The sequence below is a fragment of the Arachis stenosperma genome, chromosome 6, assembly GCF_014773155.1.
Source record: "Arachis stenosperma cultivar V10309 chromosome 6, arast.V10309.gnm1.PFL2, whole genome shotgun sequence".
NCBI lineage: Eukaryota > Viridiplantae > Streptophyta > Magnoliopsida > Fabales > Fabaceae > Arachis > Arachis stenosperma.
In genome coordinates, this window is record NC_080382.1 from 111523100 (window position 1) to 111595188 (window position 72089).

At 38.7% G+C, this 72089-nt stretch overlaps 1 protein-coding gene and 2 non-coding genes across 3 annotated transcripts; 2 read left to right on the plus strand and 1 right to left on the minus strand.

The window, feature by feature from the left end:
- The first annotated feature begins 935 nt into the window (after nt 1-935).
- Nucleotides 936-3569, plus strand: LOC130933012 (purple acid phosphatase-like). Its single transcript, XM_057862500.1, has 8 exons — nt 936-1127; nt 1297-1497; nt 1640-1751; nt 2006-2235; nt 2346-2484; nt 2607-2827; nt 3008-3129; nt 3209-3569. Exons 1-8 carry the CDS (start codon nt 954-956, stop codon nt 3408-3410), a joined length of 1401 nt encoding a protein of 466 aa, XP_057718483.1. The 5' UTR covers nt 936-953; the 3' UTR covers nt 3411-3569.
- Nucleotides 3570-21134: 17565 nt separating this feature from the next.
- Nucleotides 21135-21242, minus strand: LOC130937805 (small nucleolar RNA R71). The gene has a single exon (XR_009069003.1). It is a non-coding gene; the product is annotated as a small nucleolar RNA R71 (small nucleolar RNA).
- A 33103-nt stretch (nt 21243-54345) lies between these two features.
- Nucleotides 54346-54453, plus strand: LOC130937389 (small nucleolar RNA R71). The gene has a single exon (XR_009068611.1). It is a non-coding gene; the product is annotated as a small nucleolar RNA R71 (small nucleolar RNA).
- Nucleotides 54454-72089: the final 17636 nt, after the last annotated feature.

A 72089-nucleotide genomic window follows, 5' to 3' on the forward strand; every position in this document is an offset into this window, starting at 1 on the left:
AATTAAATAATTAAACATTATAAAATTACTAAATTACTAAATTATTATTAACAACAAAACAAACATAAAAATATAAAGTACTTACTATGAACAGAACCAATTATATCAAAATTTTATAATTAATTATTTACTAAATATATCAGATATAAAAATATAAAATTTCTAATATATATTTTATTCGAAATGTAAAAATAAATAACTTTAGTAAATAAGAACTTTTTAAATTTATATTTATTAGTTAATACGAATTTACAAGATAGTTAAATAAATAAAATTTTAAAATATTTGAATTAGTAATCATCATCTTTTAAACAAAGATATATATATATATATATATATATATATATATAGTGTTGGAAAGTGCCACATGACTCATAGGGCCATCACCACATGCATTACCCAGAGGAAGTTGATGAGCCAAAATTGGTGTTACATGGCCTTTGAGAAGTGCAAGTCCAGCTTTACTTTCATACTTTGGAAAAAGCGGTTTGCAATCATAAGGTTGGTGTATGATGGTGACAGCAACGTTGTTGCAATCATAATCCAATTACGAGGTGGCCGTCATGAAGAAACCGCAGTTGCAAACTGCTTTTTCCAAATTTAAACTTGAATTTCCCCAAAAGAAAATATAACACCAACTTTGACTCATCTATTTTGTTTAATATGAAACTAAATTGAATGCTTCAAAATAAATAGAAATAGAATCACTGGCAGTATTTTGAATTTAGAGATTAATTACATGATGTAAAATCAATTAAAATTATCCCTAATTAGGTAAGATAAACAGTAGAGCAACTCATAGCCATTCATGATTCAAGGGAATGATGTAAATTTTAAAACTCCGATTATTTACTCATTCTATTATTTCAAAATTCAGCATTTAATTACTTAAACATGTGAGCTGTTATAAATAAAAACCACATTCATCACGGATCTTCGTATACTTTGCAAAAATGGGTTCAGTGGGTTTCAAAATTTTGGTTTTTGGTTTGGTTCTTGTGAACGTGGCAATGTTGTGTAATGGAGGATCAACAAGCACTTTCGTTAGGAATGAAGAGAAGGCGGTGGATATGCCACTTGATAGTGATGTATTTGCTGTTCCTCCTGGTTATAATGCACCCCAGCAGGTACCCTTTTTCTCTTCATTTTTTTCAAAGTAGGATAGCGTTTTAAGATTGAGGAACTTTCCTGTTTGATTTGCATAAATTATAGTGAATTTCATAAATTTTAATGTGCTTTTCCTTCTTGGTTTTACATTAGTTTCTAAGTTTTAATGAATGAATATATGTATAAAAGGTTCATATAACACAAGGTGATCACGAGGGGAAAGCAGTGACTGTGTCATGGGTGACGGTGGACGAACCAGGCTCCAGCAAAGTGCGATACTGGAGCGAGAACAGCAAGCAAAAAAAGCTTGCTAAGGGAAAATATGTTACTTACAGATACTTCAATTACTCCTCTGGTTTTATTCATCACTGCACCATCAGAAATTTGGAGGTATTTCTTCTGCTTCATTCCATTGCATTCCATGTTTTTTTTGTACCAATTTCAGTTTGATGCTTATGAAGAATAGAGAAAAGTGTCATTTTTGTTATGCAATCAATCCATTATTGATTCATGTGGTTCTTGCTTTGGACAGTACAACACCAAATGCTACTATGAAGTTGGAATCACCAACACAACAAGGCAATTTTGGTTTGTGACTCCTCCTCAAGTTGGTCCTGATGTGCCATACACATTTGGTCTCATTGGTAAGTATATTCTATCAACTATGTTAAAATTTTCCTAATAGAGACTAATTTAACTAAGACAAAAAAATTATAATATGGTGGACTAATTTGATTTACAAGTATATAATGTTAGGGAACTAAAACTGAATTTCCTAAAGTTGTGATCTACTTTGCTTGATGTATACAAATTTACAGTTTCAGCTTTTTTGGGAGTAAATTTACCCGAAATCAATGCCAATATGTTTTTTATTAATTAATATGGCAATGATCTGCAGGGGATCTTGGTCAGAGTTATGATTCAAATAAAACACTCACTCACTATGAAAAGAGCCCAAGTAAAGGACAAACTGTGTTGTTTGTTGGAGACCTTTCTTATGCGGATAATTACCCTAATCACGATAACGTTAGATGGGATACTTGGGGAAGGTTTGTAGAAAGGAGTACTGCTTATCAACCATGGATTTGGGTTGCAGGGAACCATGAAATTGATTTTGCTCCAGAAATCGTAAGGATTCTCTCGTAATAATTGTTTTAATTTGGTTTTGAGAAGTTAAGAAACTTAGTGTGTTTCATCTTTGTAGTCGGCTTTTGACACTAGTGAATGATATTTTGCAGGGTGAAACTGTACCTTTCAAGCCGTATATCCATCGCTATCATGTTCCTTATAGAGCATCGCAGAGTACCGCACCCTTCTGGTATTCTATCAAGAGAGCCTCGGCACACATCATAGTCTTGGCCTCATATTCAGCATATGGTATTCATAAATACATATTTTTTTGCGTGATATGTACTTTGAGCAAGCAATTTTGACCTATTGTTATGACTTTTTTGTAAACATCTTGAATAAAATGTATAAGCTTCAATTTTTCTTTCCAGGGAAATATACACCACAATACGAATGGCTTGAACAGGAGCTACCAAAAGTTAACAGGAGGGAGACTCCATGGTTGATTGTGCTTCTGCATTCGCCTTGGTATAACAGCTACAATTATCACTATATGGAAGGTGAATCGATGAGAGTAATGTATGAACATTGGTTTGTGAAGTACAAGGTTGATGTCGTGTTTGCAGGCCATGTTCATGCCTATGAACGATCCGTAAGTGTTAATACTAGGCTTGTTAAGCTACTAAACACTTCCTTTTTTGAAATTTGTGCATTACTCATTAGACCTGCCTTCAAACTAGAAAGATAACAATGCAACTAAATGTGTGTCACAAAGCCTCAAACAATGCACTTCAATGAGCTTTCACAAAGCCTCAACTAAATTATGTATCAGGAACGTGTCTCGAATATTGCTTACAACATTGTGAACGGTATTTGCGTTCCTGTGAAAGATCAATCGGCTCCTGTATATATAATCATTGGTGATGGAGGAAACCTTGAAGGCTTGGCTACCAAGTAAGGTCTAAACATAATAAATCATAATTCAGTTACTTTGATGTATCCGAGTCTGATTTAAATATCCATTAACCTGCAGCATGACAGAACCACAGCCGGCCTTCTCAGCATACAGAGAGGCTAGCTTTGGACACGCCATATTCGACATAAAGAACCGAACACATGCTCACTATGGCTGGCATCGGAATCAAGATGGATATGCCGTGGAAGCCGACAGCATGTGGTTTTTCAACAGATTCTGGCACGCAGTTGATGATTCCACAACTCATAGTTCTCATTGACACACATATGTATTGGTACTTTGAGAAGAATTCGCGATGTCAATAAAGTCATGGTTGCTGACATCTATGATCAACCGTTATGTTGTTGTACTTTTATGTCACATAAATGCAAATTGTTTGCTGCAATATTCAACCATTTCTCCAATTAACTTCCATAAATTTCAAATCCATTATTAATAAGAAAGTTGAGATTATTCTCAGAATACTTTGTTACAGTAGCATTTTGGCCTCATTCATTTTGATGCATAATTGATTGCTTTTGTTCATTTTATTCGAAGTAGCCGGACACCCTTTTTTTTTCTCTCTCTTTTAATACAAAGCGTACATCACTTATAATAAGAAGAGAAATCCGAAGCAACTTGAACCGTTCAATAATTTCTGTGAACAAAAAAATTTATAACTGAACTATGTTCTAAAATTTAAAACTGCAATGAAATTTAAAAAAATTAAATGAAAGACAACCCATTTTAAGAGCTGAATTTCAAGAAAGTACAATTCACAAATATAAACCTAAGCTTGTTGATGTTAAATCTCATCATGAGTTTACTGATATATACTAACCAAGTTAGAAATTATTGACATCTATCTCTAAGTGGTTGAATAATCAACTTGTGTCAAGTTAGTTAAATTCTGTTATTTCGGTTATGATAGTTAGTTGGAGTAATTGTGAGCATTTTTGCTATGCACCAATGCACCATCATGGTGCATAAATCAATGAGTAGTGTATATTATGGTGAATTCTACCTAACTCTCTTTGTAATAACATATAACTTACCCTCTATGACATGTTTTAATTTTTGATTGGTTAATATTTTAATAACCTCCCCCAAATCTTATCCATTCAAACTTCAAACAAAAAAAAAGGAAGAAAACTCATAGTGTTCTTCTTTTCTGTTCTAAGAATTTTCTAAAATTCAATCAACTGTTCTGGAGGCTATGGAACAACGGAAGAGTTACTAGAGGTTATAGCTTTGTCCCAATTAGGAATACATGATAAACCAGTAAGACTATTTTCCTTATCTACTAGATGAACCAATATATCACTAATCTAAATGAAAAAACATGTTCAAATTCTTCTTTTTCAATAAAAGGATAATTTCTTATTGAATTTGAGATGTGGATTTTCTTCCACTTTAAGTTGTTATTATTATTTTTCCTTTGTTTCTTAACTTTTTTAATATGAAGTTGGGGTTTCTGAATGTAGATTGGTATTTCAATAGCTTACTAACCTTATTTGATAAGGGGGTTGAAGAAGGTTTCATAAATGACTCTGCAAGGCATATAGTGGTCATAGGCTCATAGCAGACACATCAGAAGAATGAATAAAGAAAAATGGAGGTATGATTTATAAAATAAGGGGTAAATTAATCTAATCTGTCAATTTGTAGAACCATATACTACTCACTCCTGTTACTTTAAATGATATTACTTTGCTTAATACACTTATATTTTGTGATATCATTGACTTATCCCATTAATATAACATTGAAAAATGTTAAATAAAAATGACAAATCAAAGAATATGGAGTATAAACATTTTTTAGTGGGGCTAATTTCTAAATCACATGGAAAAAGAATTGTTGGCAAATTTCAATCATTCATTTGTTTTGTTTTTGTTTTTCTTCAAGAATATGTTCCTGTGCATCCCAAGGTTGCACCAAAGCGAAGTTAGGCAGAGGACCAATTTACAGGGCCTACTGAAAATGGAGAACTTAGATCTTAAAATCTCCATCATCCATTTGTGTAAAGAGCATATAAACCTGTCTAGCTCCATTTACTTGTAAAGAATACAAAAATATTAAAAACACAAGCATGTAACATGATTGAATAGTACTAAAGTTCCAAGAGGTTAGAATCTCTTTTTCCCTGAAAATAGACCCATTGACTCTGATTAAATTATACACTATAGTATAATGTGATGGCCAGAAGGTAACAAAGGCTAATATTTTTTAAAGCAGTGTGGGGTTGTTAAGATCAAGGTTAGTCCATTAGGCACTTGACACCTAGTTTTCTTTGTGTACTTGTAATTGTATTAGATTCACAAAGCGTGAATTTCGACTTTGTCATCATTGCTCTTTGATTATTCAGTTTTGTGGACAAAACTTGTTACAAAATTGACATATTTGTCATCTAGCTAGTGTCTTTACCCATAACAAGTTGACTACTAATTGGATGGTTCTACCCTGGATAATCTCTAAATTAGATGTTTTTAATATGTCCTATTTCAAAAAGGATAAGATGTCTATAATTTACACTTTCCTTCCACGGCAAAAGTATTGCTTATAATCTCCGGCCTTGATGGAACTCACCCAAGTGTGCGTATTTTATTTTATTTATTCATGTAAATATATCAAAACAGATTAAAATCATTTATCAATATATAAGAGTAGCATAAAAACTGAAGGTTTACCACATGGGTAATAAAAAATAGAACAAATTTAATTTAGTTGTAAGATATACAAATTCTATAGATGGTATAAAACGGATCAATTGACATTAAGTTTGGAAATTATGCTGAATATGAATAAGAATGATAATTAATAACAGATCAAAACTTTTTTTAATGTGCAAATGCACTCATCACGTAATCTTGCATTGAAAATCTTTGAATTTATTTGTACAAGATGCCCTTAAGAATTTAATGATTGAATAAGAGACGCACAAACCACATCATATATACATCACCGCCTATAACACCTTCTGAGTGCTTGCAATTTTGTTATTTCTAATGTAAAACCTATGAGTTTCTTTTAAAACTATGAGAATACACAATTAGTAACTAATCTACAAAATTTATAAGCAGCTCAAAGGTGTAGAAAGAGTGTGCAAATAACGGTCTTGCCAGAGCTATAACATAAATACATATATACACGTGATTTTGTCTGATGATTGGTATCAGTGGCTATCACTGCAAATTTTAAAATAACACAAGCAAATGGATATGTAGCATTTTGAATATACAGCAAATAAAATCCTACCATATATTACAGTACAAGCAGGTGCAAACTGCAAGGAAATGCCACGTTTGTGGAGATTATGTGATAGATGAATTCTGTTAGAAGCATTTCCGGTGAACAATGGAAGGTCCAGTTTCATCATATTCTCCCTTGGTTATATGTTGACTTTGAGGGAAAGCTACTTTGGCAAGTATGGCACCACCCACCCAAGCAGAATACTGGGTTAAGTTCTCTGGCATGTACTCTGGAGGCTGTAATAAACACAGACTATGAAATATATATATTCAACATGAATTATGATACTGCTCTTGCGATTTTTAGTTTATCACTGTATTAGGAGGAAGAAACATCTTTGCCGCTTGATAAGTTATGATATTAAAATTGACACAAGAGAAAGTCAACAACCATCTGGTAAAATAATATAAAACTTTAAAAACTGAGATGAATTTAGAAGATAACAATCTTACTTTAACCAGAGTACGTTGAATATCCTATGAACTTAATTCAAGGATTTACTATGTAATTAGGCTTTGTCATATATAATATTGAGAAGCACAGTGGTAGAGTGGCACTTAAGAGATTTCGCAACCAAGAGGTTCCTTATTCAAACCCTGGCCAAGTTTCACTGTTCAGCGAATCCCTTCGAATAAAAAATAGAGAAAATGGTTCGGGGGCTAAAATGACTTTTTGTATTGACAACAACGTCATATGATATTTTTGTCTTTTGGGTTACTTGAAACTACGTTGTTTTGGGCCTAAACATGAGGTCCAATTTCCTATGAAGAATCGGTTCGACGTCTTCTCCAGCGAGGCGAAGTCATTCGAGTTCTTCATGAGAATGTGGGGGTGTTACTTGTAAGAAATTTCAATGCCTAAATCAGCAAGGGTTTTAAGCAGATTTTATGTAGATTGAGTTCGAAGTATACTTGAAGACGTGTACTTATAATAGTAGAGGTGATAACTTAACCATCGCTATGTAACTTCCTCTCTTTCTGGTGGGGTGGTTAACCCCTTTTATCTAGGGATTGTTGAGATCTCTTTTTGAATTAGTAGGAGAGATTGTAGGAGGTGGTTTAGATCCACCCATTCTAGAAGGGATTAAGCTGAGTTGGCACAGCAAAAACAAACTTCCATGAGGTCGGGTAGTCGGTTGGAGTTGTGTTGGGATTTTCGTCATTCTTGAGCCTGATTTTTTGGGTCAGGGTATGAACAGTTCTCCTACTTGAGAGACCGATTTTCGCTATAAGCCAGATTCAAGCGTAAGTAAAATAAGTCGGTCAAGTCAAATGACTTCTATCATGGTTCAAAGGTCGGATGCTCGACATGTTTCTATCTCTCAGGTCGACAACTCGATGTGATTTTAATTGATGTGACGCTGGGTATCCTGTAACTATTCGCGTGCCTTTTCAGTTACATTGGTAATTGTGCGTAGCATTTAAAACAACATGGTATTACCAGTTTGCCCTTACTACTGGTTATAAAGGCTTGGCTTTTCTCCTTATTCTTCTTTTTTTCCCATCTTGTTTCTCTTCACATACATCTTCTTCTTGCAAAAAATATTTCTTTTCCATACTTCGTTCCTTTTGAAGTTCAAAACCGCTCCAGCTCCCTCTTTTCGTAGACTTTTGGTGTTACTGGTTTTTAATACTGCATTTATAGTGTCTTACAAGTTTTTTGTCAACAAGGTTGGTACTTTCTTTCTTTTTTAGTATATAAGTTGCTTGTATGTTATTTGATGTTTTCAAATTTTGGTTTTTTTGAATTCTTTTGCAGTACCGGTTATGGATATAGAATCTCTAGAGAAGTTTCGACTTAAGCATAAGATTTGTAGTGATAAGAGGGAGGAGAAGAAGTATGTTTTAGTTCCTGCGGATCCTAAGGAGAGGATTTGTTATGCTCGTTTTAACAGATCGGAAGAGCATTTCATTTTCTTGTATGAGTGTCTTTTCTGTAGACTGGGTGTAAAAATCTTTTTTTTCGACTTTGAACAAGACACCCTTTTAGAGTCTTGAGTTGCCCCCTCCCAATTTCACCCCAACTCCTGGAGTTTTCTGAGAGTTTACTAGTTGATAAGCCATGAGCTTGACCTTTGATGAATCCATATTTGATGATAAATTTTGCATTGATTTAAGTAGATTTCATCATATAAACCCACATTCATTCATCTAAATAGCATGTTTTGTGTTTTCTCTCTAAATTATGTCCAATTGTGAAAATATGCTATTTTGTGCTTATTTTAATCAATTTCATTCCACTTTCATTCTATTCGATGCCTAGATGGTTTTGATGAGTGATTTCAGGTATAATAGGTTGGAATGGCTTGATAAGAGTGGAAGAGAAGCATGCAATTGGAAGAAAACATGAAGGAAACAAAGGAGAAGTACACAGCTAAGTGTGCATATGCACAACAACCTGTGCATATGCACGACTGACGAAACTAGCAAGTGTGCGTATGCATACATCTGTGCGTACGCATAGGAGGAAAATCAGCAAGTGTGCGTACGCACACATCTGTGCGTACGTACAAGTCCCTGCACGTGACCTTATTAAAAAGTCACGTGGCTTGCAATTTTGAGGGTTCCCCGGCCCATTTCTGAAGGTTTTGAACTATATATGGAGGGGCTAGCAACACCATATGGGGGACCATACACTACACAATACACTTAGAGTAGTTTTAGGGTAGTTTAGCTTAGGTTTTCTCTCAATTTTCCTTAGGTTTAATTAGGGTTTATGCTACAAGTTTTCATTTTCCAATTGTGATCTTTGATTCTAGCCATTTCCATTGTAAGTATTTCCTTAATTTTCTCTTTTGTTATACTACTTGTGCTACACTTTCTTGTATTTCATTTTCCTTTATCAATACATATATAGTTTTGCAATTTTGATTTCTAGTTGGTTAATTTGATGATTGTTGGTTACTTTATATTTGTTTGAGTTACTATTGTTGATTTTGATCATTTGTGGTTCATAGTTTTTATCATTTTTCCAATTTTGCCATGTTTTATGCTTATGCCTACCATGTGTTTGATGAAATGCCAAATTTGATTATGGGGATTCCACCCCTTGGCTTGGGAAAAATGAGTATATAGGATACTAGAGTCATATTATCTGACATTTAGTGATAATTCTTGGGTTGTTAGTTGTTATTATTTCCACTAACGCTAGCTTTTTACTAAGGTAATTAGTAAGTGAGTTAGGATTTGTGGATTAATAACAATTATGCTCACTTGACCTACTCTTCGATGTTAAGGGTAGACTTGGTGAGATTAATCCATCATAATTATCATAGTTGTGGTTATGGCAAGGAAGGGATTCCATAACTTATCCGAAGTCAAGGTTCCATTTATGTTTTGAACCACAATTCTTTCAATTTTGAGTTTTACTTGTTCATATTACATACATATTTTTTAGTTCGTTTATTAGTTTATTAATTACAATTTTGATTGTTCTTTAATTCCTTTAATTTCTTGCTTCATCATTGAAAACCCCTTGCTCTTCACAACTAAAATTGTGCGTTCTTAGGCACTAGTTCCTAGGGAAGACGACCCGAGGTTTAGTTACTCTCGGTTAATTTGTATTTGAAAACTAAACTTTGATGGTGGGATTGGTTGCCGGTTTGGTCTATACTTGCAACAGAAGTTATTTTAAGTGGAAAAATCCGAACTGGTGTAATTCTCCTCCATCAAGTTTTTGGCGATGTTGCCGGGGACTAGTGCAATAAGTGCTATAGTTTTAGTTGTTGTGAATATGTGAATAGTGTGAATAGATACTTTTTGGGTTGGTTGTTTGCTTTTTTTAGTAATTAGGATTTTATCTCTTTTGATGTCTTTTGTTCTTATTTTCTATTTTTTTCTATGAGTTATCACCCTCTTGGTTTAGAGTATGGTTATGATCATTTTGTAGGGCTTGATAACTTCAATTTTGAATTGCACCATGGGATGGAAAATTCAATTGAGGAAGGAGCAATCTCCTCCATACTACAATGAGCAACACCCTCCCTAATATGCATACCCAAACCAAGGATATGGTGGATTTTACAACGATTACATACGTTCGCCACCATATACCTATGACCCATACCTCTAACATAATCCTCAATCAACACATTTTCAAACACCACACCACTACTACCATCCACCTTCTTACATACCACCTTGGTGCACGAATCCCCACACCTTCGTACAACTGTACCAGCAAGTGCACCGGATCGCCCAAGTAATACCTGAGCGAGTCAAGGTCAATCCCACAAGGATTGTGGCTTGAAGCAAGCAATGGTTGTCTTGCAGGTCTTAGTCAGGTGGAATCAGAAGGGTTATGCTTGGAACTTTGTATAAGTACTTGTTATATAAAACATTTGGATGTTAAGTTGAAATAAGAATAGAAATAGAGTTGAGAGTCGGAGTTGCTTTGTCTTTCTAAATGAACTCTGGTACTACTGCTCTCCTTGCTTGTGAGTGACTTTTTCAATGGCAGGCTGTATGTCATTGACACTAGTTTGAGCAGCTGCCAATACTCCTCTGGATCTGAACCCTAGGTTTAGTGCGGATCCATTCTGATTGAGGGTGAAGCTTCTGCAGTTCATTCTCCTTGATGATCCTACTCAAAACGCCATAGACAAGGTCGAATCTTCTGGATCGGAGGAATGCTGCGCCTTTGGTTCTAGCCTCTACCACAGAGACCCTAATCTCCCCGGAAATTGGCTGAACTGATGTCTCGAGAAGTCCCCAACGAAGTCGTGGATTAGCCGTCTAAGAGATGTATATTCAAGCTAGCGGTTCATCATTGTCCGATAAAAGACGCACTCTGAACCCATGTAGAATGTGATAACCTTATGCCAGTTCAACGCATTCATAGTGATGAAGAACGAATACACATCTTAGAATTAATCAAACACGGATCGAAGAGAAACAGTAACACTTTTAGTAATACATAGGACTCATCAGGGTTCCTCCCCTTAACCTAGGAGGTTTAGAAACTCATACTAATGTGAAAACAATGTAAAACTAAAAAATAATGTGTATCCTCCAAAAAGGTCTGAAGACATTGTGTAAAATAACTCTTAAATACTGAACAAATGACTAGTAAGGGTTAAACAGTCTATTTAATGCTGAAATCCTCCTCTGGGGACCACTTAGTGAGTGTTTGGGCTGAGCTTTGATGAGATTCACGTGCTATGAGGCTCCTTGGGTGTGGAACGCCACCTAGGGGGTCCTCTCTGGGCCTTTGGACGCTGGGCTCTACTCTTTGGGCGTTGGACGCCTGGAAGGGGACAGGAAGTTGGCGTTGGACGCCAGTTTTGGGCCTTCTAATCCAAAGCAAGGTATAAACTATTAAATATTACTGGAAAGCTCTAGAAATCAGCTTTCTATAGTTGTTGAGAGCACTCCATTCAGACTTCTGTAGCTCCAGAAAACCTCTTCCAAATGTAGGCAGGTTAGATCTGGACAACATCTGCAGTGCTTTCTCTGTCTTTGAATCAGACTTCTGCTCCAACTCCTCAATTTCAGCCAGAAAATACCTAAAATTGTACAAAAACACAAAAACTCATAGTAGAATCCAAAAATGTGAATTTAACACTAAAACCTATAAAAACTAAATAAAACTACTAAAAACTATATGAAAATGATGTCAAAAAGCGTATAAAATATCCGCTCATCACAACACCAAAATTAAACCGTTGCTTGTCCCTAAGCAACTAAAAACACAGTAGGATAGAAAGAAAATTAAGATACAATAAATTTTTATGTTTCAAAGCTTAGTTAAAATAAGATGAGCAGGACTTAGTAGCTTTTTGCTTCTGAATAGTTTTGGTATCTCACTATTCGTTGAAACTCAGAGATGTTGGCATCATTAGGAACTTAGAATCCAGATGATATTATTGACACTCTTACTTAAGCTTATTTTGATTCTTGAACACAACTTTTCAGACTCTTGGCCGTGACTCTAAGTACTCTGTTTTCCAATATTACCACCGGATACATTCATGCCACAGACACTTTACCTGGGTGAACCTTTTCAAATTGTGACTCAGCTTTGCTAAAGTCCCCAGATAGAGGTGTCCAGAGTTCTTAAGCACACGCTTTTGCTTTGGACCACGACTTTAACCGCTCAGTCTCAAGCTTTTCACTTGACACCTTCACGCCACAGGCACATGGTTAGGGACAGCTTGGTTTAGCCGCTTAGGCCAGGATTTTATTCCTTTGGGCCCTCCTAACCACTGATGCTCAAAGCATTGGGCCCTTTCACCGTTGCCTTTTGGGTTAAAGGGTTACTGGCTTTTTCAATCTGCCCTCCTTTTCCTGCATTTTTGGGCAGTAATGGATTTTTCTGCTTTTTATTTTTTTTGGTTTTTCGCCACTTTTTTCTTTCTTTTTCACATGCTTATAATTTTTTTTTCTTTTGTAACATGCTTTTTCTTTTACTTTTTGTTGCTTTTTCTTGCTTCAAGAATCAATTTTCAGATTTTTTCGCTTATCAATAATATTTTTCCTTTTTTCTTATTCTTTCAAGAGCCAACATTCTAAAGTTACAACTTAAAATATACACTGTTTATTTCATACATTCAGAAAATAAAAGCGAATGACACCACATCAAATTAATTAAACTAATCTTATTTTAAACTTAAAATTCATGCATCTCTCAATTCTTTTCAAAAATTTTTGTTTTTTAAGCAAGGTGAGGGATATATGGAACATTTTAAGTCTTTAAGACATCAATGCAAATGATCATGCAACTAGAACAAGAGAGCAGATAAATAAACAGACAGAAAACGGAAAAATAATAGGAATGGAGTAAAAGAGAACGAATCCACCTAATGATGGTGGCCAGTGCTCCTCCTTGAGGATCCCATGTAGTGCTTGATCTCTTCTATCTCACTCCTTTGCCTTTGTTGAGGCGGCTGCACAGGCTCATGTGCATGCTCTCTAGTTTGCTCCATCCTCTTCTTCTATACTTAAGAGTGGTAGAAGTCACAAAGCAGAGCTTTTACAACACCAAACTTAAGAGTTTTGCTCGCCCTCGAGCAAATATGATCAATGGGAAGGTAGAAGGTGGGGTAGGTGGAGCTTCTGTGGGACCTCTTGGTTCTGAGAGGCTAGGGAATTCCAGATTCCCTACTTCTCTGCATTGGCGTTTAAACGCCCAGGGGCTGCTCCCTGGCTGGCATGCAATGCCAGCAATGCTCCCCTCGTGGGGCGTTGAACGCCCAGCAGCGATACCCTGGCTAGCTGATGAGCGAATATTTTATACCCTTTTTGGCATTGTTTTTACATAGTTTTTAGTATGTTTTAGTTACTTTTTGTTACATTTTTATTAGTTTTTATGCAAAAATCACAATTCTGGACTTTACTATGAGTTTGTGTGTTTTTCTGTAATTTCAGGTATTTTCTGGCTGAAATTTAGGGAGTTGAGCAAAAATCTGATTCAGAGGCTGATACAGGACTACAGATGCTGTTGGATTCTGACCCTCCTTCACTCGAAGTGGATTTTCTGGAGCTACAAAAGCCCAATTGACGCGCTCTCAATTGCGTTGGAAAGTAGACATTCTGGAATTTCCATCAATATATAATAGTCCATGCTTTTTTTAAGATTTGATGGCCCAAACTGGCGTCCAAATGCCAGCAACCCTTTTCTGGCGTAAAACGCTAGAACTGGCACCAAAACTGGAGTTAAACGCCCAAACTGGCACCCAAGCTGGTGTTTAACTCCAAGAATGGCCTATGCACGTGAAAGCTTCAATACTCAGCCCAAGCACAGACCAAGTGGGCCCCGAAAGTGGATTTCTGCACTATTTGCACTTAGTTACTTATTTTCTGTAATCCTTAGTAACTAGTTGAGTATAAATAGCACTTTTTAGACTTTTATCATCAAGCTTTATGCCATTGTTCACATTTGGAGGCTGGCCCTTCGGCCATGCCTAGAACTTTCACTCTTATGTATTTTCTATGGTGGAGGTTCTACACCTCATAGATTAAGGTGAGGAGTTCTACTGTTCTTCATGAATTAATGCAAGTACTATTGTTTTTCCTTCAATTCACGCCTACTTCTTCTCCAAGATATACTCTTGTACTTAATTCAGTTAAGTCAAAATGAATGGGTGACCCGTGACAATCACCCACTATCTTCATTACTCGCTTAGCCAAGATCCGCGTGCCTGACAACCACAAGCGGTCTACATGATGTTCAACGTAGTCATTAGACAACAGCTGGAGTATATTCTCTTGGGTTTCTAATCAATGATTCACATAATCTCTCCTGACAACAGAGCATCTGAATCTAAGATTAGAACCTTCATGGTATAGGCTAGAACCATTAGCAGCATTCCTGAGATCCGGAAAGTGCAAACCTTGTCTGTGGTATTTCGAGTAGGATCTGGGAAGGGATGACTGTAAAGAGCTTCAAACTTGCGAATGTTGGGCGCAGTGACAGTGTGCAAAAGGATAGAGAGATCCTATTCTGACGCTAGCGGGAACCGACAGATGATTAGCCGTGTGGTAGCTGTACATGGTATTTTTCATCCGAGACGAGAAATCTGACAGTTGATTAGCCGTACAGAGATCGTACCTGGTATTTTTCATCCGAGAGGATCATACAACTTGCTATGGAAGGGAGCACGCATGGTTGGAAGAAGACAATAGGAAAGCAGAGGTTCAGAAGCAACAAAGCATCTCCAAACGCTTATCTGAAATTCCCACCAATGAATTACATAAGTATCTTTATTTTATTTATCTTTTAATTATCAAAACCTCATAACCAGTTGAATCCGCCTGACTAAGATTTATAGGATGACCATAGCTTGCTTCAAGCCGACAATCTCCATGGGAACGACCCTTACTCACGTAAGGTATTACTTGGACAACCTAGTGCACTTGCTGGTTAGTTGTGCGGAGTTGTGAAAAGTGTGAATCACAATTTCGTGCACCAAGTTTTTGGCGCCGTTGCCGGGGATTGTTCGAGTTTGGACAACTAACGGTTCATCTTGTTGCTTAGATTGGGTAATTTTATTTTATGTTTAAGCTTTTTATTTTTAATTTTGAAAAAAAATAATACAAAAAAATTTAATTAAATTATAAAAACCAAAAAGATTTTGTGTTTCTTGTTTGAGTCCAGTGTCAAATTTTAAGTTTGGTGTCAATTGCATGTTTTAATTTTTCTTTAATTTTCAAAAATATATGCATTGTGTTCTTCATTGATCTTCAAGTTGTTCTCGATGATTTTCCTTGTTTGATCTTTAAATTTTATTGTTTTGTGTCTTTTCCTGTTTTTCTTGTGCATTTTCGAATTCAATGTGTTTAAAAGTAAAAAATTTTTTAAGTTTGGTGTCTTGCATGTCTTTCTTTTCTTAAAAATTTTCAAAAATATGTTCTTGATGTTCATCTTGATCTTCAAAGTGTTCTTGGTGTTCATCTTAACATTCAAAGTGTTCTTGCATATTTTTCTTGTTTTGATTCATACTTTTTATGTCATGTGTCATTTTGTTATTTTTCTCTTTCTTCATTAAATTCAATAAAATCAAAAAAATATCTTTCCATATTTCACTCATAATTTTTGAAATTTTGGGTTGACTTATTAAAAAAATTTTAAAATTTAGTTGTTTCTTGTTAGTCAAGTCAAAATTTTAATTTAAAAATTCTATCTTTTCAAATCTTTTTCGAAATCAAATCTTTTTTATTTTTATTTTAATATTTTCGAATTCTTTCTTAAAAGTTTTCAAAATCTTTTTCATTTAATGTTTCAAATCTTTTTCAAAATAAAATCTTTTTCATTTTTTCTTTCATGTTTTTCGAAAATTCTTCAAAAACAAATTTTCAAAATCTTTTTCTTAATCTTATTTCAAAATTTTCGAAATCTTTGCTAGCATTTAATGTTTTGATTCAAAAATTTCAAGTTTGTTACTTTCTTATTAAGAAAAGTTCAATCTTTAAATTCTAGAATCATATCTTTTAATTTCTTATTAGTCAAGTCATGAACTTTAATTTTAAAAATCAAATTTTTTTTAATTTCTTTTTCAAATCTTTTTCAAAATAAATGTCAATCATATCTTTTTCAAAATCTAATTTCAAAATCTTTTTCTAACTTCTTATCTTTTCAAAATTGATTTTCAAATCTTTTTCACTAAATTACTTGTTTGTTTTGTTTTGATTTTAAAAAGTTTACTATTTCTTATCTTTTTCAAAACCACCTAACTACTTTTCTCTCTCTCTAATTTTCGAAAATTAACTAACCACTTTTTCAAAATTCTTTTTAATTAACTAATTGTTTTAAATTCTAATTTTATTTTTTTTAATAAATTCGAATTCTAACCAATAATTAAAATAAAAACAAAAATATTTTTCTTTTCTTTTAAACTAATATTTGAATTCTCTCCCTCTCTTCTCTTTCTATTTATTTTATTTAATTACTAACACTTCTCTTCTACTCATAAATTCGAACCCTCTCCCTCTCTCTGTGTTCAAATTTTTCTTATTCTCACCCTACCTCATTCTTCTATTCTTCTACTCACATAAAGGAAGAGACATAGAGGAGCTCAAGAACTCCATAGGATCTTCAAGAGGAAGAACTAGCCGCCGTCACTAAGGTGGACCCGTTCTTTAATTTTCTTGTTCTTATTTTTCTATTTTTTGGTTTCCATGCTTTATGTTTTGTCTATGTTTGTGTCTTTATTACATGATCATTAGTGTTTAGTGTCTATGTCTTAAAGCTATGAATATTCCATGAATCTTTCACCTTTCTTAAATGAAAAATGTTTTTTGAAAAAGAAAAAGAAGTACATGAATTTTGGATTCTATCTTGAAAATAGTTTAATTATTTTTGATGTGGTGATAATACTTTTTGTTTTCTGAATGAATGCTTGAACAGTGCATATTTTTGATAGTGAAGTGATGAGCGGAAAATTTGTACGCTTTTTGGCATTGTTTTTAGTATGTTTTTGGTATGATCTAGTTAGTTTTTAGCATATTTTTATTAGTTTTTAGTTAAAATTCACTTTTCTGGACTTTACTATGAGTTTGTGTGTTTTTCTGTGATTTCAGGTATTTTCTGGCTGAAATTGAGGGACCTGAGCAAAAATCTGATTCAGAGACTAAAAAGGACTGTAGATGCTGTTGGATTCTGACCTCCCTGCACTCGAAGTGGATTTTCTGGAGCTACAGAAGCCCAATTGGCGCGCTCTCAACGGCGTTAGAAAGTCGACATCCTGGGCTTTCCAGCAATATATGATAGTCCATACTTTGCCCAAGATTTGATGGCCCAAACCGGCGTTCAAAGTCACCCTTAGGAATTCCAGCGTTAAACGCCGGAACTGGCACCAAAATGGGAGTTAAACGCCCAAACTGGCACAAAAGCTGGCGTTTAACTCCAAGAAGAGTCTCTACACGAAAATGCTTCATTGCTCAGCTCAAGCACACACCAAGTGGGCCCGGAAGTGGATTTTTATGTCTTTTACTCATCTCTGTACACCCTAGGCTACTAGTTTTCTATAAGTAGGACCTTTTACTATTGTATTGGGATATCTTGGTAGCTATCTTTGTTCTCATGCTATCTTAGATCATTGGGAGGCTGGCCATTCGGCCATGCCTAGACCCTGTACTTATGTATTTTCAACGGTGGAGTTTCTACACACCATAGATTAAGGTGTGGAGCTCTGCTGTACCTCGAGTATTAATGCAATTACTATTGTTCTTCTATTCAATTCCGCTTGTTCTTGTTCTAAGATATCACTTGTTCTTCAATTTGATGAATGTGATGATCCGTGACACTCATCATCATTCTCACCTATGAACGTGTGACTGACAACCACCTCCGTTCTACCTTCGATTGGGTGAATATCTCTTGGATTCCTGATACACGATGCATGGTTGATCGCCTGACAACCGAGTGCTTGCCTGACAACCGAGCCAGCCATTCCGTGAGATCAGAGTCTTCGTGGTATAGGCTAGAACTGATGGCGGCATTCAAGAGAATCCGGAAGGTCTAACCTTGTCTGTGGTATTCTGAGTAGGATTCAATGATTGAATGACTGTGACGTGCTTCAAACTCCTGAGGGCGGGGCGTTAGTGACAGACGCAAAAGAATCACTGGATTCTATTCCGGCATGATCGAGAACCAACAGATAGATAGCCGTGCCATGACAGGGTGCGTTGAACATTTCCACTGAGAGGATGGGAGGTAGCCACTGACAACGGTGAAACCCTTGCTTAAGCTTGCCATGGAAAGGAGTAAGAAGGATTGGATGAAGACAGTAGGAAAGCAGAGAGACGGAAGGGAAGGCATCTTCATGCGCTTATCTGAAGTTCCTACCATTGAATTACATAAGTATCTCTATCTTTATCTTTATGTTTTATGCGTTCATCACCATATCCATTTGAGTTTGCCTGACTAAGATTTACAAGATGACCATAGCTTGCTTCATACTAACAATCTCCGTGGGATCGACCCTTACTCGCGTAAGGTTTATTACTTGGACGACCCAGTGCACTTGCTGGTTAGTTGTGCGAAGTTGTGTTAATGCCATGGTATTGAACACCAAGTTTTTGGGGTTCATGACCGGGGATTATGAGAGTTGTGAAAAGTATTGTTCACAATTTCGCGCACCAAGTTTTTGGCGCCGTTGCCGGGGATTGTTTGAGTTTGGACAACTGACGGTTCATCTTGTTGCTTAGATTAGGTATTTTTTTTTTCAGAGTTCTTGAAGATGAATTCTAGAGTTTCATGATGATTTGTTGAAGTCTGGCTGGCTGTGAAGCCATGTCTAATTTCATTGGACCGAGGTTTCAACTTATCATCACAAGAGCTTGTTGATTTTTATCAATCTTGCTTTTGGAGCAGTGATCTGCTAAGGCTTGGCTGGCCATTGGCCATGTCTAGTGTTTTGGACCGAAGCTTTCTTTGAAAGCTTGGCTGGCTGTGAAGCCATGTCTAATTCCTGGACCGGAGTCTTAGACTAGCATTGCACTGATTCCTAGAATTCTCATTAAGAATTTTGATATCTTTTTCCACTTAATTTTCGTAAAACACAAAAAAATCAAAAAAATCATAAAATCCAAAAATTTCTTGTTTGAGTCTAGTGTCTCATCTTAAGTTTGGTGTCAATTGCATGCATTCATTCATGTGTCTTAAGGATCTTCAAGTAATTCTTGATGATTTTCGTGCTCTGATCTTTAAATTCTATTGACTTGAGTGTTTTGTGTGTCTCATATGCATTCTCATTTTGTTAGTGTCAATAGTATACAAACTGCTAAGTTTGGTGTCTTGCATGCATTGTTATTTGATTCTTGTTGCATTTTGATTATTCCTTATTATTAAAAATCAAAAAATATTTCTAATTTGTGTCTTTTCAAGTCAATAATACAGAGAATTAAAGATTCAGAACATACAGCAGAGAAATTGCACAGAAAAAGCTGGGCGTTCAAAACGCCCAGTGAAGAAGGACAGACTGGCGTTTAAACGCCAGCCAGGGTACCTGGTTGGGTGTTTAACGCCCAAAAGGGTAGCATTTTGGGCATTAAACGCCAGAATGTGCACCATTCTGGGCGTTTAACGCCAGGATGGCACAAGGGGGAAGATTTTGTTTTCAAATCAAAATTTTTCAAGTTTTCAAAGTTTTTCAAAATCAAATCTTTTTCAAATCATATACTTTCAATCAAATCTTTTTCAAAATCAATTTCTTTCTATTTTTAAAGATACTTACTATCAATTAATGATTTGATTCAACATCTCAAGTATGTTGCCTTTTCTGTTGAGAAAGGTTTAATGTTTGAATCATATCTTTTCTTGTTAGCCAAGTTTTTAATTTTCAAAATCAAATCTTTTTAAAATGTTTTTCAAATCATATCTTCTCAATCACATCTTTTTTAAAACCAATCATATCTTCTTAACCACATCTTTTTCAAAATAGTTTTCAATCAAATCTTTCTGATTTCTAATTTCAAAATCTTTTTCAAAAATCACTTGATTTTTTTTTCCACTTTCATTTTCGAAAATCAATTAGTGTTTTTCAAAAATGTTTTCAAAAATCTTTACTTAATTTTCGAAAATCACTTCCCTTCTTCTCACATCCTTCTATTTATGGACTAACACTATTCCTTAATGTAAAATTCGAACTCCATCTTCTTTGATAAGTTCGAATTTTCTACTTCTGTCTTCTACTTTTCTTTTCCTCTGACACCTAAAGGAATCTCTATACTGTGACATAGAGGATTCCACATTTTCTTGTTCTCTTCTCTTTCTTATGAGCAGGAGCAAAGACAAAAGCATTCTTGTTGAGGCTGACCCTGAACCTGAAAGGACCTTGAAGAGAAAGCTAAGAGAAGCCAAAGCACAACTCTCTTTAGAGGACCTGACCGAATTCTTCAAAGAAGAAGAACACATGGCAGCCGAAAACAACAATGCCAACAATGCAAGGAAGGTGCTGGGTGACTTTACTGCACCTACTCCCAACTTCTATGGGAGAAGCATCTCTATCCCTGCCATTGGAGCAAACAACTTTGAGCTTAAGCCTCAATTAGTTTCTCTAATGCAACAGAATTGCAAGTTCCATGGACTTCCATTGGAAGATCCTCATCAGTTTTTAGCTGAATTCTTGCAAATCTGTGACACTGTCAAGACTAATGGGGTTGACCCTGAGGTCTACAGACTTATGCTATTCCCTTTTGCTGTAAGAGACAGAGCTAGGACATGGTTGGACTCACAACCTAAAGAAAGCCTGGACTCTTGGGAAAAACTAGTCAATGCCTTCTTGGCAAAGTTCTTTCCACCTCAAAAATTGAGTAAGCTTAGAGTGGAAGTCCAAACCTTCAGACAGAAGGAAGGAGAATCCCTCTATGAAGCTTGGGAAAGATATAAACAATTAATCAGAAAGTGTCCTTCTGATATGCTTTCTGAATGGAGCATCATAGGTATTTTCTATGATGGTCTCTCTGAATTGTCCAAGATGTCTTTGGATAGCTCTGCTGGAGGATCTCTTCATCTGAAGAAGACGCCTACAGAAGCTCAAGAGCTGATTGAAATGGTTGCAAATAACCAATTCATGTACACTTCTGAAAGGAATCCTGTGAACAATGGGACTAGTCAGAAGAAAGGAGTTCTTGAGATTGACACTCTGAATGCCATATTGGCTCAGAACAAAATATTGACTCAACAAGTCAATATGATTTCTCAAAGTCTGTCTGGAATGCAAAATGCACCAAGCAGTACTAAGGAAGCTTCATCTGAGGAAGAAGCTTATGATCCTGAGAACCCTTCAATGGAAGAGGTGAATTACATGGGAGAACCCTATGGAAACACCTATAATCCTTCGTGGAGGAATCATCCAAATCTTTCATGGAAGGATCAACAGAGACCTCAACAAGGTTTCAATAACAATAATGGTGGAAGAAACAGGTTTAGCAATAGCAAGCCTTTTCCATCATCTTCTCAGCAACAGACAGAGAGTTCTAAGCAGAATACCTCTGACTTAGCAACCATGGTCTCTGATCTAATCAAAACCACTCAAAGTTTCATGACTGAAATAAGGTCCTCCATTAGAAACTTGGAGGGACAAGTGGGTCAGCTGAGCAAGAAAATTACTGAACTCCCTCCTAGTACTCTCCCAAGCAATACAGAAGAAAATCCAAAAGGAGAGTGCAAGGCCATCAACATGGCCGAATTTTGGGAGGAAGAAGAGGCAGTGAACGCCACTGAGGAAGGCCTCACTGGACGTCCACTGGCCTTCAATGAGTTCCCCAATGAGGAATCATGGGAATCTGAGGCTCAAAATGAGACCATAGAGATTCCATTGGACTTACTTCTGCCATTCATGAGCTCTGATGAGTATTCCTCCTCTGAAGAGGATGAGTATGTCACTGAAGAGCAAGTTGCTAAATATCTTGGAGCAATCATGAAGCTAAATGACAAGTTATTTGGAAATGAGACTTGGGAGGATGAACCCCCTTTGCTCACCAAAGAACTGGATGACTTGTCTAGGCAGAAATTACCTCAAAAGAGACAAGATCCTGGGAAATTTTCAATACCTTGTACCATAGGCACCATGACCTTCAAGAAGGCCTTGTGTGACTTAGGGTCAAGTGTAAACCTCATGCCTCTCTCTGTAATGGAGAAGCTAGGGATCTTTGAGGTGCAAGCTATAAAAATCTCACTAGAGATGGCAGACAACTCAAGAAAACAAGCTTATGGACTTGTAGAGGATGTTCTGGTAAAGGTTGAAGACCATTACATCCCTACTGATTTCATAGTCCTAGAGACTGGGAAGTGCATGGATGAATCCATCATCCTTGGCAGACCCTTCCTAGCCACAGCAAAGGCTGTGATTGATGTTGATAGAGGAGAGTTGATCATTCAAGTGAATGAAGAATCCTTGGTGTTTAAGGCTCAAGGATATCCCTCTGTCATCATGGAGAGGAAGCATGAAGAGCTTCTCTCAAAGCAGAGCCAAACAGAGCCCCCACAGTCAAACTCTAAGTTTGGTATTGGGAGGCCACTACCAAACTCTAAGTTTGGTGTTGAACCCCCACATTCAAACTCTAAGTTTGGTGTTGGGAGGTTTCAACATGGATCTGAGCATCTGTGAGGCTCCATGAGAGTCCTCTGTCAAGCTACTGACATTAAAGAAGCGCTTGTTGGGAGGCAACCCAATGTTATATTTTATCTATTTTCTTTTGTTATTTTATCTTTTTTTTTATAGGTTGATGATTATGAGAAGTCACAAAATCAATGAAAAAAGCAAAAATAGAATGAAAAACAGGAAGAAAAACAGCACACCCTGGAGGACGCACCTACTGGCGTTTAAACGCCAGTGAGGCTAGCTGTTGGGCGTTTAACGCCCAGTCTGGCACCATTCTGGGCGTTTAACGCCAGAAAGAGGCACCAGACTGGCGTTAAACGCCAGAAAAGGGCAAGAAGCTGGCGTTAAACGCCAGAAATGGGCACCAGCCCGGCGTTTAACGCCAGAAATGGCAAAAAATGCAATTTTGCTTGCCATTTGGTGCAGGGATGACTTTTCCTTGACACCTCAGGATCTGTGGACCCCACAGGATCCCCACCTACCCTACCACTCTCTCTCTCTTCTTCACCCATTCACCAATCACCTCAACACCTCTTCCCCAAAAACCCTTCACCTATCAAATCCCATCTTTCTCTTCACCACTCACATCCATCTTTCATAAAACCCCACCTACCTCACCATTCAAATTCAAACCACTTTCCCACCCAAACCCACTCTCAAATGACCGAAACCTACCCTTCCCCTCTCCTATATAAACCCTCCTTCACTCCTTCATTTCCACACAACCTAAACACCACTTCTCCCCCCTTTGGCCGAACACAAAGATGTTCCCTTCTTCCTCATTTCTACTTCTTCTACTCTCTTCTCTCTTCTTTTGCTCGAGGACGAGCAAACATTTTAAGTTTGGTGTGGTAAAAGCATTGCTTTTTGTTTTTCCATAACCATTTATGGCATCCAAGGCCCGAGAAACCTCTAGAAAGAGGAAAGGGAAAGCAAAAGCTTCCACCTCCGAGTCATGGGAGATGGAAAGATTCATCTCAAGGGTGCATCAAGACCACTTCTATGAAGTTGTGGCCTTGAAGAAGGTGATCCCCGAGGTCCCTTTTTCACTCAAGAAGGGTGAGTATCCGAAAATCCGACATGAGATCCGAAGAAGAGGTTGGGAAGTTCTTACCAACCCCATTCAACAAGTCGGAATCTTGATGGTTCAAGAGTTCTATGCCAATGCATGGATCACCAAGAACCATGATCAAAGTGTGAACCCGGATCCAAAGAATTATCTTACTATGGTTCGGGGGAAATACTTGGATTTTAGTCCGGAAAATGTAAGGTTGGCATTCAACTTGCCTATGATGCAAGGAGATGAACATCCTTACACTAGAAGGGTCAACTTTGATCAAAGGTTGGACCAAGTCCTCACAGTCATATGTGAAGAGGGCGCCCAATGGAAGAGAGATTCAAGAGGGAAGCTGGTTCAATTGAGAAGGCATGACCTCAAACCTGTGGCTAGGGGATGGTTGGAGTTCATCCAACGCTCAATCATTCCCACTAGCAACCGGTCCGAAGTTACCATAGACCGGGCCATCATGATCCATAGCATCATGATTGGAGAAGAAATAGAAGTTCATGAGGTTATATCCCAAGAACTCTATAAGGTGGCAGACAAGTCCTCTACCTTGGCAAGGTTAGCCTTTCCTCATCTCATTTGTCACCTCTGTTATTCAGTTGGAGTTGACATAGAGGGAGACATCCCTATTGATGAGGACAAGCCCATCACTAAGAAGAGGATGGAGCACACAAGAGACCCCACTCATCAAGAGGTCCCTAAAATTCCTCAAGGGATGCACTTTCCTCCACAAAACTATTGGGAGCAAATAAACACCTCCCTAGGAGAATTGAGTTCCAACATGGGACAACTAAGGATGGAGCATCAAGAACACTCCATCATCCTCCATGAAATTAGAGAAGATAAAAGAATCATGAGAGAGGAGCAACAAAGACAAGGAAGAGATATTGAGGAGCTCAAGCACTCCATAGGATCTTCAAGAGGAAGAAAGAGCCGCCATCACTAAGGTGGACCCGTTCTTTGATTTCCTTGTTCTTTATTTTTCTGTTTTTCGAATTTTAGTGCTTATGTTTATCTATGTTTGTGTCTTGTGATCATTAGTGTCTTAGTGTCTATGCCTTAAAGTTATGAATGTCCTATGAATCCATCACCTTTCTTGAATAAAAATGTGCTTAATTGAAAAAGAAAAGAATTGCATGAATTTTGAATTTTATAACAGTTTAATTATTTTGATGTGGTGGCAATATTTTTGTTTTCTGAATGTATGCTTAAACAGTGCATATGTCTTTTGAATTTGTGGTTCATGAATGTTGGCTCTTGAAAGAATGATGAAAAAGGAGACATGTTACTGAGGATCTGAAAAATCATAAAAATGATTCTTGAAGCAAGAAAAAGCAGTGAAAAAAAAATCGAAAAAAAAGAGAGAAAAAGAAAAGAAAACGAAAAAAAGAGAGAGAAAAGAAAGAAATAAAGTTGTGATCCAAGGCAAAAAGAGTGTGCTTAAGAACCCTGGACACCTCTAATTGGGGACTTTAGCAAAGCTGAGTCACAATCTGAAAAGGTTCACCCAATTATGTGTCTGTGGCATGTATGTATCCGGTGGTAATACTGGAAGACAGAGTGCTTTGGGCCACAGCCAAGACTCAATAAGTAGCTGTGTTCAAGAATCATCATACTTAACTAGGAGAATCAATGGCACTATCTGGATTCTGAGTTCCTAAAGAAGCCAATCATTCTGAATTTCAAAGGATAGAGTGAGATGCCAAAACTATTCAGAGGCAAAAAACTAAAAGCCCCGCTCATCTAATTAATACTGATCTTCGTAGATATTTTTGGAATTCATTGCATATTCTATTCTTTTTATCCTATTTGATTTTCAGTTGCTTGAGGACAAGCAACAATTTAAGTTTGGTGTTGTGATGAGCGGATAATTTGTACGCTTTTTGGCATTGTTTTTAGTATGTTTTTGGTATGATCTAGTTAGTTTTTAGCATATTTTTATTAGTTTTTAGTTAAAATTCACTTTTCTGGACTTTACTATGAGTTTGTGTGTTTTTCTGTGATTTCAGGTATTTTCTGGCTGAAATTGAGGGACCTGAGCAAAAATCTGATTCAGAGACTAAAAAGGACTGCAGATGCTGTTGGATTCTGACCTCCCTGCACTCGAAGTGGATTTTCTGGAGCTACAGAAGCCCAATTGGCGCGATTTCAACGGCGTTGGAAAGTAGACATCTTGGGCTTTCCAGCAATATATGATAGTCCATACTTTGCCCAAGATTTGATGGCCCAAACCGGCGTTCAAAGTCACCCTCAGGAATTCCAGCGTTAAACGCCGGAACTGGCACCAAAATGGGAGTTAAACGCCCAAACTGGCACAAAAGCTGGCGTTTAACTCCAAGAAGAGTCTCTACACGAAAATGCTTCATTGCTCAGCCCAGGCACACACCAAGTGGGCCCGGAAGTGGATTTTTATGTCTTTTACTCATCTCTGTACACCCTAGGCTACTAGTTTTCTATAAGTAGGACCTTTTACTATTGTATTGGGATATCTTGGTAGCTATCTTTGTTCTCATGCTATCTTAGATCATTGGGAGGCTGGCCATTCGGCCATGCCTAGACCCTGTACTTATGTATTTTCAACGGTGGAGTTTCTACACACCATAGATTAAGGTGTGGAGCTCTGCTGTACCTCGAGTATTAATGCAATTACTATTGTTCTTCTATTCAATTCCGCTTGTTCTTGTTCTAAGATATCACTTGTTCTTCAATTTGATGAATGTGATGATCCGTGACACTCATCATCATTCTCACCTATGAACGTGTGACTGACAACCACCTCCGTTCTACCTTCGATTGGGTGAATATCTCTTGGATTCCTGATACACGATGCATGGTTGATCGCCTGACAACCGAGTGCTCGCCTGACAACCGAGCCAGCCATTCCGTGAGATCAGAGTCTTCGTGGTATAGGCTAGAACTGATGGCGGCATTCAAGAGAATCTGGAAGGTCTAACCTTGTCTGTGGTATTCTGAGTAGGATTCAATGATTGAATGACTGTGACGTGCTTCAAACTCCTGAGGGCGGGGCGTTAGTGACAGACACAAAAGAATCACTGGATTCTATTCCGGCCTGATCGCAAACCGACAGATGGATAGCCGTGCCGTGACAGGGTGTGTTGAACATTTCCACTGAGAGGATGGGAGGTAGCCACTGACAACGGTGAAACCCTTGCTTAAGCTTGCCATGGAAAGGAGTAAGAAGGATTGGATGAAGACAGTAGGAAAGCAGAGAGACGGAAGGGAAGGCATCTTCATGCGCTTATCTGAAGTTCCTACCAATGAATTACATAAGTATCTCTATCTTTATCTTTATGTTTTATGCGTTCATCACCATATCCATTTGAGTTTGCCTGACTAAGATTTACAAGATGACCATAGCTTGCTTCATACTAACAATCTCCGTGGGATCGACCCTTACTCGCGTAAGGTTTATTACTTGGACGACCCAGTGCACTTGCTGGTTAGTTGTGCGAAGTTGTGTTAATGCCATGGTATTGAACACCAAGTTTTTGGGGTTCATGACCGGGGATTATGAGAGTTGTGAAAAGTATTGTTCACAATTTCGTGCACCATGAAGTTTATGAATGTTAAAATTGTTGGCTCTTGAAAGAATAATGAAAAAAGAGAAATGTTATTGATAATCTGAAAAATCTTAAAATTGATTCTTGAAGCAAGAAAAAGTAGTGAAAAGCAAAAGCTTGCGAAAAAAAATGGCAAAAAAAAATAAAGAAAAAGAAAGAAAAAGAAAGAGCAAGCAGAAAAAGCCAATAGCTCTTTAAACCAAAAGGCAAGAGCAAAAAGCCAATAACCCTTTAAACCAAAAGGCAAGGGTAAAAAGGATCCAAGGCTTTGAGCATTAATGGATAGGAGGGCCAAAAGGAATAAAATCCTGGCCTAAGTGGCTAAATCAAGCTGTCCCTAACCATGTGCTTGTGGCGTGAAGGTGTCAAGTGAAAAGCTTGAGACTGAGCGGTTAAAGTCGTGGTCCAAAGTAAAAAGAGTGTGCTTAAGAACTCTGGGCACCTCTAACTGGGGACTCTAGTAAAGCTGAGTCACAATCTGAAAAGGTTCACCCAATTATGTGCCTGTGGCATTTATGTAACCGGTGGTAATACTGGAAAACAAAATGCTTAGGGTCACGGCCAAGACTCATAAAGTAGCTGTGTTCAAGAATCAACATACTGAACTAGGAGAATCAATAACACTACCTGAATTTTGAGTTCCTATGGACACCAATCATTCTGAACTTCAAAGGATAAAGAGAGATGCCAAAACTGTTCAGAAGCAAAAAGCTACTAGTCCCGCTTATCTAATTGAAACTAATTTTCACTGATATTTTTGGAATTTATTGTATATTCTCTTCTTTTTATCCTATTTTGTTTTTATTTGCTTGGGGACAAGCAACAATTTAAGTTTGGTGTTGTGATGAGCGGATATTTTATACCCTTTTTGGCATTGTTTTTACATAGTTTTTAGTATGTTTTAGTTACTTTTTATTACATTTTTATTAGTTTTTATGCAAAAATCACAATTTTGGACTTTACTATGAGTTTGTGTATTTTTCTGTAATTTCAGGTATTTTCTGGCTGAAATTAAGGGACCTAAGCAAAAATCTGATTCAGAGGCTAATAAAGGACTGCAAATGCTGTTGGATTCTGACCCTCCTGCACTCGAAGTGAATTTTCTAGAGCTACAGAAGCCTAATTGGCGCGCTCTCAATTGCGTTGGAAAGTAGACATCCTGGGCTTTCCAGAAATATATAATAATCCATACTTTGCTCGAGATTTGATGGCCCAAACTGGTGTCCAAACTCCAGCAACCTTTTTCTGGCGTGAAACGCTAGAACTGACACCAAAACTGGCACCCAAGCTGGCGTTTAACTCCAAGAATAGCCTATGCACGTGAAAGCTTCAATGCTCAGCCCAAGCACACACCAAGTGGGCCCCGAAAGTGGATTTTTGCACTATCTGCACTTAGTTACTTATTTTCTGTTATCCCTAGTAACTAGTTGAGTATGAATAGCACTTTTTAGACTTTTATCATCAAGCTTTATGCCATTGTTCACCTTTGGAGGCTGGCCCTTCGGTCATGCCTAGACCTTTCACTATTATGTATTTTCTACGGTGGAGTTTCTACACCTCATAGATTAAGGTGAGGAGCTCTGTTGTTCTTCATGAATTAATGCAAGTACTATTGTTTTTCCTTCAATTCACGCCTACTTCTTCTCCAAGATATACTCTTGTACTTAATTTAGTTAAGTCAGAATGAAGGGGTGACTGATGAATGGATTTCTAAACCAACAGAGAATCCTTTTGTACAAAAGTTTGGTTGTCACAAGTAACAAACCCAATAAAAATAATAACCGAAGTATTTAAACCTCGGGTCATCTCTCAAGGAATTGCAGGGAGGTGTATTTATTATTGGTTATGAGTTTTCTGGGAAATTTGGAGTTTGGACAATGGGCACAAAAATAATTATAAGTTAAAGTAATGAAAATTAACAAGAGGTTTTATGTAATTAAATTAAAAAGCCTTGACCGGGGGTATGATTAATTGGATGTTCTATCCTTGTTGGATTGTCTCAAGTGCAGTACCAAAAGGTTGTTATTTTCACTTAGTTAACCCTTACTAAATAAAAGAAAGTCAAGTGATTGAGCTAACTCTTATTCGCAAATCCTAATCCTCTCCCTTGGGAAGGACTAGCATTAGTAAATAGAGAATTAGCCAACAACTTCCAATTTAATTCATCACTTGAGCATTCCAACTCAAGTGTCTCCTTTTAATCAACCCCCAAGTCAAGTTGGGAGTCTACTCTGTAATCATGCATACCATCTTTGTTGTTGGGAGTTTGGAATAGAAAAGAGACATGATAATGGAAATAAAATTGAAAGCAATTAAATAAATAATAAAATTGAGAAGAAACAAATTAAATTAGAAGAAAAATCAAATTAAAGGAACATTGTACCTGGAATTGAGAAGAAGCAATCCTAAAATTAAGAGAAATCCTAAATCCTAAATTCTAGAGAGAGGAGAGAGCCTCCCTCTCTAGAAACTACATCTAAAAACTAAAATTGTAAATTATGAATGTATGATTGATGAATGATTTGATTCCCTCATTCTCCAGCCTCTATTCTGTGTTTCTAGGCATGGATTTGGACCGAAAAGGAGTCCAGAATTGCTGGGGGCGACTTCTGCAATTTTTTGCACGTGGCGTCTGTCACGCGTGCGCGTAGGTCACACGTGCATGTTATCTGGCGATTTTTCTTATCATGCGTACGCGTCGTTTACGCGTGCGCGTCATTTGTGTTTTGCGCTAAGCACGCGTCCGCGTCATCCATGCGTGCGTGTCACTGCCATTTTCTTCAAAACTTCATTTTTGCGCATTCCTTCCACTTTTGCATGTTTCCTTTCCGTCCTCTAAGCCATTTATGCCCTATAAAGCCTGAAAATACTCAACACACAGATCACGGCATCGAATGGTAATAAAAGATAATTAAAATTAACATTTTTAAGGCCTATGAAACATGTTTCCACATATATCACAGAATTAGGAAGGTTTTGTAAAACTATGCAATTTATATGAATAAGTGAGCAAAGACTTGATAGAAACCACTCAATTGAGCACAAGATAAATCATAAAATAGTGGTTTATCAGTGACTCGTGATAATCATCCACTATCTTCATTACTCGCTTAGCCAAGATCCGCGTGCCTGACAACCACAAGTGGTCTACATGATGTTCAACGTAGTCGTATATTCTCTTGGGTTTCTAATCAATGATTCACATCGTTTCTCCTGACAACAGAGCATCTGAATCTGAGATTAGAACCTTCGTGGTATAGGCTAGAACCATTAGCAGTATTCCTGAGATCCAGAAAGTATAAACCTTGTCTGTGGTATTCCGAGTAGGATCTGGGAAGGGATGATTGTGAAGAGCTTCAAACTTGCGAATGTTGGGCGTAGTGACAGTGTGCAAAAGGATAGAGAGATCCTATTCCGACGCTAGCGGGAACCGACAGATGATTAGCCATGCGGTAGTTGTACATGGTATTTTTCATTCGAGATGAGAAATCCGACAGTTGATTAGCCGTACAGAGATCGTACCTGGTATTTTTCATCCGAGAGGATCATACAGCTTGCCATGGAAGGGAGCACGCATGATTAGCCGTTCAGCGCCAGGCTTACTGCCATTGTGGGCGTTGAACACCCTGTGAAGGTTTCTTCACTAGTGTTCAACACCCTCCCATTCTCCTCTGATTCGACCATGTCTTCCATGGTTATGGCCTTGCACTCTTCTGTAAGATTAACCATAGTTTTACTAGGAAGACTATCAAGAGGAGTCTCAGGGATCCTCTTGCTCAGTTGACTAACTTGTACCTCCAAGTTTCTAATGGAGGACCGTGTTTCATTAATGAAACTATGAGTGGTCTTAGAGAGGCTGGAAACTAGAGTGACTAAGTCAGAAAGGCTCTGCTTAGAGGTTTCCATATTCCCTTTAGAAGATGGGAATGGTGGTCTGTTGTTGAACCTATTCTGGTTCCTACCACCTTGATTATTGAAACCTTGCTGAGGTTTCTGTTGATCTTTCCATGAAGGGTTATAGGTGTTTCCATAGGGTTCTCCCATGTAATTCACCTCCTCCATGGTGGGTTGCTCAGGATCATAAGCTTCTCCTTTAGGGGAAACTTCCTAAGTACTGCTAGCTGTAGTTTGCATCCCAGTTAAATGTTAAGAGATTATATTGACCTGTTGGGTCAAGATTTTATTCTGAGCCAAGATGGCATTCAGAGTCTCAACTTCATGAACTCCTTTCTTCTGAGAGATTCCATGGTACACAGGATTTCTTTCAGAAGTGTACATGAATTGGTTGTTAGCAACCATTTCAATGAGTTCTCTAGCTTCTACAGGTGTTTTCTTCAAGTGGAGGGATCCACCTGCAGAGCTATCCAAGGAAATCTTGGATATCTCAGACAACCCATCATAGAACATGCCAATGAGGGACCACTCTGAGAGAATGTCAGGAGGACATCTCCTGATCAATTGCTTGTATCTTATCCAAGCTTCATAGAGGGATTCACCTTCTCTTTGTCTAAAGGTTGTACTTTCACTCTAATCTTGCTCTTCCTTTGAGGAGGAAAGAACTTAGCCAGAAAAGCATTTACAAGCTTTTCCCAAGAGTCAAGACTCTCTCTAGGCTGGGCATCCAACCATAGCTTAGCTCTGTCTCTTACTGCAAAGGGAAAGAGCATCAGCTTGTAGACTTCAAGATTAACTCCATTAGACTTTACAGTATCACAGATCTGAAAGAATTCAACTAAGAGAGACTAACTGGGACTTAAGCTCAAAATTGTTAGCTCCAATGGCAGGTACAGAAATGCTTCTGACATAAAAGTCAGAGGTAGGCATGGTGAAGTCACCAAGGACCTTTCTGGGCTCCTCTTGTGGTTCGGCTATATCTTTTGTTTCTTGTTGAAAACTTTCAGAAAGGTCTCTTCCAGAGTGTTGTGCTTTAGCTAGTTGTAAACGTCTCCTCAGAATCTTCTCAGGTTCAGGATCAGGAGCCAAGAGGGACTCTTTATCCCTATTCCTGGTCATAAACAAGAAGAAAGAAAGAAGAAGAGACCATGCCAATAGGCAAGAAGCTCCTACTTAAAGTCAGAAGTAGAGAAAGAAAAAGAAGATGAAAAAAAATAAAAATAAATAAAATAAGTAGAGGAAAAATACTTTGGATATAGTAGATAAGAGTAAATAAAGAAAGGAAATCACAAGAAAGCTTTCTGTGCCAATTGGCAAGAAGCTCCAACTGAGAGGTAAAAAAGAAAGGAAAGAAGATAAAGAATTGTAGGCAAAGAGTAGAAGGAAGTAGAGTTGAATGAATAGAAATGAGAAGAGAAGAGGTATAAATAGAAAAAGTAAATAACAATTAAAATATATTTGTTTTTATTTAATTAATTAATTAAATTAAGTTTTCAAAAATAGAAGAGAGAGAAGATGAAGAAGTTTTCGAAAATTTAAGAGAGGTGAGAGTTAGTTAGGTAGTTTTGAAAAAGAAGAGAGAGAAGATGAGAGTTAGTTTTTGAAAATTAAGAAGACAGAGTTAGTTAGGTAGTTTTGAAAAGATAAGATAAGAAAAGATTTAAAATTAAAAATTGAAATTAGAAAAAGATGAGATATGACATTAAAAAGATTCGAAATTGATTTTAAAAAGATAAGATTTTCAAATTTGATTTTGAAAAAGATATGATTTTTAAAATTTGAAATTTGAAAAAGATAAGATAAGATTTTTAAATTTTGAAAAAGATATGATAAGTTTTGAAAAAGATAAGATTTTTGAAAAAGATAAGATTTTTAATTTTTGAAAAGATTTGATTTTTAAAAACTTGACAACTAAGATATGATAAGATAAAATTTTAAAAATTGAAATCTGAATTTTAATGAAAAAAATTCGAAAAACACAAAAAATTGGTAAAATTAAGTTAGAAAAGATATTTTTTAATTTTTGAATTTTATGATGAAAGAGAAAAATACAAAAAAAATACAAGACTTAAAATTTTTAGATCTAGTGCACCCAAATTTTCGAAAATTTGGAGGGAAACACAAGGGAACAGCAACTTAAAAATTTTAAGATCAAGACACACACAACACTCAAGAACACCTTGAAGACGAATAAGAACATGAAGAATAAAATTTAAAGGCTCAAAGAACTCAAGAACATAAAAAACACCAAATTTGAAATTTTTAGAAAACTAAACAAGAATTTTTCGAAAAATATAAAGAAAACAAAAAGAAAACACCAAACTTAAAGAATTAACACAAGAATTAAACAAAGAAACTATTTTTGAAAGAAAAACTAAAAAAAATCGAAAAACACAACAAGAACAAAAACAAAAGACTCAAAACAAGAACAAAGATCAAACAAAGAAAATAAAAATATTTTTGAAAAAAGGTTTTAAAATTTTTGATAATTTGAAGAAGAAGAAAATAAAAATTAAAGATTGAATGAAAATAATGTAAAATAAACTTACCTGACCTAAGGAGCAAAACAATCCGGCAGTTTGTCCAAACTCAACAATCCCCGGCAACAGCGCCAAAAACTTAGTGCACGAATCCCTACACCTTCGTACAGCTGTACCAGTAAGCGCACTGGGTCGTCCAAGTAATACCTGAGCGAGTCAGGGTCGATCCCACGAGGATTGTGGCTTGAAGCAAGCAATGGTTGTCTTGCAGGTCTTAGTCAGGCAGAATCAAAAGGTTTATGCTTGGAACTTTGTATAAGTACTTGTTATATCAAGCATCTAGATGTTAAGTTGAAATAAGAATTGGAATAGAGTTGAGAGTCGGAGTTGCTTTATCTTTCTAAATGAACTCTGGTACTACTGCTCTCCTTGCTTGTGAGGGATTTCTTCAATGGCAGGCTGTATGTGATTGACACTGGTTTGAGCAGCTGCCAATACTCCTCCAGATCTTAACCCCAGGTTTAGTGCGGATCCATTCTGATTGAGGGTGAGGCTGTATGTGATTGACACTGGACTGAGTTTTGATGGGATCTACGTGCTATGAGGCTCCTTGGATATGGAACATGATGTGTGGAAAATGATCCAACACAAAACTCACCGGCAAGTGTACCGGGTCGCATCAAGTAATAAAACTCACAGGAGTGAGGTCGATCCCACAGGGATTGAAGGATTGAGCAATTTTAGTTTAGTGGTTGATTTAGTCAAGCGAATCAAGTATTGGATGAGTGGTTTATCATTAACAGAAGCTAAATTACTTGGAATGTAAAGGGAGAGGGGGGAATTGCAGTAAATTAAAAAGAACGGAAAATAAAGGTGTTGAATCTTAAAGAACAAGAAATTAAATGACTGAAACTTAAAGTGCAAGAAATGTAAATTGCAATAACTTAAAATGCAAGAAATGTAAATTTCTTGAATGGAAAAAGGGAGTTGAGGATTGGGAGTTCAGAATTTCAGCAAGGGAAAGTAAATTGCAACAATTAATAAAGCAGAAGATGAATTGGAAGTAACTAGAATTCAACAAGAAATGAAATTAAATTGCAGCAGGGGTTCACAGAAGAACCGAAAAAGAAAATGGGATCTCAGGTCTCAAGAGACTAGATAGCAAAGTCTAGATCTCAATTGCCTTCCCAGATCCAAGTTCACAAAGCAATTAACAAGAAATTAGAGAAGAAGCAGTAAAGGAAATGTAATTGAATTCAATTATGCAGAAGAGGAATTAAAGAGATCTTGAATGGAGATTGAGACAGAATTTCCTCAATTCTTCACACCCAAGACTCAAACAAGAAAAGTAAAAATGCTCAAGCAAGAACGAGGAAGAAGAGAGATCAATTCTCCTCCCCAATTCTCTGAAATCTCAGTGAAGTCTCCAAGAGAAAGTTCAAAAGTTCCAAAAATAAAAGTAAAGATTCAAAGCTCAAAAGAAAGGTCGGTCTTCATTACATCAAACTATCTCCTATTTATACACTTTCTATTCTTGGATCTTGGGATTTGGATGGGCTTTTGATTTGGTGAAGAAATGAATTAAATTGGATTTTTAATCCAATTTTTAGCCCAAGAAAAGTTGCTTCCAGGAGGCTGCCCTGCCCTTGTGGAGGGCTGGGCAGAAAATGATGCGTGCGGCCTTGTGCGTGTGTGTTTGGTGCGTGTGGTGCTGCAGGATGCTGCCCTACCCTTGCGGAGGGCAGGGCAGAGATTTTTGGTGCGCCAGATTCTGCCTGTGCGTGCGTGTTGATGCTGCCGAAGCTCCCTTGGTGCGCCAATCTGGTGCGCTGGCTGTGCACCACAAAATGCTGCCCTGCCCTTGCAGAGGGCAGGGCAATGTTTCCAAAATTGAAGCTCCGCGTTCGAAACTCGGTTGATGCACACGCTACTTTTTTTCTTGGTTTTCTTGGCACCAAAATAAGGCCTAGTTCCTTGCTTCCTCATGGTGCCGTGTTCGATCCTTGTAGCAAGCATTGGTGAGCTTTTTCCTTGAATTTATTCCTTTGATGAGCCCGATATTGCTCTTGAGGAGGGCAGGGCAGAGTTTTTGCTCTCCTTGATCCATGGCACCAATTTGTGCTCCGCCCTTGTTGTGGGCAGGGCAGTGTTGCCTCTCAACGCTTGTTTCCTTATGTTGCCCTCCTAGAGGGCAGTGTGCCCTTGTGGAGGGCAATATCTGCTTCCTCCCTTCCATGCGCCACACTTCTTCTCTCTTGGGCCACGCTTTCTTAAGCCACGCTTCCTCTTTTCTTTTTTTCTTCACCTTCAAATAATCAAAACAACTAATCAAAGTATCACTAAATTCACAAGGCTTATAAATCAATTAAAAATCAATTAAATTTAGCTTAAACCTCATGAGTTAGCATCAATTTAATGGTAGTTGCTTGATTTAAAGAAGTTATGCATTTTCATTCCAAATCACTTACTTAGGATGCAAGAAAGTGCATAAAGACTAATAAAACAAGTGAAATTAGCTTGAAAAAGGGGTATATGATGACTTGTCATCAGAACACCAGCTAGGGGGTCCTCTCTATGCCTTTGGACGCTGGGCTCTGCTCTTTGGGCGACGGACGCCTGGAAGGGGGCAGGAAGTTGGCGTTGGACGCCATTTTTGGGCCTTCTAATCCGAAGCAAAATATGGACTATTATATATTGCTGGAACGCTCTAGAAGTCAGCTTTCTATAGTTGTTGCGAGGACTCCATTTAGACTTTTGTAACTCCAGAAAATCTCTTCCGATTGCAGGCAGGTCAGATCTGGACAGCATCTGCAGTGCTTTCTCTGTCTCTGAATCAGACTTCTACTCCAGCTCCTTGATGAGCGGATAATTTATACGCTTTTTGGCATTATTTTTAGTATGTTTTTAGTATGATTTAGTTAGTTTTTATTATATTTTTATTAGTTTTTAATTAAAAACCATATTTCTGGATTTTACTATGAGTTTGTGTGTTTTTCTGTGATTTCAGGTAATTTCTGGCTGACATTGAGGGACCTGAGCAAAAATCAAATTCAGAAGCTGACAAAGGACTGCTGATGTTGTTGGATTCTGACCTCCCTGCACTCGAAATGGATTTTTTGGAGCTACAGAAACCCAAATGGCACGCTCTCAATTGCGTTGGAAAGTAGACATCCAGGGCTTTCCAGCAATATATAATATTCTATACTTTGTCCAAGTTTTGACGACGCAAACTGGCATTCAACGCCAGCTTTCTGCCCAATTCTGGAGTTAAACGCCAGAAACAGGTTACAAGTTGGAGTTAAACGCCCAAAACAGGTTATAACCTGGCGTTTAACTCCAGAAACAGTCTAAGCACGTGAAAAGCTTAAGTTTCAGCCCCAACACACACCAAGTGGGCCCCAGAAGTGGATTTCTGCACTACCTATTGTAGTTTACTCATTTTCTGTAAACCTAGGTTACTAGTTTAGTATTTAAACAACTTTTAGGGATTTATTTTGGATCTCATGACATTTTAGACCTAAACTTTGTATCTTTGACGGCATGAGTCTCTGAACTCCATTGTTGGGGGTGAGGAGCTCTGTTGTGTCTCGATGAATTAATGCAATTATTTCTATTTTCTATTCAAAGACGCTTGTTTCTATCTAAGATATTCGTTCGCACTTCAATGTGATGAATGTGATGATCCGTGACACTCATCACCATTCTCAACCTATGAACACGTTCTACATTAGATTGAATGAGTATCTCTTAGATTCCTTAATCAGAATCTTTGTGGTATAAGCTAGAATCCATTGGCAGCATTCTTGAGAATTCGGAAAGTTTAAACCTTGTCTGTGGTATTTCGAGTAGGATTCAGGGATTGAATGACTGTGATGAGCTTCAAACTCGCGAGTGCTGGGCGTAGTGACAGATGCAAAAGGATTACTGAATCCTATTCCAGCATGATCGAGAACCGACAGATGATTAGCCGTGCTGTGTAGAGCATTTGGACCATTTTCACTGAGAGGACGGGATGTAGCCATTGACAACAGTGATGCCCAACACACTGCTTTCCATAAGAGGAACCTTACGTGCGTGAAGAAGAAGACAGGGGAAAAACAGAGATTCAGAAGACAAAGCATCTCCAAAGCTCCAACATATTCTCCATTACTGCAAAACAAGTACTATTTAATCCATGCTTTTTATTTACTACCAATTAAAACTGAGATTTATTATTAATCTGACTAAGAGTTACAAGATAACTATAGTTTGCTTCAAGCCGACAATCTCCGTGGGATTCAACCCTTACTCACGTAAGGTATTACTTGGGCGACCCAGTGCACTTGCTGGTTAGTGGTACGAGTTGTGAAAAGTGTGATTCACAATTTGTGCACCAAGTTTTTGGCACCGTTGCCGGGGATTGTTCGAGTTTGAACAACTGACGGTGAGTCTTGTTGCTTAGATTAGGAAAATTTTGTCTTTTGGGTCAGAGTCTTTTATTTTCTTTTCAAAAATATTATTTTTCTTTATTAATTTTTAGTTTTTCTGTGAGTTTAGTGTCATATTTTAAGTTTGGTGTTCTCTTGTTATTTTTCCTTTAGTTTTCAAAAATTTCATTGTGGTTTGCTAAAAATTTTAAGTTTGGTGTTCTATCTCCATGTTCTTGCTATTCTTGAGTCTTCCTTGTGTTTTGATCTTAAAATTTTTAAGTTTGGTGTTCCTTGGTGTTTTTTCTCCAAAATTTTCGAAAACAAGGAGCAGTAGATCTAAAAAATTTGAAGTCTTGTGTTTTTTGTGTGTTTTTCTCTTTCTTCATTAAATTCAAAAATATCTTTTCTCTTTATTTTGATTAATTTTCGAAATTCTCCTTTAAAAATTCAGATTTTGTTTCAAAACTTTCTATTTTATCCTATCTTAGTTTTAAAAATTCATTATTCAAATTTCTTTTTATTTTTCTTTTCCTTTAATTTTCGAAATCTATATTTTTTCTCTTCTAATTATTTTACTTTATTTTATTTTTTTTGGTTATTTTTAATAAAAAAAAATAAATAAAAATATATTTTACTTGTACTTCACATCATCTCCTTTTCTCCACCATGGATCTAAGTGGAAATGAACAGTCCAGAAGGACTTTGGGATCATATGCTAATCCCACTACTGCTGCATACGGGAGTAGTATCTGTATACCTCCTGTTCATACCCTGACCGGGCTCCTCCAACTCGGCAAATCTATGAAAAGTCCGACCTCGTCCTAAGGCCCACGCCTAGAGGTCGGACCTCGGACAACAAAGCAAGGAAGGCCCATCAAAAGGAACGCAGCCCAAAACCTAAAGGCCGAAAAGGCCTAGCAAAGGCGGTTCCACAAAGATAGGGATAAAACTCCCGAAAGATAAGATAAGATAAGAATATCTTATCCAGGGAAGATCACGGCCAAACTACTATAAATACACTGGAGCACCCAGGTATGACACACATTCCACATTCTATACATATCTGCTTGGACCCATGCTAACTTAAGCATCGGAGTGTCATTGCAGGTACAACCACCAACCACTCTACATATCAAGCTCGGGTCCCTGACCCCCACCTCGGGCCTCTCCAGACGACCGAGCTATACGTTTCAGGTAACCCTCGGAACATTGGCGCCGTTGCCGGGGACCTGGAAGTCATCCCTCTATCTTGGCGGACGATCCTCTCAACAATGACCACACTGCATTTGAACAAGAGGACGAAATTGACACCGGAGAACGACCGGACAGCCCTCTATCACCACGCACTCCAGGAGGAAACAAACAGAATCGCCCAAAGACATCACTCCCAAACAAAGATCCACAAAATCCCGAAAAAGAAAAGAGCTCGGAAATTCTAGAAGCAGTCCGGGCACAACAAAATCGACTGAAACAACTCGAAGAGGACATAAAGAAGCAGAAAGAAACTGAACAAGATCTGAGAAGGGAGGCTCGCAAGCGCAGAGAATTAGAAGAAAAACTGCGGAAAATAGAAGCCAACCTGAAGGACCGAACAGAACGCGGCTCCACCCCCGAAAGCAACCATGATCCCTTCACGCGAGAGATCATGAAGGAGAAAGTACCGCGAAACTTCAAACCACCCGACATGGATCTCTACGATGGCACCACCGATCCAAGTCACCACCTCAGCAACTTCAGAAGCAGAATGTACCTAGTCGACGCCTCCGACGCGATTCGGTGCAAAGCCTTCCCCACCACTCTCACCAAGTCAGCCATGAAGTGGTTCGACAACCTGCCACCAAGATCAATCACCAGCTTCGAAGACCTAACCAAAAAATTCCTAACAAGGTTCTCTATTCAAAAGGACAAGGCAAAACATGCCCCCAGTCTACTCGGGATCAAGCAAGGTAACCAAGAAACTCTCCGAGAATACATGGAGCGATTCAACAAAGCCTGCCTGGACATACAACACTTGCCCACTGAAGCAGCCATCATGGGACTAGCAAACGGCCTAAAAGAAGGACCGTTTAGCCAATCCCTATCCAAACGATACCCGACCTCCCTATACGAGGTGCAGGAGCGAGCAGAAAAATACATCAACATGGAGGAAACCTCCCAGTTAAGAGACTCTTCTAGGAAGGAATCGACCTACCCACTCCGAGATCGAGATCGGGAACAGAAGAAGAAAGAAGAACCCAACTCGGACAAGCCACGGAAGTACCACAACTACACCCCCCTCCGAGTCTCCCTGGTAGACGTCTACAGAGAAGTATACCACACCGAAAAGATCCCACCGCCCCGACCGCTAAAACACAAGAGAGCGGGAAGAGAGCGGTCTGAATACTGTGAATATCACAAGCTCTACGGTCATTCTACTAACGACTGCTACGACCTAAAAAATGTTATAGAAAAGCTGGCCAGAGAAGGAAAACTCGACAGATACATAGCAGAGAAAGGAGAAGAGACCAGGAAGAGAAGACGGGGAGATAACGAAGGTCGGGCGTCTCCAGAAGCCCGGACCTTGAAATAAAAGTTCTTAAAATCATGAAAGGACTCATCATAAAGGGTACAAAACTTCCTTCCCTGGTTAGCCCTAAAAGAGACCCAAGATACCTTCCCTCCACCCGACCCCGGCTTCGTCAACACAAACAAGTAGGAAAAAAGAGAAATAGAGGGAGCGACGCCCAAAAACTGACACAAAAGTTGAAACAGCTTTAAGAACGCCCAAGAATTCGGATGGAGCTGCGTAGGGGCAAGGTTACAAGACCATAACACCTCGGACTCCAGGTCGGTAAAAGGAAGTCGGACACTCAGCTTAGAGAAAAAACAATCATAAGCATAAAAGAAAAGCTTCTCGGAACTATCTAGGGGCGGGAAGCACACTCTCTCCTCAGAATCCGGGGCTACTAGTTCATAATCCCTCTCAGACTCTCTATTTTCACATATGCTACAGTGCCTACGGAACCTAGCTAAATACTCAGAATCTACCACAGAAGGGACTTTTAGAGGAAGAGGGTCTACCCAACCAAGACCACTTGGAATCTTGGTCGACATCGCTTGAAGAACCTTTCGAGACATAAAACTCTTACCTACAAAGAAGAATACAACAGCAAGCAAAAATCACATAAAAGCAGACAGCAAAAACCCATTCAGCAAAGCAAGAAACAAAAACCCAACGAAGAAAATGAGGCAACCCGGAACAAAATACCAGAGAACGAAAAAGAGCCCCCCCCCATATGCAAACAAAAAGCAATGGCGGCACCTCTTTTTGGGGCAACCCATGCATAAAGAAAAAGAAACAAACAAGAGCCACACAAAAGCATACGATCACAAAGAAAAGAGAAACATAGGAACAAACCTGGAAGAAAGAAAACAAAGGCGAAGAGCTCCGAAGCAAGGAGAACGAAACGGCGGCGCAGAGGAAACCCCGGAAAGACACACGGAAAGATTCGGGGAAGAAGAACTAAGAGAGAGAAGAAGCAGTGCTCGAAAAAGGAGACGGCGAAACTTAGAAAAACAGGAAGGGAACAGAATAAACGAAAGAAAAAGGAAGGGAGCAAATAAATAATGCCCTCACAGAGCCCGAACGGAAATCGAGGAGAAACGGTAAAAAGCAATAAATGCAGGAACGGCCATTTTTGAATTTTGAAAAACTACTATGCCCGAGCTCGACCTCCAAAAAAGGACGAACTCGGGCAGGGGCACTGTTCATACCCTGACCGGGCTCCTCCAACTCGGCAAATCTATGAAAAGTCCGACCTCGTCCTAAGGCCCACGCCTAGAGGTCGGACCTCGGACAACAAAGCAAGGAAGGCCCATCAAAAGGAACGCAGCCCAAAACCTAAAGGCCGAAAAGGCCTAGCAAAGGCGGTTCCACAAAGATAGGGATAAAACTCACTACAAGAAAATGAAACATTTGTAACAAAAAATTTGTATCAAACTTAAAATTGTTACAAAAAAATAGTATTTTGTAATAATAATTTGTGATTGTTACAAAAGAATAATGTTTTGTAACAATATTACAAGTTGTTACAAAACATGATAATATTTTGTAACAACTCGTTTTATTTTGTTACAAATTATGTTAATTTTTATAACGAGATAGTGTTTTGTTACAAAATATTGTAATATTTTGTAACAAAAAAAAAAGTCGTTGCAAAAATTTAAAATATTTTGTAACAAAAGATTTTTTTGTTTCAAAACCTTCAATTGTTTTGTAACAAAAAATTAATTTGTCACAAAATTTAAGACCCAGAAAAATTATTTCAAAATGTTAAACACTTAGAGAGTAAAAAAATTGTTTATATAATTTTTTTAGAATAATTTTATTTTATTTCAAAAATTAAAATATTTTACACAATGTAAGACATAGAACTTTTAAAAAATGACTATCATGAGCCAATTTCAAATTCAATATTTTTGTAGTTTTAATTTCAAAAATTTATTTATTAAAAATAATTAAAGTAAATTTTGATTAATTAAATTTAAAATAAATTAAGATCTTTATTCAATTTTATAATTATTGAGATATTTTCTATATTTAAATTATAACGTTAGTAGTTATGAAATAATAAGAATTTTATGACTTAATTTAAATAGTTAATATTTTTATAATTCAATACTTTAATTTTTAGACCTAAAAAAATTAATCTTATTATCTAGTAAACTCAATTAAAATATTTTATTTTAAATTAATTAGTACTTTGGTACAATAAATAATATTTTAAAGTCATTTTTAAATATTTTAAAAGAGTTCAAATTAATATCCTATGCCCCAATTTTATTCAAATTATTCTACTCTAATTAAATACAAAAATTCCCAAATCAAACCTTATTTTCCAACTAACCCTAATTCTAATTTAACCTAATCCTAACTCCCTTAACCCACCCAACAGCCACAAACCCACAACCCCTATCCTAAACACACACACACACACAACACACACAGCAATCTCAAGAAAGGGGAAAGCAGAATCAAACGAAGGAAGAGAAGGGAAAAGCAGAATCAGGAAAGGGGAAGAGAGGGGGAGACTGCACCTGTTGCTGCCGTTGGAGAACAGAACCGTAGCGGAGAGAGCGCCAGAGGAGGAGGAGCTCGCCGCCGCCACTGTGCCTTGATGCATACGCCGCCGCTGTCGTCCAGGGAGCCGCCACCTCTGTTCGTCGTCGCTATTCGTCCTCACCACGTCGCCGCCATCCTTGAGTTCATGAAGAGGGAGACTGACGAGAGGAAGTGGCGCGCACGGGAGAGGAAAAAAACTGCCTTTGCGCCACCGTCGTCCACAAGCTCGGCCGCCTCGCCATTGTCGTCGCCGAGCTTCCATAGCTGCCGCGTTTCACTGCAGTTGAGGGTGTCTCCACCACCGAACCTTGGTCGATGATATTGCCACTGCGCGTGAGAGGAAGAGGAGCGATGAGACAAAACACGACTGAGGGAGAGAAAGGGGGTCGTTGTCGCCGCTGGGATTCTTGGGTGCCGCCGTCTTGTTTGTCATCAGAGAGAGCAAGCTGCCGCCACCATATTTCACCTTGGCCAGCAGCATCCTCCTTGTTCTGATTTCAATTTTCCCAATTTTAAAATGTAATTCCTTTCACCTTTGTTCTGTTTTAAATTTTTTTTTCTGCTATGTTCCTGTTTCACTCATGGTAGCATGTATCTCTGATTTACTTTAGCCCCTTTGCTTCATCTATTTGTCTACTACAATCATCTGGAATGCTGGCGTTGGTGCTATTACAGATCTGCTAGAGTTGCTGTCTGGTGAGTCCGATGCTACTTCTTTATTTTTAGAGTGATCTTTTCCTTGATTACGGTCTATTTGCACGTTTTATTGTCACTGTTATGCTTGTTCTGAGTTAGATTGTGACATATTTGAGTATGGTTGCCTATATTGTTAGTTTATAATCTGCTGATGTTAGCTAAAATATTGTTGCCTATATTGTTAATAGATTCTGCTGATGTTGTTGTGGTTGAAAAGAGAGAGCTCACGCAGAAAGGGAGAAGAAGTAGAAGAGAATAGGAAAAACGGATTGTATTGTTGCTTTCTTCAGAAAACAAATGATTGATACAATAGCTATATATAGAACTTGCTATTAGTATTCACAAAATCTGAATGGTACTAACGGAAAGATACAAGGAGATTTGGTTAAGATTCCAGAATGGGGTCTTGTTGGCATATGCTGGATATGCATTTCGTCTTAAGTAATGTGTGTATAAATTTAAATACTAAACAAGAACAAGTACTAAAAATCATTCTTATTACAATAGATGCTAATATAATGGTTGCATAGAAATCTGAACAAGTACTAAAAATCATAAATGGATAGCTCCATAGTAATGAAAATCGAACAATATTAGTTACAGCTACAAAGTAAAACTTGCCTCCATTTGGTGAGTTGGATAGGATTGTACATTTTCCACAACATTCCTTGTTGATGCGCCGTGTGGACTCCCTATAGATGGCAATGAAAATTATGAGAAGAATGATGAGATGAAATCTGGGAACTGCAAAACATCAACATATCATGGGAAATGATTTGATTCAAAAAACCACACAGTGTGCAAGTGTGCTGGTTTATACATGTTGTACTAACTTGATTTCGTGGGATATTTTTTAATGCGCTTCTTGATGTTGTGTGCTTGTTAATACCACCAATACTTACTGAAGATGATGCTTCCTTGGTCAAGCAAATTGGCCAGAGTTTTCAGTATTCTAAAATAGAGGTATATTCCTCTTCTTATATTCATGAATAGTCAGTTTTGTTTCTTGTTAACATACATGCATCATCTATGTATGGAAGACTAAAATAGATCGAATCCATTTTCTTATCAAGGCAAAAAGGGAGGAACAAATCCAAGCTACTCATGACGAAGCCATGTTTGGTGCTTCAGCACTTTCACCTCCTACCAGTACTGATAGTGAGCCTGAAAGGGAGAATGAAAAAGAAGTTGATAAAAAAGCTGTTGTTACAAGTCTCTTAAGTGAAACGGTAAGTGGTTTCACTGCAGACTTATGTGGATAAGCATGATGAGTCATTTAAGTAATCCTTGTATTTGTGTGTGCATTTGTTGTTGAATAATTTCTCACATTAAATTGTTATTGCTGCTCTATACTTGCTGTTGGTTGCTGCTGATTTCCCCCCTCATTGCTTGCTTATCGAATGATTGTTAAATTCAATGAGAAAGGAAATGCTGCTGAGTTATTGTTGCTTGTGTTGGAATAGATGATGGTTGCTGAACTGAGATTGGTTTTATTGATAAATCTGTTGCTGAAATCGTTTAGTTTGACTTGATTAATTTTCTATTGAATTAATGGATAAACTGCTATGCCCCTGCTGCTTACAAGTGTAATGGTTATTGACTTCAATGAATAGAATGCTGCCTAAATCCATTACCTTTGTTCATTTTACTATTTTGGGTGCTGTATGATGGGTTATTGATTGCTGTTCTGCTGAGTGCTGCTCTGCTTCTTGCTAGTTGGATTGGTTTTAATTGTTTCCTCATGTTTTCTTGCTGAAATTGGCTTATTTACTTCTTTCCTATGAATTCATTATGATTTTTTGTGTTTTTAACTATCAAAGAATTCACATGGAATTTGAATTGATTGATTGAAATTGTGAAATAGGAAAATTTACTGCTGAAATGTTGCCGGAATTTATTTTAAGCTGTTTTCAATATTCATCTTTGATTCAATTAATTGATTGAGTTGGTATTTAATTGCTTTTGGTTTTCAACTGTTGCTAAGCTCAATTGATTGATTATACGGCTAAGTGCTTCACTGTTTTGGTTTTGTTATTCACTATTTGGTTGTTGTCCTATTTGGTTGCTCAATTAAACTGCATTGTGTTGTTTGAAAGGGTGCAAGTTGTGAATTGGTTGTGTTTGTTGGAACCGTGGACGGTGGAAATATCCAAGTTTTAGGGGAGGTTCTGCCAAAATTTTTCTAAGCATTTCGGATAAAACTTAGTGGAAAAATTATAATTAGTGTTATATCTTGTTTCTAACTTTTTTGTTTCGATTTTTCTTATTTACAGGAGTGCTGAAATGGTGACCATATGCTACCTTGAGGGCTCAAGAATGTTTTGATACATAGAGACACTAATCTATGTTAGAACTTTTATGTTTTGGTTGAACTTTTATGTTAGAACTTTTATGTTTTGGTTAAACTAATCAATGTACTCACTAGCTAATGTTATTTTATTTCAAGACAATTTTAGCTAAAAGGATCTTGTTTGACTTATGTATGTTTTTGCATATTATATACATGTAAACTTGCTTATTAAAAGCGTTAATATATTAGTTAATTTAAAAAATAATTTAATAAATTATGCATGTAATTTGTAATAAAAAAATTGTTACAAAATAATTAATTTGCTTTTGTAACTAAAGAAAAAAAAATTACAAAATCATGTTACATTTTGTAACAAAATTTTTTGATAGGAAAAAAATTGACTGTCACGAAAAATACCTTCAAGATCAAAATTTGTTACCACTTTTGTAACGGCTTCTGATTTTTTGTATCAAAAAAAATTGTTACAAAATATGGTATTGAATTGTAACAGTTCTATTTTTCGTTACAAAAACTTTTTGTAACGGAACTTACTGCAATGGACCTTTTTTTTGTTACAAAAAACTTTTGTTTCAAAATTTCAACATTTTATAACAATATTTTTTGTTATAAATGCGCATTTTTCTTGTAGTGACTCCCGAAAGATAAGATAAGATAAGAATATCTTATCCAGGGAAGATCACGGCCAAACTACTATAAATACACTGGAGCACCCAGGTATGACACACATTCCACATTCTATACATATCTGCTTGGACCCATGCTAACTTAAGCATCGGAGTGTCATTGCAGGTACAACCACCAACCACTCTACATATCAAGCTCGGGTCCCTGACCCCCACCTCGGGCCTCTCCAGACGACCGAGCTATACGTTTCAGGTAACCTTCGGAACACCTCCCATCAAGGCAAGCAGTTTTGAGCTAAATCCTCAGCTCATTGTCATGGTGCAACAAAATTGCCAGTATTCCGGTCTTCCACATGAAGAACCTACTGAATTTCTGGCACAATTTTTGAAAATTGCTGATACAGTACATGACAAGGAGGTAGAACAGGATGTATACAGGCTATTACTGTTTTCGTTTGCTGTAAAGGACCAAGCTAAAAGGTGGTTAAACAACCAACCCACAGCAAGCATAAGGACATGGAAACAATTATCAGACAAATTCCTGAATCAATACTTCCCTCCAAAAAGGATGACACAGTTAAGGCTAGACATACAAGGCTTTAAACAAGAGGATGATGAATCCCTTTACAATGCCTGAGAGAGGTACAGAGGGATGCTAAGGAAATGCTTCTCTGAAATGTTTTTAGAGTGGGTGCAATTAAACATCTTTTACTATGGGCTTACAGAGAGAGCTCAGATGTCTGTAGACCACTCAGCTGGTGGATCTATACACATGAGAAAAACTATTGAAGAGGATCAAGAGCTTATTGATGTAGTTGCTAGAAATCAGCATCTGTACATAAGCAGTGGGTCCTCCATACAAGAAGAAACCAAAGCAGTATCTACTGAACTTGATCCTCCAGAACAAGTTGCTGAACTCAATCAACAGTTGTGTTTTCTAACAAAACAGTTAGTAGAATTCAAGGAGATGCTACAGGACACCAAAAATGCTAATAAAAATATGGAGGCATAATTGAATCAGACAAGACAGCAGTTATCAAAGCAGATAACAGAAGAATGTCAAGCTGTTCAATTAAGAAGTGGGAAAATATTAAATACCTCACTTCAAAGCAGCAGAAAGCCAAGAAAAGAACAATTGAGAGAGGATGAACAAAATATTATTCAAAATCCCTCTAGGGACAGTAAGAGCCCAGAGAGGAAGAACTCTGGCGTTCAAATGCCAGAAAAGGGTGTAGAACTGGCGTTAAACGCGCAACCCATGCACAGTTCTGGCATTCAAACGCCAGAAACAGGCAAAGGGTTGGCGTCAAATGCCCAATGGAAGCTCAGTTCTGGCGTTCAAACGCCAGTAACAAGTAAGGAGTTGGCATCCAACGCCAATCCAACTTCTAACCCTGGCGTTCAAAGTCCAGTGAGGGATCAGACACACATCAGTGCTGATAGTAACCCCTCTAAAAAGGCTTCTTCAACCGCCTCTGTAGGAAATAAACCTGCAGCAACTAAGGTTGAGGAATACAAAGCCAAGATACCTTATCCTTAAAAACTCCGCAAGGAGGAGTAGGATAAGCAATTTGCCCGCTTTGTAGACTATCTCAGGACTCTTGAAATAAAGATTCCGTTTATAAAGGCACTTGAGCAAATACCCTCTTATGCCAAGTTCATGAAAGAGATCTTGAGACATAAGAAGGATTGGAGAGAAACTGAAAGAGTTCTCCTCACTGAAGAATGTAGTGCAATCATTTTGAAAACCTTCCCAAAAAAGCTTAAAAACCGCGGGAGCTTTATGATACCATGCATATTAGAGGGTTGGTGCGCGAAATTGTGATCACTACAACTTCGCACAACTAACCAGCAAGTGCACTGGGTCGTCCAAGTAATAAACCTTACGCGAGTAAGGGTCGATCCCACGGAGATTGTTGGTATGAAGCAAGCTATGGTTACCTTGTAAATCTTAGTCAGGCAGACTCAAATGGGTATAGATGATGAATAAAACATAAAGATAAAGATAGAGATACTTATGTAATTCATTGGTAGGAACTTCAGATAAGCGTATGAAGATGCCTTCCCTTCCGTCTCTCTGCTTTCCTACTGTCTTCATCCAATCCTTCTTACTCCTTTCCAAGGCAAGCTGTATGTAGGGTTTCACCGTTGTCAGTGGCTACCTCCCATCCTCTCAGTGAAAACGTTCCTATGCTCTGTCACAGCATGGCTAATCATCTGTCGGTTCTCGGTCAGGCCGGAATAGAATCCATTGATTCTTTTGCGTCTGTCACTAACGCCCCGCCTGCTAGGAGTTTGAAGCACGTCACAGTCATTCAATCATTGAATCCTACTCAGAATACCACAGACAAGGTTTAGACCTTCCGGATTCTCTTGAATGCCGCCATCAGTTCTAGCTTATACCACGAAGATTCCGGTTAAAGAATCCAAGAGATAAACATTAGAGCCTCGTTTGCTTGTAGAACAAGAGTGGTTGTCAGTCACTTTGTTCATAAGTGAGAATGATGATGAGCGTCACATAATCATCACATTCATCATGTTCTCGGGTGCAAATGAATATCTTGGACAAAGAACAAGCGAAATTGAATAGAAGAACAATAGTAATTGTATTAATACTCGAGGTACAGCAGAGCTCCACACCTTAATCTATGGTGTGTAGAAACTCCACCGTTGAAAATACATAAGAACAAAAGTGATCATTGGCTTCGGCCCCAGAGAGGGAACCAGAGGAACCAAGATGAAAATACAATAGTAAAAGGTCCTATATATAGAAAACTAGTAGCCTAGGGTGTACAGAGATGAGTAAATGACATAAAAATCCACTTCCGGGCCCACTTGGTGTGTGCTTGGGCTGAGCAATGAAGCAATTTCGTGTAGAGACTCTTCTTGGAGTTAAACGCCAGCTTTTATGCCAGTTTGGGCGTTTAACTCCCATTTGGGTGCCAGTTCCAGCGTTTAACGCTGGGATTCCTGAGGGTGACTTTGAACGCCGGTTTGGGCCATCAAATCTTGGGCAAAGTATGGACTATCATATATTGCTGGAAAGCCCAGGATGTCTACTTTCCAACGCCGTTGAGAGCGCGCCAATTGGGCTTCTGTAGCTCCAGAAAATCCACTTCGAGTGCAGGGAGGTCAGAATCCAACAGCATCTGCAGTCCTTTTCAGTCTCTGAATCAGATTTTTGCTCAGGTCCCTCAATTTCAGCCAGAAAATACCTGAAATCACAGAAAAACACACAAACTCATAGTAAAGTCCAGAAAAGTGAATTTTAACTAAAAACTAATAAAAATATACTAAAAACTAACTAGATCATACCAAAAACATACTAAAAACAATGCCAAAAAGTGTATAAATTATCCGCTCATCACAACACCAAACTTAAATTGTTGCTTGTCCCCAAGCAACTGAAAATAAGATAAAATGAAGAGAATATACTATAGACTCCAAATTATCAATGAAACTAAGCTCCAAATTAGATGAGCGGGACTAGTAGCTTTTTGCCTCCGAACAGTTTTGGCATCTCACTTTATCCTTTGAAATTCAGAACGATTGGCATCTTTAGGAACTCAGAATCCAGATAGTGTTATTGATTCTCTTAGTTAAGTATGATGATTCTTGAACACAGCTACTTATTGAGTCTTGGCCGTGGCCCAAAGCACTCTCTCTTCCAGTATTACCACCGGATACATACATGCCACAGACACATAATTGGGTGAACCTTTTCAGATTGTGACTTAGCTTTGCTAGAGTCCCCAATTAGAGGTGTCCAGGGTTCTTAAGCACACTCTTTTTGCCTTGGATCACAACTTTATTTCTTTCTTTTTCTTTTCTTTTTCTTTCTCCCTTTTTTTTCGTTTTTCTCCTTCTTTTTTTTTGTATTTACTGCTTTTTCTTGCTTCAAGAATCATTTTTATGATTTTTCAGATCCTCAGTAACATGTCTCCTTTTTCATCATTCTTTCAAGAGCCAACAATTTTAACATTCATGAACAACAAATTCAAAAGACATATGCACTGTTTAAGCATACATTCAGAGAACAAAAGCATTGCCACTACATCAAACTAATTAAGCTAGTTTTAAAGATGAATTCGAAATCCTGTACTTCTTGTTCTTTTGTGATAAAAACAGTTTTCATTTAAGAAAGGTGATGGATTCATAGGACATTCATAACTTTAAGGCATAGACACTAAGACACTAATGATCATAAGACACAAACATAGACAAACATAAGCATGAAATTTCGAAAAATAGGAAAATAAAGAACAAGGAGATTAAAGAACGGGTCCACCTTAGTGATGGCGGCTTGTTCTTCCTCTTGAAGGTCCTATGGAGTGCTTGAGCTCCTCAATGTTTCTTCCTTGCCTTTGTTGCTCCTCTCTCATGATTCTTTGATCTTCTCTAATTTCATGGAGGAGGATGGAATGTTCTTGGTGCTCCACCCTTAGTTGTCCCATGTTGGAACTCAATTCTCCTAGGGAGGTGTTTAGTTGCTCCCAATAGTCTTGTGGAGGAAAGTGCATCCCTTGAGGCATCTCAGGGATCTCATGATGAGAGGGGTCTCTTGTTTGCTCCATCCTTTTCTTAGTGATAGGCTTGAGGTCATGCCTTCTCAGTTGAACTGGCTTCCCTCTTGAATCTCTCTTTCATTGAGCGCCCTCTTCATAAATATCTATGAGGACTTGGTCCAACCTTTGATCAAAGTTGACCCTTCTTCATGGCCACAACTTCATAGAAGTGGTCTTGATGCACCCTTGAGATGAATCTCTCCAACTCCCATGACTCGGAGGAGGAGGCTTTTGCCTTCCCTTTCCTCTTTCTAGAGGTTTCTCCGGCCTTGGATGCCATAAATGGTTATGGAAAAACAAAAAGCAATGCTTTTACCACACCAAACTTAAAAGGTTTGCTCGTCCTCGAGCAAAAGAAGAAAGAAGAGAGTAGAAGAAGAAGAAATGAGGAAGAAGGGAATGGCTTTGTGTTTCGGCCATTATGGTTGGGTTTGGGTGGGAAAGTGGTTTGAATTTGAATGGTGAGGTAGGTGGGGTTTTATGAAGGATGGAGGTGAGTGGTGAATGGGTGAAGAAAAGAGAGAGTGGTGGGGTTGGTGGGGATCCTGTGGGGTCCACAGATCCTTAGGTGTCAAGGAAAAGTCATCCCTGCACCAAATGGCACTCAAAATCACGTTTTGAGCCAATTCTGGCGTTAAACGCCGGGCTGGTGCCCATTTTTGGCGTTTAACACCAGGTTCTTGCCCTTTCCTGGCGTTTAACGCCAGTCTGGTGCCCCTTTCTGGCGTTAAACGCCCAGAATGGTGCCAGACTGGGCGTTAAACGCCCAACTGCTAGCCTCACTGGCGTTTAAACGCCAGTGGGTTCTTCCTCCAGGGTGTGCTGTTTTTCTTCCTGTTTTTCATTCTGTTTTTGCCTTTTCAATTGATTTTGTGACTTCTCATGATCATCAACCTACAAAAAACATAAAATAACAAAAGAAAATGGATAAAATATAACATTGGGTTGCCTCCCAACAAGCGCTTCTTTAATGTCAGTAGCTTGACAGAGGGCTCTCATGGAGCCTCACATTTTCTCAGAGCAATGTTGGAACCTCCCAACACCAAACTTAGAGTTTGAATGTGGGGGTTCAACACCAAACTTAGAGTTTGGTTGTGGCCTCCCAACACCAAACTTAGAGTTTGACTGTGGGGGCTCTGTTTGACTCTGATTTGAGAGAAGCTCTTCATGCTTCCTCTCCATGGTGACAGAGGGATATCCTTGAGCCTTAAACACAAAGGATTCTTCATTCACTTGAATGATCAGTTCGCCTCTATCAACATCAATCACAGCCTTTGCTGTGGCTAGGAAGGGTCTGCCAAGGATGATGGTTTCATCCATGCACTTCCCAGTCTCTAGGACTATGAAATCAGCAGGGATGTAATGGTCTTCAATCTTCACCAAAACATCCTCTACAAGTCCATGAGCTTGTTTTCTTGAGTTGTCTGCCATCTCTAATGAGATTCTTGCAGCTTGCACCTCAAAGATCCCTAGCTTCTCTATTACAGAGAGGGGCATGAGCTTTACACTTGACCCTAAGTCACACAAGGCCTTCTTGAAGGTCATGGTGCCTATGGTACAAGGTATTGAAAACTTCCCAGGATCCTGTCTCTTTTGAGGCAGTTTCTGCCAAGACAAGCCATCCAGTTCTTTGGTGAGCAAAGGGGGTTCATCCTCCCAAGTATCATTTCCAAACAACTTGTCATTTAGCTTCATGATTGCTCCAAGGTATTTAGCAACTTGCTCTTCAGTGACATACTCATCCTCTTCAGAGGAAGAATACTCATCAGAGCTCATGAATGGCAGAAGTAAGTCCAATGGGATCTCTATGCTCTCATTTTGAGCCTCAGATTCCAATGGTTCCTCATTGGGGAACTCATTGGAAGCCAGTGGACGCCCAGTGAGGCCTTCTTCAGTGGCGTTCACTGCCTCTTCTTCCTCCCAAAATTCGGCCATACTGATGGCCTTGCACTCTCCCTTTGGATTTTCTTCTGTATTGCTTGGAAGAGTACTAGGAGGGAGTTCAGTAATTTTCTTGCTCAGCTGTCCCACTTGTGCCTCCAAATTCCTAATGGAGGACCTTGTTTCATTCATGAAACTTTGAGTGGTTTTAATTAGATCAGAGACCATGGTTGCTAAGTCAGAGGGGTTCTGCTTAGATATCTCTGTCTGTTGCTGGGAAGATGATGGAAAAGGCTTGCCATTGCTAAACCTATTTCTTCCACCATTATTGTTATTAAAACCTTGTTGAGGTCTTTCTTGATTCCTCCATGAGAAATTTGGGTGATTTCTCCATGAAGAATTATAGGTGTTTCCATAGGCTTCTCCTAGGTAGTTCACCTCTTCAATTGAAGGGTTCTCAGGATCATAGGCTTCTTCTTCAGATGAAGCATCCTTAGTACTGCTTGGTGCATTTTGCATTCCAGACAGACTTTGAGAGATCAAATTGACTTGTTGAGTCAGTATCTTGTTCTGAGCCAAAATGGCATTCAGAGCATCAATCTCAAGAACTCCTTTCTTCTGACTAGTCCCATTGTTCACAGGATTTCTTTCAGAAGTGTACATGAATTGGTTATTTGCAACCATTTCAATCAGTTCTTGAGCTTCTGTAGGCGTCTTCTTCAAATGAAGAGATCCTCCAGCAGAGCTATCCAAAGACATCTTGGATAGTTCAGAGAGACCATCATAGAAAATACCTATGATGCTCCATTCAGAAAGCATGTCAGAAGGACATTTTCTGATCAATTGTTTGTATCTTTCCCAAGCTTCATAGAGGGATTCTCCATCCTTCTGTCTGAAGGTTTGGACTTCCACTCTAAGCTTACTCAATTTTTGAGGTGAAAAGAACTTTGCCAAGAAGGCATTGACTAGCTTTTCCCAAGAGTCCAGGCTTTCTTTAGGTTGAGAATCCAACCATGTTCTAGCTCTGTCTCTTACAGCAAAAGGGAATAGCATAAGTCTGTAGACCTCAGGGTCAACCCCATTAGTCTTGACTGTGTCACAGATTTGCAAGAACTCAGCTAAGAACTGATGAGGATCTTCCAATGGAAATCCATGGAACTTGCAATTCTGTTGCATTAGAGAAACTAATTGAGGCTTAAGCTCAAAGTTGTTTGCTCTAATGGCAGGGATAGAGATGCTTCTCCCATAGAAGTCGGGAGTAGGTGCAGTAAAGTCACCCAGCACCTTCCTTGCATTGTTGGCATTGTTGTTGTTTTCGGCTGTCATGTCTTCTTCTTCTTTGAAGAATTCGGTTAGGTCCTCTACAGAGAGTTGTGCCTTAGCTTCTCTTAGCTTTCGCTTCAAGGTCCTTTCAGGTTCAGGGTCAGCTTCAACAAGAATGCCTTTGTCTTTGTTCCTGCTCATATGAAAGAGAAGAGAACAAGAAAATGTGGAATCCTCTATGTCACAGTATAGAGATTCCTTGAAGTGTCAGAGGAAAAGAAAAATGGAAGACAGAGGTAGAAAATTCGAACTTATCAAAGAAGATGGAGTTCGAATTTTGCATTAAGGGATAGTGTTAGTCCATAAATAGAAGGATGTGAAAAGAAGGAATGTAATTTTCGAAAATCAAATAAAAGAAATTGAAAACATTTTGAAAAACACTAATTAATTTTCGAAAATAAGAGTGGGAAAGAAATCAAGTGATTTTTGAAAAAGATTTTGAAATTAGAAGTTAAAAAGATTTGATTGAAAACTATTTTGAAAAAGATGTGATTAAAAAGATATGATTGGTTTTTAAAAAGATGTGATTGAGAAGATATGATTTGAAAAACATTTTAAAAAGATTTGATTTTGAAAACAATTTAAAAAGATTTGATTTTTAAAAATTAATGACTTGCCTAACAAGAAAAGATATGATTCAAACATTAAACCTTTCTCAACAGAAAAGGCAACATACTTGAAATGTTCAATCAAATCATTAATTGTTAGTAAGTATCTTTGAAAAAGGAAAGAAATTGATTTTGAAAACATTTGATTGAAAAGATATGATTTGAAAAAGATTTGATTTTGAAAAACTTTGGAAACTTGAAAAAAAAATTGATTTGAAAACAAAATCCTCCCCCTTGTGCCATCCTGGCGTTAAACGCCCAGAATGGTGCACATTCTGGCGTTTAACGCCCAAAACTCTACCCTTTTGGGCGTTAAACGCCCAACCAGGTACCCTGGCTGGCGTTTAAACGCCAGTCTGTCTTCTTCACTGGGCATTTTTGAATGCCCAGCTTTTTCTGTGTGATTCCTCTGCAGTATGTTCTGAATCTTCAATTCTCTGTATTATTGACTTGAAAAGACACAAATTAAAAATATTTTTGGATTTTTTATAATAAGGAATAATCAAAATGCAACTAAAATCAAATAACAATGCATGCAAGACACCAAACTTAGCAGTTTGTATACCATTGACACTAACAAAATGAGAATGCAACACTCAAGTCAATAGAATTCAAAGATCAAAACAAGGAAATCATCAAGAACAACTTGAAGATCAATGAGGACACATGCATGAATGCAATAAGAACAGAAACATGCAATTGACACTAAACTTAAGATGAAACTCTAGACTCAAACAAAAAATATTTTTGGATTTTATGATTTTGTAAATTTTTTTTTTTGGGTTTTTCGAAAATTAAGTGAAAAGGAAAATAAAGGTATCAAAATTCTTAATGAGAATTCCAGGAATCATGCAATGTTAGTCTAAAGCTTTAGTCTAAAGGAATTAGACATGGCCGGCCAAGCTTCAGCAGGACATTGCATTCAAGAGCTAAATTGATGAGAATCAATCAGCTTTGGTGATGATAAGAACATCACCTTGAAACACTAGAATTCATTCTTAAGAACTCTGAAAAAAAAATACCTAATCTAAGCAACAAGATGAACCGTCAGTTGTCCATACACAAAACAATCCCCGGCAACGGCGCCAAAAACTTGGTGCGCGAAATTGTGATCACTACAACTTCGCACAACTAACCAGCAAGTGCACTGGGTCGTCCAAGTAATAAACCTTACGCGAGTAAGGGTCGATCCCACGGAGATTGTTGGTATGAAGCAAGCTATGGTTACCTTGTAAATCTTAGTCAGGCAGACTCAAATGGGTATAGATGATGAATAAAATATAAAGATAAAGATAGAGATACTTATGTAATTCATTGGTAGGAACTTCAGATAAGCGTATGAAGATGCCTTCCCTTCCGTCTCTCTGCTTTCCTACTGTCTTCATCCAATCCTTCTTACTCCTTTCCATGGCAAGCTGTATGTAGGGTTTCACCGTTGTCAGTGGCTACCTCCCATCCTCTCAGTGAAAACGTTCCTATGCTCTGTCACAGCATGGCTAATCATCTGTCGGTTCTCGGTCAGGCCGGAATAGAATCCATTGATTCTTTTGCGTCTGTCACTAACGCCCCGCCTGCTAGGAGTTTGAAGCACGTCACAGTCATTCAATCATTGAATCCTACTCAGAATACCACAGACAAGGTTTAGACCTTCCGGATTCTCTTGAATGCCGCCATCAGTTCTAGCTTATACCACGAAGATTCCGGTTAAAGAATCCAAGAGATAAACATTAGAGCCTCGTTTGCTTGTAGAACAAGAGTGGTTGTCAGTCACTTTGTTCATAAGTGAGAATGATGATGAGCGTCACATAATCATCACATTCATCATGTTCTTGGGTGCAAATGAATATCTTGGACAAAGAACAAGCGGAATTGAATAGAAGAACAATAGTAATTGCATTAATACTCGAGGTACAGCAGAGCTCCACACCTTAATCTATGGTGTGTAGAAACTCCACCGTTGAAAATACATAAGAACAAAAGTGATCATTGGCTTTGGCCCCAGAGAGGGAACCAGAGGAACCAAGATGAAAATACAATAGTAAAAGGTCCTATATATAGAAAACTAGTAGCCTAGGGTGTACAGAGATGAGTAAATGACATAAAAATCCACTTCCGGGCCCACTTGGTGTGTGCTTGGGCTGAGCAATGAAGCAATTTCGTGTAGAGACTCTTCTTGGAGTTAAACTCCAGCTTTTATGCCAGTTTGGGCGTTTAACTCCCATTTGGGTGCCAGTTCCAGCGTTTAACGCTGGGATTCCTGAGGGTGACTTTGAACGCCGGTTTGGGCCATCAAATCTTGGGCAAAGTATGGACTATCATATATTGCTGGAAAGCCCAGGATGTCTACTTTCCAACGCCGTTGAGAGCGCGCCAATTGGGCTTCTGTAGCTCCAGAAAATCCACTTTGAGTGCCGGGAGGTCAGAATCCAACAGCATCTGCAGTCCTTTTCAGTCTCTGAATCAGATTTTTGCTCAGGTCCCTCAATTTCAGCCAGAAAATACCTGAAATCACAGAAAAATACACAAACTCATAGTAAAGTCCAGAAAAGTGAATTTTAACTAAAAACTAATAAAATATACTAAAAACTAACTAGATCATACCAAAAACATACTAAAAACAATGCCAAAAAGTGTATAAATTATCCGCTCATCAAGGGTAATTGCACCAAGACAACTTTATGTGATCTTGGGGCAAGTATCAACCTAATACCTGCATCCACTATCAGAAAGCTTGGTTTAATTAAAAAAGTCAAACCAACCCGGATATGTCTCCAACTTGCTGATGGCTCCATTAAATACCCATCAGGCGTGATTGAAGACATGATTATCAGGGTTGGGCCATTCGCCTTTCCCATTGACTTTGTGGTGCTGAAAATGGAGGAGCACAAGAGTGCTACTCTCATTCTAGGAAGACCTTTCCTAGCAATTGGAGGAACTCTCATTGATGTCCAAAAGGGGAAAGTGACCCTGAGGGTCAATGAGGATGAGTTCAAGTTAAATGCTGTCAAAGCTATGCAGCATCCAGACACACCAAAAGGCTGCATGAGAGTTGATCTTATTAACTCTTTAGTAGAGGAGATCAACATGGCTAAGAGTTTCGAATCAGAGCTGGAAGACATCTTTAAAGATGTTCAGCCTCATCTGGAAGACTCAGAGGAACTGAAAGAACCCCTGAAACTTCCTCAGGAAGAGGAAAAACCTCCTAAACCCGAGCTCAAGCCACTACCACCATCCCTGAAATATGCATTTCTGGGAGAAGGTGACACTTTTCCAATGATCATAAGCTCTGCTTTAAATCCACAGGAAGAGGAAGCACTACTTCAAGTGCTAAGGACACACAAGACAACTCTTGGGTGGTCCATAAGTGACCTTAAGGGCATAAGCCCAGCTAGATGCATGCACAAGATCCTATTAGAGGATGATGCTAAGCCAGTGGTTCAACCACAGAGGCAGCTAAATCCATCCATGAAGGAAGTGGTGCAGAAAGAGGTCACCAAGTTACTGGAGGTTGGGATTATTTATCCCATTTCTGACAGCCCCTGGGTGAGCTCTGTCCAAGTTGTCCCCAAAAAGGGAGGCATGACAGTGGTTCATAATGAGAAAAATGAACTGGTTCCTACAAGAACAGTTACAGGGTGGCGCATGTGTATTGACTACAGAAGGCATAATACAGCCACCAGAAAGGATCATTTTCCTTTACCATTCATAGACCAGATGCTAGAAAGACTAGCAGGTTATAATTATTACTGCTTTTTGGATGGCTATTCAGGATACAACCAAATTGCAGTAGATCCCCAGGATCAAGAGAAAACAGCATTCACATGTCCATCTGGAGTGTTTGCTTGCAGAAGGATGCCATTTGGGCTGTGTAATGCACCTGCAACCTTTCAGAGATGCATGCTCTCTGTTTTCTCTGACATGGTGAAAAAATTTTTGGAAGTCTTCATGGATGACTTCTCAGTATATGGAGACTTATTCAGCTCCTGTCTTGATCATCTGACACTTGTTCTAAAAAGATGCCAAGAGACCAGCCTAGTTTTAAATTGGGAAAAATGCCACTTTATGGTGACTGAAGGGATTGTCCTTGGGCATAGAATTTTAAACAAGGGAATAGAGGTGGATCAAGCCAAAGTGGAAGTAATTGAAAAATTACCACCACCTGCCAATGTTAAGGCAATCAGAAGCTTTCTGGGGCATGCAGGATTCTATAGGAGGTTTATAAAGGATTTTTCAAAAATTGCAACACCTATGAGCAATCTGCTAGCTGCTGACACGCCATTTGTGTTTGACACAAAGTGTCTGCAGGCGTTTGAAACCTGGAAAGCTAAGCTGGTCTCAGCACCAGTTATTTCTGCACCAGCCTGGACATTACCATTCGAACTAATGTGTGATGCCAGTGACCATGCCATTGGCGCAATATTGGGGCAGAGGCATGACAAGATTCTGCATGTCATTTATTATACTAGCCATGTTTTAAATGATGCCCAGAAAAATTACACAACCACAGAAAAAGAATTGCTTGCAGTGGTCGATGCCATTGACAAGTTTAGATCATATTTAGTAGGATCCAAGGTGATTGTGTATACTGACCATGCTGCTCTTAAATATCTACTTATAAAGCAGGATTCAAAATCCAGGCTCATAAGATGGGTGTTGCTTCTGCAAGAGTTTGACATAGAAATAAGAGACAGAAAAGGGACAGAAAACCAAGTAGTTGATCATCTGTCCCGAATAGAACCAGTAGAAGGAGCGTCCTCTCCCTCTATTGAGATCTCTGAAACCTTTCCGGATGAGCATTTGTTCACCATTCAGGAAACACCATGGTTTGCAGACATTGCAAACTATAAAGCTGCAAGGTTCATACCCAAAGAGTACAGTAGGCAACAAAAGAAAACATTAATTACTGATGCAAAGTACTACTTGTGAGATGAACCCTATCTCTTTAAGAGATGTGCAGACAGAATAGTCCGTAGGTGTGTGCCTAGAGAAGAAGGACAGAAGATCTTATGGCATTGCCATGGGTCACAATATGGAGGCCACTTCGGAGGTGAGTGCACAACCACCAAGGTCCTCCAATGTGGGTTCTATTGGCCTACCCTCTACAAAGATTTCCGAGAGTTTGTGCGTAACTGTGACAATTGCCAGAGAGCTAGTAATCTGCCTCATGGTTACGCCATGCCTCAACAAGGGATCTTGGAGATTGAGTTGTTTGATGTATGGGGCATTGACTTCATGGGACCTTTCCCACTATCATACTCAAACACTTATATTCTGGTAGCAGTCGACTATGTATCCAAATGGGTAGAGGCCATTGCCACACCCACTAATGATACTAGGATAGTGCTGAAGTTCCTCCAGAAACATATCTTCAGCAGGTTTGGGGTCCTTAGAGCATTAATTAGTGATGGGGGTACTCACTTCTGCAACAAACAGCTCTCCTCTGCTATGGCCCGGTATGGAATTAGCCACAAGGTGGCAACTCCATATCATCCACAGACAAATGGACAAGCTGAAGTCTCTAATAGAGAACTGAAAAGAATCCTGGAACGGACTGTAAATACCCGTATAAAAGATTGGGCGAGAAGCTTAGATGATGCTCTGTGGGCTTACAGAACAGCATTCAAGACTTCTATAGGAACCTCTCCATACCACCTTGCGTATGGTAAGGCCTGTCACCTGCCCGTGGAACTGGAGCATAAGGCCTACTTGGCAACCAAATTCCTAAACTTTGATGCCAATTTAGCTGGAGAAAAAAGATTGCTCCAGCTGAATGAGCTAGAGGAATTCAGAGTCACGGCTTTCGAAAATGCCAAGCTTTATAAAGAGAAAGCAAAAAGGTGGCATGATAGAAAGTTGTCATCTAGAGTCTTTGAACCATGACAGAAGGTTCTGCTGTTTAACTCTAGGCTCAGGCTATTCCCCGGGAAACTGAAATCCCAGTGGAGGGGACCATATGAGATTACAAGGGTGTCACCATATGGCTATGTGGAGTGGTGCACGAAATTGCAATCACACTTTTGCAATCCCGCACAACTAACCAGCAAGTGCACTGGGTCGTCCAAGTAATACCTTACGTGAGTAAGGGTCGATCCCACGGAGATTGTCGGCTTGAAGCAAGCTATGGTTATCTTGTAAATCTTAGTCAGGATATCAGAAATTATCAGGATTGATTTGTGAAAAGCAAAAGAACATGAAATAAGTACTTGTTTTGCAGTGATAGAGAATAGGTTGAGGTTTTGGAGATGCTCCATCTTCTAAATCTCTGCTTTCCTACTGTCTTCTTCTTCAAGCACGCAAGGCTCCTTCCATGGCAAGCTGTATGCAAGGGTTTCACCGTTGTCAGTGGCTACCTCCCATCCTCTCAGTGGAAATGTTCAACGCACCCTGTCACGGCACGGCTATCCATCTGTCGATTCTCAATCAGGCCGGAATAGAATCCAGTGATTCTTTTGCGTCTGTCACTAACGCCCCGCCTTCAGGAGTTTGAAGCTCGTCATAGTCATTCAACCATTGAATCCTACTCAGAATACCACAGACAAGGTTTAGACCTTCCGGATTCTCTTGAATGCCGCCATCAGTTCTAGCTTATACCACGAAGATTCCGGTTAAAGAATCCAAGAGATATCTACTTAATCTAAGGTAGAACGGAGGTGGTTGTCAGGCACACGTTCATAGTTGAGAATGATGATGAGTGTCACGGATCATCACATTCATCCAGTTTAAGAACAAGTAATATCTTGGAATGGAGGCAAGCATGATTGAATGAAAAACAGTAGTAATTGCATTAATCCATCAAGACACAGCAGAGCTCCTCACCCCCAACCATGGGGTTTAGAGACTCATGCCATGGGAAGTACACAAAGAAACGTGTAAAGTGTCATGAGGTACAGATACAATGTCAAAAGATCCTATTAATAGTGAACTAGTAACCTAGGGTATACAGAAATGAGTAAATGACGTAAAAATCCACTTCTGGGTCCACTTAGTGTGTGCTTGGGCTGAGCAATGAAGCATTTTCGTGTAGAGACCTTTTCTGGAGTTAAACGCCAGCTTTTATGCCAGTTTGGGCGTTTAACTCCAAGTTTTATGCCAGTTCCAGCGTTAAACGCTGGAAATTCTGAGGCTGATTTGCCACGCCGTTTTGGGCCATCAAATCTTGGGCAAAGTATGGACTATTATACCTTGCTGGAAAGCTCAGGATGTCTACTTTCCAAAGCCGTTGAGAGCGTGCCAATTGGGCTTCTGTAGCTCCAGAAAATTCACTTCGAGTGCAGGGAGGTCAGAATCCAACAGCATCTGCAGTCCTTTTCAGTCTCTGAATCAGATTTTTGCTCAGGACCCTCAATTTCAGCCAGAAAATACCTGAAATCACAGAAAAACACACAAACTCATAGTAAAGTCCAGAAAAGTGAATTTTAACTAAAAACTAATAAAAATATACTAAAAACTAAGTAGATCATACCAAAAACATACTAAAAACAATGCCAAAAAGCGTATAAATTATCCACTCATCACAACACCAAACTTAAATTGTTGCTTGTTCCCAAGCAACTGAAAATCAAAATAGGATAAAAAGAAGAGAATATACTATAGACTCCAAAATATCAAGGAAACTTAGCTCCAATTAGATGAGCGGGACTAGTAGCTTTTTGCCTCCGAACAGTTTTGGCATCTCACTCTATCCTTTGAAGTTCAGAATGACTGGCATCTCTAGGAACTCAGAACTCAGATAGTGTTATTGATTCTCCTAGTTGAGTATAATGATTCTTGAACATAGCTAGTGTATGAGTCTTGGCTGTGGCCCAAAGCACTCTGTCTTCCAGTATTACCACCGGATACATACATGCCACAGACACATAATTGGGTGAACCTTTTCAGATTGTGACTCAGCTTTGCTAAAGTCCCCAATTAGAGGTGTCCAGGGTTCTTAAGCACACTCTTTTTGCCTTGGTTCACAACTTTATTCCTTTCTCTTTTTTTTTTCCGAAAAAAGATTTTTTTTCACTGCTTTTTCTTGCTTCAAGAATCAATCTGATGATTTTTTAGATCCTCAATAACAGTTCTCTTTTTCCCTCATTCTTTCAAGAGCCAACAATTTTAACATTCTCAAAACAACAAATTCAAAAGACATATGCACTGTTCAAGCATTCATTCAGAAAACAAAAAGTATTGTCACCACATCAAACTAATTCAACTAGTTTCAAGGATAAATTCGAAATCCTGTACTTCTTATTCTTTTGTGATTAAAGCATTTTTCATTTAAGAGAGGTGATGGATTCATAGGACATTCATAGCTTTAAGGCATAAACTTTAAATTTTATTAATTATGAATTAAGAAAAAGACTCAAAAATAGAAAACAAACACAAAAAATTTAAATAGGCTCCTAATGATAGAGGTTTTCACAGAGTTAGGACTCAACAACCTTGATTTTGAGAAGTGGATGCTCCCTCAAATTGGGGGGAGAAATTTTGGCGTTTCAGCTCTTGGAGTTCACGCCCCTGCTTCTCTTGTTCCTTCAGCAATTTGCAGAGCATGCAGTTCTGATTCTGCTGTTCTTCCTTAAGTTGCTCGATAGTCTCTTGCAACTTGGTGATAGATGCTTCTAGGCTTGCCCAGTAGCCAATTTCAGGAAATTCAGGGAGGAACTCCTGCGCCCTCCTTTTAATAGAGTTGTCTTGCATTTGTCCTTCCATTGACTTCTTGGTGATTGAATGTTCAATGGGTATGAATTCATCTACTCCCATCTTCACCCCAGCCTCTTTACAGAGCAAGGAGATCAGGCTTGGGTAAGCCAATTTGGCTTCAGTGGAATTTTTATTTGCAATTGTGTAGATCTCACAAGCAATCACATGAATGCAATGAATCATCACTGCTCTCTTGATGGTGACCTCAGAACGGTTGCTAGTGGGCAATATGGAACGCCCAATAAAGTCTAGCCAACCTCTTGCAATTGGTTTGAGGTCTCCCCTCTTGAGTTGGTTTGGGACGCCCTTTGAATTGGTTATCCACTTAGTTCTAGGGAGGCATATGTCCTCTAGAACTTGATCCAACCCTTTATCTGCTCTCACCATTCTCCTATTAAAGGATTCAGGATCATCCTGCAGTTGAGGCAATTTGAAGATTTCTCTTATTTTGTCCAGATGGAAGTACATAACTTTCCCTCTGACCATGGTTCTGTAGGTATGGTAAGCAGTTCCAGTCATTCTCTGCTTATCTGTTAACCACAGATTTGAGTAGAATTCCTGAACCATATTCCTTCCAACCTTTATCTCAGGATTGGTTAGAACTTCCCATCCTTTGTTTCGAATTTGCTCTTGGATCCCCGGATATTCATCTTCTTTCAGAACAAATTTAACTTCCGGGATCACTGACCTCAGACCCATTATTTTGTGATAATGGTCTTCATGTTCTTTGGTTAAGAACTTCTCTTGATTCCAAAGATTCTTTAGATTATTCTCTTTCTTTCCTCTTAAATTGGTTTGTTTTCCCTTAGGAGCCATGATCTTGATGAATCTTGGCTTAGTGATCACGGAAGAGTACACCAAACTTAGAGGTTTGCTTGTCCTCAAGCAAAAGAAAGGAAAGAAGAGAGAGAGAGGAGGAGCAAATTCGAATGGTGTGGGGCAATGAGGGGGTTGAACGTGTATTTATAAAGTGGGGAGGAAAGATTTCGAAAAAAAAGAAAAATTTGAAAGGAGATTTGAGAAGATATGGAAAGAATTTGAGAGAAGGGTGAGTTTTTGAACAAGATTTGGGATTGATTTGAGAGATTTGAAGAGTGATTTTAGATTTTTGAAGATTTGAAAGTGAATGATGAAAGGTTGAGATGTATTTATGTAGCAAAGTATGGGTAAGAAAAGGAAAATTTGAAAAAAAATTTGATTGGAAATCAAAATCTTGGTTCCCCACCTTTCCGGCGTTAAACGCCCAGAATGGCACCCATTCTGGCGTTTAACGCCCATTTGTTGCCCTTTATGGGCGTTTAACGCCCAGCCAGGTGCCCTGGCTGGCGTTAAACGCCATAATTCCTTTATCACTGGGTGTTTTTCTAAAACGCCCAGGATGCTGCACACCTGGCGTTAAACGCCCAGAATGGTGCCCATTCTGGCGTTTAACGCCCAAAATGGTACCTTTACTGGCGTTAAACGCCCAGAATGGTGCCCATTCTGGCGTTTAACGCCCAAAATGCCCCTTACTGGCGTTTTTTCGTCAGTAAGCTCTTTTTCTCTGCTTTTTGCGCTGAATCCTTCTATAACTCTGTGAATTCCTTCATTTTTGATTCTTGCCTTTGTAAAAACAAAACATATAACCTGCTAATGACTGGGTTGCCTCCCAGCAAGCGCTTCTTTACTGTCTTTAGCTGGACCTTTACTGAGAATCACTCAAGTCTCAGTTTTGAGCATTCCTGCTCAAAATTACCTTCATGATAATGCTTGATTCTCTGTCCATTAACAATGAACTTTTTGTCAGAATCAATATCCTGAAGCTCAACATATCCATATGGTGACACTCTTGTAATCACATACGGACCCCTCCACCGGGATTTAAGTTTTCCTGGAAACAATCTGAGCCTAGAGTTGAAGAGCAGAACTTTTTGTCCCGGCTCAAAGACTCTGGATGACAACTTCTTGTCATGCCACTTCTTTGCCTTTTCCTTATAAATTTTTGCATTTTCAAAGGCATTGAGTCTGAACTCCTCTAGCTCATTTAGCTGGAGCAATCTTTTTTCACCAGCTAACTGAGCATCCATGTTTAGGAATCTGGTTGCCCAGTAGGCTTTATGTTCCAGTTCCACGGGCAGATGACAGGCCTTCCCATACACCAGTTGGTATGGAGAGGTTCCTATAGGAGTCTTGAATGCTGTTCTGTATGCCCACAGAGCATCATCCAAGCTCTTTGCCCAATTCTTTCTTCGGGCTATCACAGTCCGTTCCAGGATTCTTTTTAGCTCTCTGTTAGAGACTTCAGCTTGCCCATTTGTCTGTGGATGATACGGAGTTGCCACTTTGTGGCTAATCCCATATCTAACCATAGCAGAGTGTAGCTGTCTATTGCAGAAATGAGTGCCCCCATCACTGATTAGTACTCTGGGAACACCAAATCTGCTGAAGATGTGTTTCTGGAGGAATTTCAGCACGGTCTTGGTATCATTAGTGGGTGTAGCAATTGCTTCTACCCACATGGATACATAGTCCACTGCCACCAGAATGTAAGTGTTTGAGTATGATGGTGGGAATGGACCCATGAAGTCAATTCCCCATACATCAAACAATTCTATCTCTAATATCCCTTGTTGAGGCATGGCGTATCCTGAGGCAAGTTATCAGCTCTTTGGCAACTGTCACAGTTACGCACAAACTCTCGGGCATCTTTATAGAGAGTAGGCCAGTAGAAGCCACATTGGAGGACTTTAGTAGCTGTTCGCTCACTTCCAAAATGTCCTCCATACTATGATCCATGGCAGTGCCATAGGATCCTTTGTGCTTCTTCTCTGGGTACACATCTGCGGATCATTCCGTCTGCACATCTCTTAAAGAGATATGGTTCATCCTAGAGGTAGTACTTGGCATCTGAAATTTATTTCTTTCTTTGCACTCTGCTGTACTCCTGGGGTATGAACCTCACAGCTTATAATTTGCAATATCTGCAAACCATGGAGCTTCCTGAATGGCAAAGAGTTGCTCATCTGGGAAGGTCTTAGAGATCTCAGTAGAAGGGAGGGACGCCCCAGCTACTGGTTCTATTCGGGACAGATGAGCAGCTACTTGGTTCTCTGTCCCTTTTCTGTCTCTTATTTCTATATCAAACTCTTGCAGAAGCAACACCCATCTGATAAGCCTGGGTTTTGAATCCTGCTTTGTGAGTAAGTATTTAAGAGCAGCATGGTCAGTGTACACAACCACTTTGGATCCCACTAGATTGGATCTAAACTTGTCAATGGCATAGACCACTACAAGTAACTCTTTTTCTGTGGTTGTGTAATTCTTCTGTGCATCATTTAGAACACGGCTGGCATAATAAATGACGTGCAGAAGCTTGTTATGCCTCTGTCCCAACACTGCACCAATGGCATGGTCACTGGCATCACACATTAGTTCAAATGGCAATGTCCAATCTGGTGCAGAGATGACTGGTGCTGTGACCAGCTTAGCTTTCAGGGTCTCAAATGCCTGCAGACACTGTGTGTCAAACACAAATGGTATGTCAGCAGCTAGCAGGTTACTCAAAGGTTTTGCAATTTTTGAAAAATCCTTTATAAACCTTCTGTAGAATCCTGCATGCCCCAGAAAGCTTCTGATTGCCTTAACATTGGCAGGTGGTGGTAATTTTTCAATTACCTCTACCTTTGCCTTATCCACCTCTATTCCCCTACTTGAAATTTTGTGCCCAAGGACAATTCCTTCAGTCACCATAAAGTGACATTTTTCCCAATTTAAAACCAGGCTAGTCTCTTGGCACCTTTCCAGGACAAGTGCTAGGTGGTTAAGACAGGAGCTGAATGAGTCTCCATATACTGAGAAGTCATCCATGAAGACTTCCAGGAATTTCTCCACCATATCAGAGAAGATGGATAGCATGCATCTCTGAAAGGTTACAGGAGCATTACACAGACCAAACGCCAGAAGGGCAAGTGAATGCTGTTTTCTCTTGGTCCTGAGGATCTACTGCAATTTGGTTGTAACCTGAATAGCCATCCAAAAAGCAGTAATAATCATGACCAGCTAGTCTTTCTAGCATTTGGTCTATGAATGGTAAAGGAAAATGATCCTTTCTGGTGGCTGTATTGAGCCTTCTGTAGTCAATACACATACGCCACCCTGTGACTGTTCTTGTAGGAACCAGTTCATTTTTTTCATTATGAACCACTGTCATGCCTCCCTTTTTGGGGACAACTTGGACAGGGCTCACCCAGGGGCTATCAGAAATAAGATAAATAATCCCAGCCTCTAGTAATTTAGTGACCTCTTTCTGCACCACCTCCTTCATGGCTGGATTTAGCCTCCTTTGTGGTTGGACCACTGGTTTGGCATTATCCTCCAACAGGATCTTGTGCATGCATCTAGCTGGGCTAATGCCCTTAAGATCACTTATGGACCACCTAAGAGCTGTCTTGTGTGTCCTTAGCACTTGAATCAGTGCTTCCTCTTCCTGTGGATTTAAAGCAGAGCTTATAATCACTGGAAAAGTGTCACCCTCTCCCAGAAATGCATACTTCAGGGATGGTGGTAGTGGTTTGAGTTCAGGTTTGGGAGGCTTATCCTCCTCCTGAGGAATTTTCGAAAATTCCTTTGTTTCCTCTGGTTCTTCTTGATCAGGTTGAGCATCTTTGAAGATGTCCTCAAGCTCTGATTCTAGGCTTTCAGTCATATTGATCTCTTCTACCAGAGAGTCAATAATGTCAGCGCCCATGCAGTCATTTGGTGTGTCTGGATGCTGCATAGCTTTTACAGCATTCAACTTGAACTCATCCTCATTGACTCTCAAGGTTACTTCCCCTTTTTGTACATCAATGAGAGTTCGTCCAGTTGCTAAGAAAGGTCTTCCTAGAATGAGAGTTGAACTCTTGTGCTCCCCCATTTCTAGCACCACAAAGTCAGTTGGAAAGGCGAATGGCCCAACCTTGACAATCATATCCTCTATTATGCCTGATGGATATTTAATGGAGCCATCAGCAAGTTGGAGGCATATCCGGGTTGGTTTGACTTCTCCAGTCAACCCAAGCTTTCTGATAGTGGATGCTGGTATTAGATTGACGCTTGCTCCAAGATCACATAGGGCTGTCTTGGTGCAAGCACCTTCTAATGTGCATGGTATCATAAAGCTTCCTGGATCTTGAAGCTTTTCTGGTAAGCTTTTCAGAATGACTGCACTGCATTCTTCAGTGAGAAATAGTTTTTCAGTTTCTCTCCAATCCTTCTTATGACTTAAGATTTCTTTCATGAACTTAGCATAAGAAGGTATTTGCTCAAGTGCCTCTGCAAACGGAATCTTTATTTCAAGAGTCCTTAGATAATCTGCAAAGCGGGCAAATTGCTTATCCTGTTCCGCTTGGCGGAGTTTTTGAGGATAAGGCATCTTGGCTTTATATTCTTCAACCTTAGATGCTACAGGTTTATTCCTTATAGAAGTGGTTGAAGAAGCCTTGTTAGAGGGATTACTGTCAGCACTCTCAGGTGTCTGATCCTCCCTTGGTGTCTGAACGCCAGGATTGGGTGGAAAATGGGCGTTTAACGCCAACTTTTCCCCCTTTTCTGGCGTTTGAACGCCAGAACTGGGCAAGGAATGGGCGTTTAACGCCAGCTTTCCTTCCCTTTCTGGCGTTTGAACGCCAATAACATTCCTCTCTGGGCTCTTACTGTCCTCAGAGGGATTTTGAACAGTGGTTTGGTTATCCTTTGTCAATTGTTCCTTGTTTGGCTTTTTGCTCTTTTGAGCAGTGTTATTCAGTGTCTTCCCACTCCTCAGTTGAACTGCTTGACATTCCTCTGTTATCTGTTTAGATATTTGCTATTTTGCTTGATTCAACTGCAGTTCTATGTTCTTGTTAGCAACTTTAGTTTCATGGAGCATTTCTTTAAATTCTGCTAACTGTTCTGTCATCAGGAGCAATTGTTGATTAAGCTCAATCATCTGTTCTTGAGGATTAGGATCAGTGACTACTGCCATGACTTCCTCTTTTGGAGAGAACTCATTGCTAGAGTACAAATATTGGTTTCTAGCAACAGTGTCTATAAGCTCTTGAGCTTCTTCAATTGTCTTCCTCATGTGTATAGATCCACCAGCTGAGTGGTCTAAAGACATCTGAGCTTTTTCTGTAAGCCCATAGTAGAAGATGTCTAACTGTACCCACTCTGAAAACATTTCAGAGGGGCATTTTCTTAGCATACCTCTATACCTCTCCCAGGCATTGTAAAGGGATTCATTATCCTCTTGTTTAAAGCCTTGGATGTCCAGCCTTAGCTGTGTCATCCTCTTTGGAGGGAAAAGTGATTCAGGAATTTGTCTGATAACTGTTTTCATGTCTTTATGCTTGCTGTAGGTTGGTTATTCAACCACCTTTTAGCTTGATCTTTTACAGCAAATGGAAACAGTAATAGTCTGTAGACATCCTGATCCACCTCTTTATCATGTACTGTGTCAGCAATTTGTCAGAACTGTGCCAGAAACTCAGTAGGTTCTTCCTGTGGAAGACCGGAATACTGGCAATTTTGCTGCACTATGATAATGAGTTGAGGGTTTAGCTCAAAGCTGCTTGCTTTGATGGGAGGTGTACAGATGCTACTCCCATATGCAGCTGTAATGGGGTTAGCATATGACCCCAGAGTCCTTCTGGACTGATCAATCCCACTTAGGTCCATAGTGGATAAAGGGAACTGATTTGGGTTGCAAATAGATAAATTTTGTTTTTATTTTTTTTTGAATTAATCGAAAAAAGAAAAAATAAAATAAAACAAAAGGAAAAAAATAAAAATTCGAAAATCAAAAAGAAAATAAGATCAAAGCAAATTGAGAACTGAATCAATTAGTCAATTAAAAAGATTTTGAAAATAGCAATTAAAAAGATATGATTGAAAAAAATTTTTATGAAAAAGATTTGATTTTTGAAAAGAGGAAAGAGAAAAACAACAAAAAGACACCAAACTTAAAATTTTTAGAAAATCAAACACTAATTTTCGAAAATTTTTAAGGGAAAAACACAAAGAGGACACCAAACTTAGAATTTTTTTAAAGATCAAAAAGAGACTAAGGACATGCAAATTCGAAAAACTCAAAGAAAACAAAAGCATGCAATTGACACCAAACTTAAAATATGAACTAGACTCAACTAAAAGACTCTAAACCAACAAAAATAAACAGTCCTAATCTAAGCAACAAGATCAGCCGTCAGTTGTCCAAACTCGAACAATCCCCGACAACAGCGCCAAAAACTTGGTGCACGAAATTGCAATCACACTTTTGCAATCCCGCACAACTAACCAGCAAGTGCACTGGGTCGTCCAAGTAATACCTTACGTGAGTAAGGGTCGATCCCACGGAGATTGTCGGCTTGAAGCAAGCTATGGTTATCTTGTAAATCTTAGTCAGGATATCAGAAATTATCAGGATTGATTGTGAAAAGCAAAAGAACATGAAATAAGTACTTGTTTTGCAGTGATAGAGAATAGGTTGAAGTTTTGGAGATGCTCCATCTTCTGAATTCTGCTTTCCTACTGTCTTCTTCTTCAAGCACGCAAGGCTACTTCCATGGCAAGCTGTATGCAAGGGTTTCACCATTGTCAGTGGCTACCTCCCATCCTCTCAGTGGAAATGTTCAACGCACCCTGTCACGGCACGGCTATCCATCTGTCGGTTCTCAATCAGGCCGGAATAGAATCCAGTGATTCTTTTGCGTCTGTCACTAACGCCCCACCTTCAGGAGTTTGAAGCTCGTCACAGTCATTCAACCATTGAATCCTACTCAGAATACCACAGACAAGGTTTAGACCTTCCGGATTCTCTTGAATGCCGCCATCAGTTCTAGCTTATACCACGAAGATTCCGGTTAAAGAATCCAAGAGATATCTACCTAATCTAAGGTAGAACGGAGGTGGTTGTCAGGCACACGTTCATAGTTGAGAATGATG

Coding starts and splice junctions, on each gene's coding strand:
- LOC130933012 (XM_057862500.1), top strand. CDS start 954: ATGGGTTCAGTGGGTTTCAAAATTTTGGTTTTTGGTTTGGTTCTTGTG. Junction 1,752..2,005: donor ATACACATTTGGTCTCATTG/GTAAGTATATTC, acceptor AATGATCTGCAG/GGGATCTTGGTCAGAGTTAT. Junction 2,828..3,007: donor TTCATGCCTATGAACGATCC/GTAAGTGTTAAT, acceptor ATTATGTATCAG/GAACGTGTCTCGAATATTGC.